We start from the raw sequence: 72,089 nt of genomic DNA, 5'->3' as shown, positions 1-72,089 counted from the left end.
GCACATGGTTACTTTTAGAATCATCTCAGTTCCTGAACGGGAGCATTGTTGGAAAGGCACAAATTCTACCATTTTGTAGTCTTCTGTTCTCATATTTTACTAAATATTCCAAGAAAAGGGTGTATCAGGTTACTAACTTTCCACTATTTTATCCAGAAATCTTTCCCTCACTATATTAATAACACTTCTTTCATCTTGTGGCTGGTTTTTGAATAAGGAGCTACTGTAGGCCTAAAACTCTTCTAAGTTTCTTCGTAGAATCTCAGAGCACTTGAAATTCATATGGTGTTTTGCAACACAGGCATTTCTGACATGTGAGCTACATATACATTCCCAAAGACTGTTGTTTCTCTAGTTGCCATAGGACTCCATTAATTTATTCCAACAATAGTGCCATTGCTCAAAATGCCCAGACATCCCCTCTTCTGGAATTGTCTCCCAAGCTGGTTGGCAAATCATGTAGGAAAACCTGTCATAAAGTAACGCACAGTCTCACCTTTTTTTTGTTGTTGTTGACTAAAGCCAGAATTGTATAGCTAGGTCATCTAAATTCAACTTTTATTCATCAAAATGCACTCCAAGCAACTTCTGTTTCTCAAAATCAAATCCATTTTCAAAGGATGGATATTTACCAGCCACAATTAAGGAAATTCTAAAGAAAATGCCGCAGGCTATCAAAGTAATTCCTAAAATGAAGCTCCATGAATTCTTTTAAATGGCAGTAGTATTTGACTAGTATAGCAACTCCAAAGAGACTTTGCTGGAGCAAATAATACTTGTTTAGATGTGTGAGTTCTGATAAGTTGGTTACAAAAAGAGTCTCATTTGGTCTGGGAAACAAGATAGGTTGGTTTAAAAAGATCATGCCATTTGATATGGGATATGATATATGAGATAAATGGGTCCTAGCTCTGCCAGTGAACATGGGCAAAGTGCTTAGAATCTCTAGGTTTCTGATTCTTCACATTTAAAATGAAAGGTTTAGATGAGGTGATCTCCAAGGACTCTTTTAGCTTGAATACACTACAATTCATTCATCAAACATTTATTGAGCAAATACTGTAAATGTTAGACACTGCTTTAGGAAAAGTAATACAAAATCCCTGTCCCAAAAGGTCTCAAAATCTAGCCAGGCATATGGATTATATACAAGTTTTATATCATCAATATCATAATATGATCAACTTTCATATATTATACAATATAACATAATATTTATTGCTGAATAAACTACTTGTTCATCAAATATTTTTCTTTTTTCCTGACAGGCATTGTAACTGATTTGCCACACCTAATTAATTACAAAGGAGTCTGGGAAAAAAAGTTTAGCCTGCAAGTGTCAGAAAAATAAAATAAGGAACCTTTGGCTATTACCTTTCCACTTTTCCTAAAAGTTCTGGAAGCAAGGGGTGTGGGAGAGGGAAGGGGATACATACATGAAAGGAAGAAGGTAACATAGAAATACAGGAATAGATCAATGAAGAACAGATAATAGTAATTATTAGAGAAGTTAATTGCCTAACCTCAAGATGTATGCCAAAAAAAAAAATTACCTGAAAAAAGAAAATGGGCTAGCCAGCACCTTTTCAAAAAAAGTGGGGATAATGGCCAAAGGATCCTTGCTTTATTTTTCTAACACTTGCAGGACAGTAAAAATTCTTTTGAAAACTATTCAATCAAGAGTGAAATCTGGGTTACTGGCAAGAATGTTATCTGAAATGATGACTCTAAGACATGATTGCCTGCTGTCTTGCAGTTTGGAATTTGATATGAAGCTGTGTTGAGGTTTAAAATGCCATTTGTTAGGAGTTAGAACGATGTTAACCATGTTACAGGTAAATCTAAGTGAATACTTAAATTCATCTAAAAGCCAATGTCTTTGGCTATTTTCAGCTTAATTGTAAGGAAGATAGCAGTAAATTGTTATTATATTGTGGTAGGTAGATAATGGCCTCCCCCAAGGTGTCCACATGCTAAGCCCAGAAACCTGTGAACATATTACCTTACATGCCAACAGAGGCTTTGCAGATGTGATTACATTAAAGATCTTGAGAGAAGGGGGTTATCCTGTATTATCTGGTGAGCCCAAGGTAGCCACAAGGGTCCTCACAAGAGGGAGGCAGGAGTGTCAGGGTCAGATCAGGAGCTGGGACAGCAGAAGCAGAGGGCAAAGTGATGTGGGGCCATGTGCCAAGGAAAGCAGCCAACTTCCAGAAGCTAGAAAAAGCAAGGAAAGGGATTTTCTCCTAGAGCCTTAGAAGCAGCGCAGCCCTGCCATCCATCCGTTTTGGACTTCTGACCTGCAGAACTCTAAGATAATGCATCTGTGGTGTTTTAAGCCACTGAGTTTGCAGAAACTTGTTATAGCAGTAACAGGAAACTAACACATACATAACACACTATGGCCTATGCATTCTCCTCTGTTTTATTCATAAACAATTTTTAGGCACTGCTATGTATGAGTCACGTACTATCTAGGTGCTGTAGAGGGAAAAGAAGATTTAAAAAAAGCTGTTTTCCATAGCTTTTGTGTTTTTGAAAGAAATTAATTTTTGAATCCTATTATGCTTATCGTGTATTTATACTATGTGCCTTATAGTGTGTGTGCATGTATATATATATATATATATGTTTTACATATATACATCTGTATGTGTGTATATAGTATACAGCTATTCCTTAAGGATATTTATACTAAGGGCTTTACAGATAATCATTCCTTTAGCTCTCTCATAACAACTTAAGTTACTACTGTCTCCCCTTCACAAGGGAGAAAACTGAACTGAGGGGAGTTGAAACCTGCAAGAAGTTACCAATAAGGAGGAGATCTCCATTTTGATGGTTTGGGGGCAGACCAAAGTTGGTTCTGTATGAACTGACCAAAACTCTGATAAGAAACTGTGTTCTTTCAGCCTTGAAGAGAGAGGACAGAGATCAGGAATCTCACAGTGACTGTAAAGTGAGAGTGGTATTCTGGAAAAAAGAGTGTTGGAGCCCTAGATTCTGTCTGTAAACTTCTGCACCATGCATGCCTGGGACAGACTCTAAGTAGCTCAGCAAAGCCCAAAAGATGAGAAGTGAGATTTGAACTGTTGCCCAAGAGAGATGTTAGAGGTCGAACCAAATCAAATAAGTTGACTGCTAAAACAAAAACACTGACATTCTTTGGGGGAATATAAAATATAAAGATGTCTCTAGAACATAGAATTGACAAGGTCCATGATTCAATCCAAAATTACTTGACATATGAAGGATCAAGAAAATGTGCCCCATCCTTAAGAGAAATAACAATAAACTAAGACCAGCCCTGAGGATTTAGGAACAGCCCTTGGAATTAGCATGCATGGATTTTAAAATTTTAGGCTATTATGTGTATGCAGAATGAAGAAAAATATGTTTGGAATAAATTAAGAGAAGAATCTGAGCAGATAAGTACTGTACAAAAAGAAATTATGGAAGTTGTAGAATTAAAAATATAATATCTGAAATTAAAAATTTACTGAATGTATGTAACTCAAAAAATTAAGAATGACAGAGTAGAGAGTCAGTGAATGTGACTAAATAGCAACAGAGATGATAAAATATGAAGAAAAGAGAGAAAAAAGTTTGAAAAAGATAAACCTAGTCTCAGACACCAAGAGGTCAACAAACACTGTATCATCCATATAATTGTAATTCTAAGAAGAGAAGATAGAGACTGAGACAGAAAAATCTATTTAAAGATAGAATGGCTCTCAAATTTATTGAAGGGCATAAATGTGGAGATTCAAGAGTCTCAGCAAAATCACACTTAAAAATCACAAAAAAAGCTATGCCTAGGTGCATCAAAGGCAAATTGCTGAAAACCAAAGATAAAGAGGAAATATGGAAAGCAGCCAAAGAAAATGACATATCCAAAGAGAAATGATTTGAATCATCATTCACTTCTTGCCAGAAATGACAGAGGCTAGAAGATAGTGGAATAACACATTTTTAAAAAACGTTTTATTTTAAAATAATTTTAGACATACAGAAAACTTTCAAAAGTAGTACAGAGAGTTTTGCTGTTTATTTTTCACACAGTTTCCCATAATATTAACATCATACATAAGGATTGTTAATTATCAAAGCCAAGAAATCAACACTGGTACAGTACCATTCACTAAACTACACAATTTATTGGAATTTCACCAATTTTTCCACTAATATCCTCTTTCTGTTGCAGGATCCAGTTAACTATCCCACATTACATTTAGTTATTATGTTTTGTCTCCTACAATTTCTGTCAGGTCCCCAGTATCTCCCTTCTGTCTTTCATTATCTTAACACTTTTGAAGAAGGATGCTGGTCAGTTATTTTGTGGAATGTCTCTCGGTTTGGGTTAGTCTGATCCTTCCTGGTGATTAGAAGGAGACTGTGCATTTTTGGCAAGCATATCACAGAAAAATATTGTATTCTTCTCAGTGCATCATATCAAGGAGTTCATGATGCCAGTGTATCTCATTCCTGGTGATGTTAAGTTAGATCACTCAGCTAAGGTAATGGTTCTTCACTGAAAAGTTAGTACTTTTCCTTTTGTAATTAAAAGTATCTTGTGGGAAGATACTTTTAGACTGTGCAAGTGTCCTGTTTCTCCTCCAACTTTCACTAGCATTTGTCTGTAGATCTTGCCTGTGACAATTTCTACTGGGGTATTTGCCTAATGGTGATTTTCTGAAATAATGCCTTTAAGTGATTTAATAAATCTTTTTATCCAAAATATTACATCCATTACAAACATTCTTTAAGAACAAAATTGTACAACTCAATAATAAAAAGAGAAATAACCCAATTAAAAATGGGCAAAGGACATTTCTCCAAAGAAGATATGCAAATGAGAAGATTCTGAACATCATGAGCCACTAAGAAAATTCAAATCAAAGCCATAATGAAATACCACTGCACACCAAGTAGGATGGCTATAATAAAAAAGACAGATAATAACAAATGCTGGCAAGAAGACAAAGAAATTGGAAGCCTCATCGATTGCTGATAGCAGTGTAAAATGGTGCAGCTGCTTTGGAAAACAGTCTGGCATTTCCTCAAACCATTATACGTAGAGTTACCATATGGCCCAGCCATTCCACTTTTAGGTATTTACCCAATCAAAATGGAAACATATGTCCACATAAAAACTTATAACAAAAATGTTTATAGAAGCATTATTCACAATAGCCAAAAAGTGAAAACAGCCCAAATGTCCATCAACTGATGAATAAATAAGATATGGTATATTCATACAATGGAATATTATTTGGCCATTAAAAGAAATGTAGTTCTGATACATGCTACAACATGGATAAACCTGGATAATGTTATGCTAAGTGAAAGAAGCCAGTCACTAAAGACAATACATTATATAATTCAATTTCTATGAAATGTCCAGCTGGGTGCAGTGGGTCATGCCTCTAATCCTAGCACTTTGAGATGCCAAGGCAGGAGGATCACTTGAGCCCAGGACTTTGAGACTAACCTGGGCAACATAGTAAGACCCTGTCTCTACAAACAATAAAATAATTAGCACAGTGTGGTGGCGTGTGCTTGTGGTCCCAGCTACTCTCAGGAGGCTGAGGTGGGAGAATTGCTTCAGCCCAGAAGATTGAGGCTGTAGTGAGCTGTGATCATGCCACTGCACTCCAGCCTCGGTGACAGAGTGAGATCCTGTCTCAAAAAAAAAAAAAAAAAAAAAAAGAAAGAAAGAAATTTCCATAATAGGCAAATACATAGAGACAGAAAGATTGGAAAGATTAGTGATTGCCTAGAGTTGAGGGATTAGGAGAGTGGGGAGTGACTGCTAATGGATATGGAGTTTGTTTGGAAGTTGATGTAAATGTTCTAAAATTGGTTGTGGTAATGGTTCCATAACTCTGTGAATATACTAATAACCATTTAATTATACATCTTAAATGGGTGAATTGTATGGTATGTGAATTGTATTTAAATAAAACAATTTTAAGAAAAAAGAACAATGTTGAGGTAAAGACATTTTCTGAAGAAAAAAACCCTGGGAGAAATTATTGGCAGAAAACTTGCACTACAAAATACTATAGACATTTCTTTAGACTGCTGGTCTATTATACCATATGGAAACTTGAATCTTTAGAAAGAAATGAAGAACATCAGAAATATAATTATTTAGGCAACTATAAAATATTATTTTTATTTCTTTAAGGTACAAATAACTGTTTAAAGAAAAATGATAACACTGTCTTATGGGATGTATAACATTGCATTATAGACCTTTCCTAGCCAGTGCAATAAAGCAGGAGCAAGAAACTAAAGATATGAGGATTCTGTAGCTTGCTTACTTGGAAAATGCATAATAATTAGAATTAATAATGAATTTAGTAAAGTCGTTATACAAAGCCACTATACAAAAATCAATTGCATTGTATATCAGCAACAAACAATTAGGAATTGAAGTTTAATTAACAATGCCCTTAATGAAAGCATTTAATCCTCTGAGAAATAAACACTGACATAGATTTGGGATGGTGAGAGATTTATTGGGGGCTAACAAGATAAAAGAGAGAGGAAGCAAAATTTGGCACAGAGAACCTCAGATTATCATGCTTGATCAACTCATTTGGGGAGTTCCTTTGAAGCAAAATTATGTTACAGAAGATCCATATTGGGCAGAAATGGCCAGACCCCATGATATGGTTTGGCTGTGTCCCCACCCAAATCTCATCTTGAATTGTAGTTCCCATAATCCCCACATGTGATGGGAGGGACCTGGTGGAAGGTAATTGAATCATGGGGGCAGTTTCTCCCATGCTAGTCTCATGATAGTGAGTAAGTTCTCACGAGATCTGATGGTTTTATAAGAGGCTTTCCCCTTTTGCTCAGCACTTCCCCTCAGTGTTGTCATGTGTGTTAGTCCATTTTCATGCTGCTGATAAAGACATACCTGAGACTGGGTAATTCATAAAGACAAAGAGGTTTAATGGACTCACAGTTCCACGTGGCTGGGGGGGGCCTCACAAACATGGTGGGAGGCAGAAGGCGAAAGGCATGTCTTACATGGCAACAGACAAGAGAGAGAATGAGAACCAAACGAAAGGGGTTTCCCCTTATAAAACTACCAGATCCCATGAGACTTATTCACTACCATGAGAACAGTATCGAGGAAACGGTCCCCGTGATTCAATTATCTCCCACCGGATCCCTCCCACAACGCATGGGAATTATGGGAGCTATAATTCAAGATGAGATTTGGGTGGGGACCCAGCCCAACTGTATCACCATGTGAAGAAGGACGTGTTTGCTTCCTCTTCTGCCATGATTATAAGTTTCCTGAGGCCTCCCAAACCATACTGAACTGTGAGTGAATTAAACTTCTTTCATTTATAAATTACCCAGTCTCAGGTATGTCTTTATTCGCAGCATGAGAACGGACTAATTCACCACAGTACCTTAACTGTGTTCAGTCATCACCTGGGACTGCCCAAGAATAGTTTGACTATATCTCTAAAGATGAGGCAAAATCCTGAAGGTGCTAACAGCTGCAGGCTGTCAGCTTGCAGACCTTATTGCATCTCAACAGTAATGTTATTTTGTAAAGGGAAATTCAAGTGGTGCAGCTCCATGACTGCCACAAGCAATAAAACATATCATATAACTAGGGAATAAATGTAATGAAAGAGGTGCCAGACCTGTATACATAAAACTACACAATAATATTAAGAGAAATTAGAGAAGACCTAAATAAACAGAAGGATATAGCATGTTCATGGCTTCAAAGGCACAACATTGTAATGATGCCAACTTGAATCACTAATCTCTAGATTCAAGGTGTCCCAGTAAGTACTATTTTTTTGTGTGGACATTGACAAGTTGATCCTAAAGTTCTATAAAAATTTAAAGAATAACCACAACACTCCTGAAAAACAAACTCAAAGTTCTTATATTTCCAATAAGAAAGAAAGTATAGTGTTGACACAATCTTCTCAACAAATGACCAATAGAATAGTAAGTCTATTCTATTGTTCACCTAATTTATACCAAATTGCTGTTGAAAATAATGGGAAAAAATTATCTCTCAATAAAAGATACTGGTCAAATTGGATACCCAAGTGGAAAAAAATGAACTTTTACCCCATGATACCAAATATAAAAATTGCAGATGGATTGTAGTTGTAAATATGAAAGTTAAAATAACAATGCTTCTAGAAGAGAATATAGAATAGTATCTTTATAACCATGGAGTAGGCAAATATTTCTTAAAGGTATTAACCAGGAAAAGAAGGATTGATAAATTGGAACACATAAATGTTTAGAACTCTGTTTATTATAGGACACCTCTAAGTGAGTGAAAAAGCAATTTATGGAATGAGAAAAGATATTTGTAATACATATAGCCAACCAAATTCTCATACCCAATAACTAGAAAGAATTCCTGCAAATCAATAATATAAGGCAGGCAATCCAGCTAAAAAATAGGCAAAAGACTGGAATAGGTACTTTACAACAGAGCATCTCCCAATGTTCATTAAGAATAAAAAAGTGCTTTAATTAATCATATATTCATATTATTTGTATTCTGATGCTTTGACATCTTAGAGCCTTGCTGACCTTGGAGGGACCTTTCCTTCCAGAATTAGCTAATTCCTAGAGATAGATTAAACAATCTGAGAATATGTTTCATATGTAAACCAACCAATCCAGAGCCCATATTTCAACCTCCTCCTTTGTGGGTCTCCAACATTTGGAGCCACTATTCTCCTATCCTAGTCACCTCAGGACCAGGTATCAGACAATTAGGAACAGCCCCTACACCCCAGAGAGTACAAATATTATTCAAACTAGCCAATTTTAAACCTGTTCGTCTTGCCTCTCCTGTTCCTTCCCATGAAAATCACAACAAAGGCACTTGCCCAGGTTTTGCCCTTGCTTTCCTGACTGCCTTGTTGCTTTCCTGTGTGGCCCCCCATATGGTGTGCTATACCTCCTGTTTTTAGGGATCTGTGAGTATGAAAACTGTGTCTGTGTGTCTTTTGATACCTGATTAAGAGAAATGCAAGTTACTCTTAAAACAGTGCCTCACCTCATTGGAAATGCAAATAAAAATCACAGTGAGATCCTACAACTTACCTATCAGAATAGCTAGAATGAAAAAGACTAAAAATACCAAGTATTTATAAGAATGTGGAACAATGAGAACTTTCACATACTGCATATCCTGCTGGTGGGTGTGCAAATTGGCACAACTATTTTAGAAAGTAGTTTGACAGCATCTACTAAAGTTGAATATTACATACCCTATGACTTGCCATTTCTACTTCTAGATATATGCTCAACAGAAATGCACAATATATGTACCAAAATACATGTTTAAGAATGATCATAGAAACATTACTTGTGATAACTCCAAATTAGAAACAACTCTAATGTCCATCAAGAGTTGAATGAGTAAGTATATCACAGTATATTCATACAATAAAATACTGTGGGACAATGAAAATTATCTACAACTATGCACAGTGAATCTCAACAAATATACTGTTGAACAAAAGAAGTCAGGCAGTGAAGAGTATATGATGTATGATTCCATTTATATGGGGCTCAAATCAGGAAAATTCTATGGTGACAGAAGTTGAGATAATAGCTTACCTTTGGGGATGGGGGGCTGGAGGGATTATGACTAGGAGGGATATGAAAGGAAACCTACTTGTGTGTTCACAATATTTTCTTTCCTGATGTCAGTGGTGGTTACATAGGTGGATTCACTTGGTGAAAATCCACAGAGCTGTACATTTAGGACTTGCGCACTTTCTGTATGAATGCTATAATTCAACAAAAATGTTGAAAAAAATCAATGAGAATTTTTGTGTACAGAATAATTGTTGCAAGGATGTAAATTATATTGTTATAAATACTTGCAATCATTTATGAGGAAAGCTTGTCCTAGTAGGGGATCACATTGCTGGAACACATGTGAAATGAGCTTGCAATCTAAATTTTATGAGGCTCCTTACGTTAAATGCTGTCCTGGCTGTCGGTCATGAAACTGTTTTGGTTATTACTGAAACTGAATGAAACTGTGTTTGGGGGGCTCCCACCTGGAGAGTTGGTGGCTTATTTAGAGTTGTGTTTTACTCTGTGCCCTTGGCCAGGTGCTACTTACTGACATTAGTTAATCTTGCTGAGTCTCTATTCTCTTATCAGTGGGATGTGACTAATAATAGTAATTGCCTCACAGAGTTGTGAAGAATCAATAAAGTAGTGTATGTGAATGGCTCAGTGCAGAGCCTGGCGCCTGAGTACATGCTCAGGAGTTATTCACTATTAATGTTTTTGTTGTGTTTGTGTTCTGACATGTTTTCAAGATTTATAATTTAGTTGTGTTTCTGTAATATGTAAACAGGAAGTAGAGGAGGGATATTATAAAGAGGAGCTTGGGCACAGCTTCACCTACCCCACCATGACCCCAGTTCACCCATGGAACCCGAGATCTTTGATGAGGGCCCATCCTGGGTCAGACTAGGTTTGGCAATCGTGCATGGGAGATGATTGAATAGAGGGCTCTTGGGCTTGCAAAGAGAGTAAGAGATGGTATTTCTACTGGAGAGTTTGATCTAAGCCTGCTGAGAAGTGGTCAGCACCATAGCCAGGGAGCTCAAGGCCATACCTGAAATGTAAGTTCAAATTTACATGGGCCAAGAACTGAAGCTCCTGTGTTTATCTGCTTGTCTGAAAAATAAGACTTTTTTTTTTTTTTTTTTTTTCCTGAGACAGGATCTTGCTCTGTCACCCAGGCTGGAGTGCAGTGGTGCAATCATGGCTCACTGCAGCCTCAACCTCCCAGGCTCAATACATCCTCCCACCTCAACCTCCTGAATAGCTGGGACCACAGGCTCATGCCACCACACCTGGCTAATTTGTGTACTTTTTGTAGAGACGAGGTTTTACCATGTTGCCCAGGCTTGTCTCGAACTCCTGGGCTCAAGCTATCCACCAGCCTCAGCCTCTCAACATGCTGAGATTATAGGCATAATGAAAAACTAGACTCCTTCTAAAAAGATCAATGTGAATTTGGAGAAGATGTCCTAGACCTGAGGTCATATCTATACTAAAGTATAGTGTGGCAATACTCACTATTTGTAAAGCACAGTAAAAGCTCATATAAAAGTACTTAGAAAGGGTAAAAATCATCCAAAAACACAAGTGGGCTTCTGAGTTACCCAGGAGACTCTGAGCATTGCCCTTCTCGCCTTTAGCTTGTCACTCCAAATGCTTCCAGTGACTGGGCTCTGAGGCTGGCCTCACCTTTCAGTGTTCCACCCCAGGGATTCTCCATCAGCCAACTTCATAGGCCAGGAGTTATTACGGGCTGCTTCACAAGATGTTCAAAGGCCAGCTGTGAGTTTGTTTCACTTAACTCAGAGAAGGTTAATGGAATCTCAGACATGAAATCTCTAAGTAACACATGAAATTCCTCACTCCCTTTATGCAGCCATGGTCTGCATGAGAAATCAGAAGAGGAAGCAAGATTACTACGGTGTTAGGCTGGGATCCCACCAAGTGGGCCACGGCTGGCTCCCATTCCCTCTGCATATCTTACATGTTAGCTGGAGACAACTGTCAAAGTTCAAGGAGGAACCAGCTCAACAAAGCCTGATCATGAAAAGTTATATCAAAATCTGGGATCTGTTATTCTGACTCTTCATACCAGCACCAAAGAATTTGTTTACATTAGAAAGAAGAGTGTCTTTCCAATATGCTTTTGGAGATAAACTACAGGCAAACATGGAAACCTATACCAAAAAAAATAATGTGGCTTTTACTTTTTTTCCTAATTGATAAAAATCCTCATTAACTAGGCATCCAGAAAAAGGAAGGCATGAAAATCTCTTGTTCCACGTTTCCTCTTTCTTACTACATTTTGATTTCTTCAGGCTGATTGTGCACACAATTAGATAAGAACCAAAAACAAGGATACATCTTGTACTTTTTTGAAAGATTATTGAGGAAGACAGATATTTGAAGTGAGAGTTTTGCTTCAGTCTCTGCTCTGCCACTTACTAGTTGTGTGACCTTGGGCAGGCCACTGTGCCTGTGTTCTTCATCTATCAAGTGAGGATAAGAATGCCAACAGACAGACGATAAACACAAGTCTTCAAGGTGCATCCTAGGCCCTGCTCTCTTTCTTGTGAACAATTCTTCCAACAACTCCCTGCTCCCTAGGTGAGCTCAGCCACATTTCCCACCTTCCATGTATGCCCTGCAGGTGCACCTGCCTACCTGACATCTCCTTTAGTTGTCACAAAGAGAACTTAACACATCCAAAATCAGACTCTTGATTTTCCCCCAAATTGGTCTTCTTTTAGTCTTTCTTAACTGAGAGGCTTCCTTTATCTACCAATTCATGAAACTAGAAACCTGAGAGTCCATTTTGATTCCTCCCATTCCCTCTCTTTGCCTCCTCTCCCACTTCCAGTTCATTTACAGTCCTAGCTTGTAAATGCTAACTCCCAAAACCTCTTGAATCCACCTACTTCTACCCAGGTCCACTGCCACCACTCTTTTTTACTTTACCCTGATACATTCCCATCCAGCAGGTCTCACCTTCAGTTACTCGAGATCCTCTGGAGTCTCTCTCCGCTGCCCTGGAGCCAGTGTGATCTTTTTAATATGTTCATCTTGTAGTGTCATTTACCTGCCTGTGCCTTTTGGTGGCTTCCCACTGCTCTCAGGATAAAGACCAAAACCTTTAACACGATCTTCAAGGACAGCATGGTTTGGCTTTTCCCTGTAAGTTCGGCCTCATCTCAACTCACACTCTTATCTACTGAGCTCCACTCATAGGAGTTTTCTTTCATAGCTTTTTGTTTTTTTCCAGACTTTTATTATGAGGTAATTTCAGACTTACAGAAATGTTGCAAAAATAGTACAAGGAATTCTTGTATATCTTTAACACACATTCTTCAAATGCTAAATTTTACCACATTTGTTTAGTCTATTTTTTTCTGAACTTCTTGGGAGTATTATAATAAAGAAATTAATATAAATATAGTACCATTTTCTAATAAACAAACCTTCTTTAAAATTTGACTAATTATCCCATTAATGTCTTTTATAGCAAAAGAAAAAATGTTCTGCCCCAGAATCACAGATTCTACTTAGTTGCCATGTCTCTTTCAACTCCTTAATCTTGAACGGTTCCTCAGTCTTTTTTTGTCTTTTATGACCTTGACACTTTTGAAGAGACTTGGCCAATTATTTTGTAACATGTCTCTCATTTTAGGTTTGTGTGATGGTTCCTCATGATTAGAGATAGGTTATAAATTTTTGACAGGACTATCACAGAAAGGATTCTGTGTTCTTGGTGCATCAAATCAGGAAGCATGTGATATCAATTTATCCTGTTACTGTTGATGTTAACTTTGAGCACTTAATTAAAGTGATATCTGTCAGATCTCCACAGTAAAGTTACCATTTTTCCCTTTGTAATAAAAAATATCTTGTGGAGAGATACTCTGAGACTACAAAATAAACTTTCATCTTTTAATAATACAATCCACTGATGATTCTCATCTGAAATAATATTTACTATGGTGGTTGCCAAATGAAGACTCTTTTAAATTTAAAATGCCATGTTCTCTCCAACCCCAGGGCCTTTGCACATATTATGTCTTCTGCCTAAAATCCTCCTCCTCCTCTTCAACTGATTAATGATTATTTCTTTAGATCCCAGACCAAATGTCATTTTCTGAGATGTCTTCTCTGGCCCTTTCCCCATCCTGGGTAAGTCTCTCATTTATATATTGTTGGACATCATGTAGTACTTTGTAGCACTTGCAGGTGTAGTTTTACTTATTTTTGTGATTATTTAAAGTCTGTCTCCTCCCCTAGGCTATAAATACCATGAGGGCTTGTTTTTATGGACTATTATGATTCCAATGCCTAGCACAGTTCCTTGTATACATAGGCTGCTCATTCAATTTAAAGAACTCATAGAGTTCTTGTGATGATTAAACAAAATAAGATACATAATATTCCTAACATACAGTAGAATCTTAACAAATATTGGTGCTCTCCCCGTCCTCCAGCCCTCACATTGGTAAGGCTTTCTGTAACAGGTAAAACATCTTATACCAAACAAAAATTTGTCATTGGAAGTGACCTTCTGTGCCCTAAAGGTTGATCTTCACTTGAACTTTACTAACACTTCAATGGAAGGACATTTATAAAGAACAAGTCAGACTGAAATACAAGGTTACATTTCCTTTCTTATCTGCAACATATGTTGAAATGGGCTTCACTTGCCAATTTGAGAAATTAAACCTCCTTCTTATACTCTCTTTCAAAGTGACCCACGGTTATTTATGAGAGCTCTGCAGACAATTGATTTACATGTGAAGAACTTGTCTCTCAGGGTTTTCTAATCTGGTCTCTTTGCCCTGCTGCCATACAGCTCCTGTGGCTCATCTTATAAGAGAGCCATTCTGCTCTCTTTGCACAATTGTCCTTCACAGGCAACCTCCATTGATGTCCCCTCTCTGGCCCCGGGGGAGGGACAGTACTGCTCTCCTCTTGTCTAAACATCTCAAAACAAGTGTTGGGACTTCTGATTCAGGATGCAAAAGCTGCTCATTCATAAATTCCCCCTATTCCCTGAGACACTTGAAATTTCAGGACTCAGAGAAACATGAATAGAAATATGCTTATAACAGAAAAGAATTTGGAAGGAGAGATCACTGGTGAATACATGATTTCAAGAAATTCCCAGGCCAGGCACAGTGGCTCATGCCTGTAATCCTGGCAGCTTGGGAGGCCAAGGTGGGAGGATTGCTGGAGCCAAGGAGCTCAAGAGCAGCCTGGGCAACATAGCAAGATCCCGTCTCTAAAAAAAAATTTAAAAATTAGCCAAGCACAATGGTGCACACCTGTAATCCCAACTACTTTGGGAGGATAAAGTAGGAGGATCGCTTGAGCCCATGAGTTCGAGGCTGCAGTGAGCCATGATTGTGCTACTGTACTCTAGCCTGAAGACTGTCTCAAAAAAAAACAAAAAAAACAAAACAAAAAAAAACAAGACAGAATTCCCAGAAGAGGGCAAATTAAAATGTGTTGATTAGTGTGCAATGCAGAGGAAGCTATAGGGCAGGTAGGGCCAGGAGGGGAGGTGGGAGCTGATCTTACCTGTGAAACTTAAGAGGCTCTGGGCTCTAGGTCACAGGTATAAGAGGCAGTAGTAAGAGAGAACAGGAAGAAGGAGGATTTATTGAAGATAAGCGGGTCAGAAGTCAGCCCCACACTCCTTCTCTCCTTGATGTCCAGTTACAGAACAATTACGAGCTTAGATTCACTCCAAGACTGAAAAATAAATAAGAGCCAAAACTAAACCAAACCAAACCAAAAAATGGTCATTCCTCTAAAGAAAGAGAACAATCTTGGAGCTCCAGTGGTGCAGTCAGTTAGCGTGTTGTACTTATACAGAAAGACAACAATCTTCAGAGACTGAGACTTCTAGGTGGATATTACTTCCTCCAGAATAAAACATTTTTTTCTTCTGGAATTTGGGTAGATTGTTTATCACTCATCATCCTGAAGTGAAGCCTGCCATTGGCTATTTCCCATTCAGATACACAAAGGTTACAATAAGCCTTACCAGGGCAGAGGACTGTTAGGGAAAATAATTATAGAGTTTCTATAAAGCAGGAGAAGGAAACCATACCAGCTACCTAAAATAATCAGCCTTGTCCCTCATTCTCGAATATACATGAACAACATATAAGGAAGAAGACTAATATGTAAAGAATGACCAAATAAATAAAACTGACCCTGGAGGAACCAGAGCTATTTAGGGAAACAGAAGATAACTTTTAAAACATCTAATTATATTCTCAAAGAGAAGTGAGAATATGTTGTCAAGACAGGAATACAACAATATAAAAAAGGAATAGTCAAAGATTAACCCATGAAATTAAAAAATTCTGTTAAAATATTTAAAAATCAACAGCAAGGTTTGGTAATAAAGTGAAAGCAATCTTCCAAGCTATAGAACTAGAAGATAAATAGAAAACATAAGAAAAAAATAAGCAAAAGATCAATCCAGGGTTCAACATATGAGTAATAGTAGTTTCAGAATTTAGACTATGTGATATAGGGTAGAATTTTTTGTAATTGTGAGTAAAATTTCCAAGAGTTGACGAAAGGCCCAAGTTTTCAGTTTCATGGGGCTCATCAAGTGCTTTGCTGTATGAAAGGGAAATTGACCCATGTGTAAGAATAATTTCATCAAATTCAGAAAGGTGAAAATAAAAAGAAGACTCGAAAGGTTTCAGAGTGAGACAAACTAACACATCAAGTAGCCCACATTGTAACCAAAAATCTGGCATCAGCAACTCTGGATACTAAAAGTTGTGGAGCAATGCCATAAAATTCTTAGGGAAAATTATTTTGACTTGAATTTAATTTGACCTAGAATTCTGTATCCTGCGGAACTGTTACTCAAGTGGGGGGGTGGGAGGGGGGGTGAGGGGGGCGGTAAATACATTTTTAGGCATTCAGGGACTCAGAGGGTAAAGAAAGCTACGATTAAGGACAGAGTGGTTTCTAACCTGACCGTGTGCTGAAGGAAAGTTCCAGCATGGCAGCTGTGCATTGGGCCTGGAGAACAGTTACTTTACAAGGAGAGAAGAATTGGAGAGCTGTTGGAGGTTGTCTGGGTGAAACGAGGGTTCCGTGCAAGACTATCATTGAAAGGCAGGGAGAAATTGAGGATATTCTAATAGCTTATTAATCTTCATTAAACAAGAAAAACAAAAGGCAATTTGAAATCTTGGAAAAACCAAATAGAACAAAGTCATGGGTCACACAGAAAATTCACTGCATTGTGATATGACTGGGAAATGGGTTGAGTGTAAGGACAGGGAATTTATTTGATCTTGACTCTACCAACGTTTTTCTCCAAATGTCCCAGGGGTTAAAATATTTTACTTGTAGAGAAAGAAGAGTAATTATATGATAACAACTGGCTCTGTGATAAACAATATTTACATAGTAATTGCCATGTAAAAGGTGTTTATTGGCTTGTTAGTGTTGAGACTCAATCTAGAAAGGAAGTGTGGAAGATTTAATTAAGCTTATGGAATTGTACTTAAATGTTATTGTCCTCAGTCATGTAAAAGAAAATATACAACAGAAGTATGGATAAGGAAAGAAGATAAATGAGAACAGTAAGTTAGGGACAGTCAGATCCTCAACTTATAGTGGTAGGTGGTAGTTAAGTAATACTGCCAAAAGTTGATGGAACCAAAACTAGGTGTTTATATACGTTATTTAAAATTATACTGGCAGCTGGTAGATATTGTGAATAGTTGAGTGCTACTATTTATTTCTGATAGAAAATAGAAGATGGTAAAAGGAAGATTGTTGTCATTTCTCCAGCTCATCACTAAGCAGTAAATAGTCATGATTATTGCTAAGAATATTGACTGGGGTATATTTGAAAATTAATGAGTAGAGACATACAGTGCTTTTCAATTGCTAAACATTTTCTTTAAAGGGGACAGGCTCTCTAGGGCACTTACTTAATGTTTTTAGTGCTTGAGGCCCAAGTAGAGTGAAGAGTGCGAATATTCCATGTTTCCAGCCACCCTAATTGTCTATGATAATGGTAAAACTGCCGGAGAAATGTCCCGTTAAAAACCAAAGAGGGCCAATTTCCAGATGCACCACTGAGCACAAATGCACTTATTCTGCTGGTCCATTTGACAGCAGCCTCCTCAAGCCCAACTCAAGTGGCACTTGCCAGGGAGATGAGACTGGAGCCAGTGGTCCCATCCACAGGACCAGCAAGGCCACAGCAGCACTGTCTGGGCCTCTGTGACCAAGGCAACTCTCTCTGCCAAGCCATCACCTGAGATTCAGATGAAAGAGGATGTTTGCTCCTGGGAACATGTCTTGTACAAGGCAGGTAACAGCTTCAGACTCATGTCAGTGCTCTGCTTGATGCCCTACGAGACAGTAGAACTAAATGAGTGGCAAAGGCAGTCCTTCTCTGGCAGGCTTTCTTCTGAACTGATCTAGAGACATGAACCTCTCGTTATGAAGAAAGAGTTCCCTATTCAGGGAGAATTACTGCTCTCTCCTGCTGACATTGAGAAACCTGCTAAGTCTGATGCTTTAAGTAGGAGGCTCTTTAAGTTGGAATTCTTGTCAGGCATATAAGTTCACTTTTCACTTTATAGTGGAAATCGGGCCCGGCCTGGTGGCTCCTGCCTGTAATCCCAGCACTTTGGGAGGCTGAGGCAAGAGGATCACTTGAGCTCAGAAATTCAAGGCTGCAGTGTTCTATAATTGCTCCACCGCACTCCAGGATGGATGACAAAGTGAGACCCTGTCTCTCTCTCTTTCTGTATATCTCTATATCTATATCTATATCTATATCTATATCTATCTGTATATAGATAGATATACAGAGAGAGAGTGGAAATTGGGTCAAATGCCTGTAGTTATATTCTTTCTTAACATGGAGATAATGAGATTCTGTAAAATAGGATTTTAAATTATTTACTATGACCCAAGAAATATGCAGAAGTATGCTCAGGTAACTGACAGCTGAGCTCTTACCTCCTAATTTTTCAGGATAGATAGGCTAAGTTTTGAAAAGTCTGCCTTGACTGCAGCCTCATACTAAGGGATTCCTGTGCACTGGCTTCTCATGATGGAAGTAATGGTCAAGTTACACACTAGTGCCTCACTTCTATAGCTTAAACAAATCAGACCTGTAGAAGGTGTCTGATGTATAGATTAGCAAATCCATAGCCTGATGAACGGCAGCCTGTGATAGCACACGGCGTGGAAACTCTGCCAAATAGGAACATCATGAAACTTCCTCAGAAATTTGAACTGGAATTAGAGGAAGGCAGTTGATGAGTTTGTAGGAGTAACAGAAGTGGGACAGCACAGTCTGAGAAGGTAATACACAGATAAAATATGGAAGAGTCCAGGAGACATCATTATCATGAGCATACACATTTCAAGATAGAGCAGTCACTAGAGTAGAGGCTGGCATGGATTGTGGAGACGGGGTGGCAGAAGCAAAGACAGAGACGAACTGAGTCAATGTTAATGGTGGAGTTCAAAAAGCAGATTAATAACATTCTGCAACTGAGAGAATGTCTGAGGTGCTCTGATGCTTCCCTTGAGGTCTGGTATGCAGCTGTTTCTCGGCTTCATGGCATACCCTTGCTTCCTTGTGTAACTTTATGAGAGACTCCCACAGTATGAATGAACCGGCAAGGGTCTCTGTTCTTTGCAGCCCAAAGAACCCGGCTAAACACACCAACCCATCAATGCTGCCTTTCTAGTTGGACATGTTCTTTTGAGACTGCTTTCCTGGGGAGGTGATAAAGTAACTGAGGCAATGAAAAAACTAGTCTGAAGCAAAGAAAATCAGCATTGCCCCCTAAAGCCTAAGAGTAGCACACCAAGGCAAGTTATTTTCTGTATCCAGGAAAAGACAACTGAGGAGCAAGTGCTGAGTGCTTGGGGATTATGTCAGAAATTCCATTGCCAATGTCTTCACTGCCAAGGAATCCCCATTACCCCCACCCCACCCCACCCTCAACCAACCACTTTGGTTTTTCTCCAAGGACACTAAGTTTTGAAAAGATTTAATCTAGCAAACCGGCTATGTTTATTTAGGTAATACATCATTTTCTCATTGGAATAGATATGAGTCTTACCCATAAGCTCAGGATGAATAGATAATAGTTTTTTTACTCTCTAACTCTACCTAATTTTATTCTGAGTCCCCATTTCACTGAGGCAGGAGGAAATTTAACTCAGTCATTCTTGAGGCACTATGTCCCAAGTGAGATAGGGTGCAGGGAATGGTACTGGTCACTGGCCATCTCTATCCCCATGAGCGGTTAATTCTGAGATCTCCATGGTTCCTTCAGGCTCATTCTCCACGGCTCCCACACCACAGTTGGGCATTGAAATCTTCACTGTGGCCAGAAACTCAGTGCTAGTGTCCCTTTCCCTGAGTGTGACTTGCAGCCATCCCCTGGAAGGTCTGGCCCTTGCCTAGGGGCACTGTCTTGGAAAAGGGCAGTGGTCCAAGATTTTTCTCTTCCTCTTCTGGGCCAGTTGGGAAATCTTTGCTTTTTAGTTGCAGAGCCCTCCCCTATAAAATTAATCTGGATGATAGGAAGTTGAACAGGAAGCCCAGTGCCTGTGGAAAGTTTATTATATAACTGTAACTTGAGTGCTTAGCCATACACACACAAATGTGCATGCATGTGTGTGCTCAGCTGAATTAAATTAGTCACTAAAATCGTGTTTTCTCTCTCAGAATTAAATAATAATTATGTTGATTGAATGCACACGGCGTATGAAGTGACCTGGTAAGTATAAATAAGCTAGTGGGATTTCTGGAGTTTGTTTTGGTTGAGTCCCAAAGCAAAGAGGAGCCATGTGGATTAGAGACTTTCATAAAATAAATTCCGTGAGGCAAGTCAATGAACTGTCAGCTCAGTCTCATTAACTTTAGGGAGACCCCAGATGAGGCCTTATTTCTGAAATATCTGGTTGCAGGAAAAGTAAAAACCTGCAAATGTCTCCTTAATGTCTCTTGTTGCCACTAAATTGCTGCCCACTTAATTCTAACCCTGGGCCTCTGCGGAAGGAACTGAATGACCCTGGGCTTGGGGATACATTTTGTTTCTGGGCTCCTGAGTTTCTCTTGTAAGTACCCTCCTGCCTATCTTCCAGACTGCAAGAGTCCTCTCTGTGTTTCTCTCAGTTGTCTGTACTAACAGCCTTGACATTTTAGACCTGTCCCCAGTGATTGGAAAGTGCTGACTCATCAGTTCCAGGATTTTTCTAAAATGTGTCTTCAGTGGCCTGTGTGGGGAGAGAGGGAAAGACAGAGCAGAAACACCTTTCCTGTGACCAGGGCTTTAAGCTTAGTGTATTCAGGACTCCAGTGCACATTACTTATCTGACCTCACACAGCACTGTGCAGAGTGGTGGTGGTGTCCTTTCACATATGTGATACATGGGGCTCAGAGAGGCAGAGGGGCTTGCTCGGGGTCATAGAGCAGAGCCAGAACTGGACCAGCTCTTCTGTTTCCCACCTCCGTGCTCTTTGCCTGATACCCAGTCCTTCTCAATGGAACTAGGTAGTAGCCATACAAGGAGCTCTTAATGTGAGCGTGCTTCTGGCCCAGTGGAAACAGCAAGAAAATATTAGACACATTTCTTGCGCTTGAGTCACATAGAGCTTAGTTGTCGCTTTTTTTTTAACTTTTATTTTAGGTTCAGGGGTACATGTGCAGGTTTGTTTTACAGGTAAGTTGCATGTCACGGAGGTTTGGTGTAAGGATTATTTCATCACTCAAATAATAAGCATAGTACCCAGTAAGCAGTTTTCAGTCTTCTCACTTCTTACACCCTCCACTCTCATGTAGGCCCCAGTATCTGTTGTTCCCTTCTTTGTGTCCATATATACTCAGTGTAGCTCCCACTTATAAGTGAGAAGATGTGGTACTTGGTTTTCTGTTCCTGCATGAATTCACATAGGATAATGGCCTCTGGCTCCATCCATGTTGCTGCAAAGGACATGATCTCATTTTTTTTATGGCTACATAGTATTCCATGGTATTTATGTACCACATTTTCTTCATCCAGTCTACCACTGATGGGCATTTAGGTTGATTCCATATCTTTGCTATTGTGAATAGTGCTGTGATGAACATATGCATGCATGTGTCTTTATGGTAGAACAATTTATATTCCTTTGGGTATATACCCAGTAATGGAATTGCTGGGTCAATTGGTAATTCTGTTTTAAGTTCTTTCAGAAATCACCACACTGCTTTCCACAATGGCTGAACTAATTTACATTTCTACCAGCAGTGTTTAAGTGTTCCCTTTTCTCCACAACCATACCAGCATCTGTTATTGTTTGACTTTTTAATAACAGTCATTGTGACTGGTGTGAGATGGTATCTCATTGTGGTTTTGATTTGCATTTTTCTGATGATTAGTGATGTTGAGCATTTTTTCATATGCCTGTTGGCCATGTATATGTCTTCTTTTCAAAAGTGTCTGTTCATGTCCTTTGCCCACTTTTTAATGGGGGTTGTTTGTTTTTCATGTAAATTTGTTTAAGTTCTTTATACATTCTGGATATTAGACCTTTGTTGGATACATGGCTGGAAAATATTTTCTCCCGTTCTGTAAGTTGTCTGTTTACTCTGTTGATAGTTTATTTTGCTGTGCAGAAACTCTCTAGTTTAATTAGGTCCCATTTGTTGATTTTTATTTTTATTGCAGTTGCTTTAGGTATCATTGTTACAAAATCTTTGCCAGGACCTATGTCCAGAATGATATTTCCTAGGTTATCTTCCAGGGTTCTTATGGTTTTATATTTTACATTTAAGTCTTTAAACCACCTTGAGTTTTTTTGTATATGGTATAAGGAAGGGGTCCAGTTTCAATCTTCTGCATATGGATAGCTGGTTATCCCAGCACCATTTATTGAAAAGGGAGTCCTTTCCCCATTTCGTTTGTGTCCAGTTTGTCAAAGATCTAATAATTGCAGGTGTGCAGCTTTATATCTGGGCTCTCTATTGTGTTCCATTTGTCTGTGTGTTTGTTTTCATACCAGTATCATGTTGCTTTGGTTACTGTAGCCCTGTAGTATAGTTGAAGTAGGGTGGCATGATGCCTCCAGCTTTGTTATAGCCTTGGCTATTTGGGATTTTCTTTTGGGTTCCATGTGATTTTTAAAATAGTTTTTTTCTAATTATGTGACAAATGTCATTGGTAGTTTGATAGGAATAGCACTGAGTCTATAAATTGCTTTGAGCAGTATGGCCATTTCAATGACATTGATTCTTCTTATCCATGAGCATGGAATGTTTTTCTATTTGTTTGTATCATCTCTGTTTTTTTTTTTTCTCAGTGAAGTGTTTTTTTTATTCCTTCTCATTTGCAGACACATATATATATATATATATATATGCAAACACAAACATATAAACAAATGTGTTTTTTTTTAAGGATGTTTCTTTTTTTTAATTTTACTTTAAGTTTCGGGATACATGTGCAGAATGTGCAGGTTTGTTACATAGGTATACGTGTGCCATGGTGGTCTGCTGCACCTATTGACCCATCCTCTAAGTTCCCTCCCCTCGCCCTGTACCTGCAACAGGCCCTGGTATGTGTTGTACCCTACCTGTGTCCATGTGTTCTCATTGTTCAACTCCCACCTATGAGTTAGAACATGAGTTTGGTTTTCTATTCCTGTGTTAGTTTGCTGAGAATGATGGCTTCCAGCTTTATCCACGTCCCTGCAAAGGACATGATCTCATTCCTTTTTATGGCTATGTAGTATTCCATGGTATATATGTATCACATTTTCTTTGTCCAGTCTATCATTGATGAGCATGTTGGTTGGTTCCATATCTTTGCTATTGTAAATAGTGCTGCAGTAAACATACATGTGCATGTGTCTTTATAGTAAAATGATTTATATTCCTTTGGGTATAGAACCAGTAATGGGATTGCTGGGTCAAGTGGTATTTCTGGTTCCAGATCCTTCAGGAATTGCCATACTGTCTTCCACAATGTCTGAACTAATTTACATTCCCACCAACAGTGTAAAAGCATTTCCATTTCTCCACAGCCTCACCAGCATCTGTTGTTTCTTGACTTTTTAATAATCGCCATTCTGACTGGCGTGAGATGGTATTTCATTGTGGTTTTGATTGGCATTTCTCTAATGATCAGTGATGTTGAGGTTTTTTTCATATGTTTGTTGGCCATATAAATGTCTTCTTTTAGAAGTGTCTGTTCATATCCTTTGCCCACTTTTTGATGGGGTTTTTTTTTCTTGTAAATTTGTTTAAGTTCCTTTTAAATTCTATATATTAGACCTTTGTCAGATGGGTAGATTGCAAAAATTTTCTCCCATTCTATAGGTTGACTGTTCACTCTGATGATAGTTTCTTTTGCTGTGCAGAAGCACTTTAGTTTAATTAGATCCCATTTGTCAATTTTGGCTTCTGTTGCAATTGCTTTTGGCATTTTCGTCATGAAGTCTTTGTCCATGCCTATGTCCTGAATGGTATTGCCTAGGTTTTCTTCTAGGGTTTTTATGGTTTTGGGTTTTACATTTACATCTTTAATATATCTTGAGTTAATTTTTGTATAATGTGTAAGGAAGGGGTCCAGTTTCAGCTTTCTGCATATGGCTAACCAGTTTTCTCAGCATCATTTATTGAATAGGAGATCCTTTCCCCATTGCTTGTTTTTGTCAGGTTTGTCAAAAATCAGATGGTTGTAGATGTGTGGTGTTATTTCTGAGGTCTCTGATCTGTTCCTTTGGTTTATCTTTCTGTTTTGGTACCAGTACCATGCTGTTTTGGTTACTGTAGCCTTGTAGTATAGTTTTAAGTCAGGCAGAGTGTTGCCTCCAGCTTTGTTCTTTTTGCTCAGGATTGTCTTGGCTATATGGGGTCTTCTTTGATTCCATATGAAATTTAAAACAGTTTTTTTCTAATTCTGTGAAGAATGTCAATGGTAGTTTGATGGGAATAGCATTGAATCTATAAATTACTTTGGGCAGTATGGCCATTTTCACGATATTGATTTTTCTTATCCATGAGGATAAAATATTTTTCCATTTGTTTGTATCCTCTCTTATTTCCTTGAGCAGTGACTTGTATTTCTCCTTGAAAAGGTCCTTCACTTCCCTTGTTAGCTGTATTCCTAGGTATTTTATTTTCTTTGTAGCAATTGTGAATGGGAGTTCATTCATGATTTGGCTCTCTGATTGTCTTTGTTGGTGTATAAAAATGCCTGAGATTTTTGCACATTGGTTTTGTATCCTGAGACTTTGCTGAAGGTGCTTATCAGTTTAAGGAGTTTTTGGACTGAGATGATGGGATTTTCTAGACATAAAATCATGTCATCTGCAAACAGAGAAAATTTGACTTCCTCTCTTCCTAATTGAATATGCTTTATTTCTTTCTCTTGCCTGATTGTCCTGGCCAAAACTTCCAATACTATGTTGAATAGGAGTGGTGAGAGAGGGCATATTTGTCTTGTACCAGTTTTCAAAGGGAATGCCTCCAGCTTTTGCTCATTCAATATTATATTGGCTGTGGGTTTGTCATAAATAGCTCTTATTATTTTGAGACATGTTCCATCAATACCTAGTTTACTGAGAGTTTTTAACATGAAGGGACTTTGAATTTTATCAAAGGTCTTTTCTGTATCTATTGAGATAATCATATGGTTTTTGTCTCTGGTTCTGTTTATGTGATGGATTATGTTTATTGATTTGCATATGTTGAACCAGCCTTGCATCCCAGGGATGAAGCCAATGTGATTGTGGTGGATAAGTTTTTTGATGTGCTCCTGGATTCAGTTTGCCAGTATTTTATTGAAGATATTTGCGTTGATGTTCATCAGGAATATTGGCCTGAAGTTTTCTTTTTTGTGTGTGTATTTCTTCCCGGTTTTGGTATCAGGATGATGCTAGTTTCATAAAATGAGTTAGGGAGGAGTCCTTCCTTTTCAATTGTTTGAAATAGTTTCAGAAGGAATGGTACCAGCTCCTCTTTGAACCTCTGGTAGAATTTGGCTGTGAATCCTTCTGTCCAGGGCTATATTTTGTTGGTAGGCTATTACTGCCTCAATTTGAGAACTTGTTATTGGTCTATTCAGGGATTCGACTTCTTCCTGGTTTAGTCTTGGGAGGGTGTATGTGTCCAGGAATTTATCCATTTCTTCTAGATTTTCTGGTTTATTTGCATAGAGGTGTTTTTATAGCATTCTCTGAAGGTAGTTTGTATTTCTGTGGGGTCAGTGGTTATATCCCCTTTGTCATTTTGTATTGTGTCTGTTTGATTCTTTTCTATTTTCTTCTTCATTAGTCTAGCTAGGGGTCTATATATTTTGTTAATTTTTTTCATGTCTCTATCTCCTTCAACTCTGCTCTGATTTTAGTTATTTCTTGTCTTCTGCTAGGTTTTGGATTCATTTGCTCTTACCTCTCTAGCTCTTTTAATTGTTATGTTAGGGTATTGATTTGAGATCATTCTAGCTTTCTGATGTGGGCATTTAGTGCTACAAATTTCCCTCTTAACACTGCTCTAGCTGTGTCCCAGAGATTCTGGTACATTGTCTCTTTGTTCTCATTGGTTTCAAACAACTTCTTGATTTCTGCCTTAATTTCATTATTTACCCAAGAGTCATTCAGGATCAGGTTGTTGAATTTCCATGTAATTATGTGGTTTTGAGTGAATTTCTTAATCCTGAGTTCTAATGTGATTGCACTGTGGTCTGAGAGACTGTTTGTTATGATTTCAGTTCTTTTGCACTTGCTGAGAAGTGTTTTACTTCCAATTATGTGGTCGATTTTAGAAGAAGTGCCATGTGACACTGAGAAGAATGTGTATTCTGTTGATTTGGGGTGGAGAGTTCTGTAGAAGTCTATTAGATCCACTTGATCCAGAGCTGAATTCAAGTCCTGAATATCCTTGTTAATTTTCTGTCTTGTTGATCTGTCCAATATTGACAATGGGGTGTTCAAGTCTCCCACTATTATTGTGTGGGAGTCTAAGTCCCTTTGTAGGTCTCTAAGAACTTGTTTTATGAATCTGGGTGCTCCTGTATTAGATGCATATAATAGCTCTTCTTGTTGAATTGTTCCTTCTTATGTAGTGCCCTTCTTTGTCTGTTTTTGATCTTTGTTGGTTTAAAGTCTGTCTTTTTTTTTTTTTTTTTTGGCCATGGGCAATGCACATGGTTTTCTTTTATTTATTTATTTATTTATTTATTTTTATTATACTTTAAGTTTTAGGGTACATGTGCACATTGTGCAGGTTAGTTACATAGGTATACATGTGCCATGCAGGTGTGCTGCACCCACTAACTCGTCATCTAGCATTAGGTATATCTCCCAATGCTATCCCTCCCCCCTCCCCCCACCCCACAACAGTCCCCAGAGTGTGATGTTCCCCTTCCTGTGTCCATGTGATCTCATTGTTCAATTCCCACCTATGAGTGAGAATATGCGGTGTTTGGTTTTTTGTTCTTGCGATAGTTTACTGAGAATGATGGTTTCCAATTTCATCCATGTCCCTACAAAGGACATGAACTCATCATTTTTTATGACTACATAGTATTCCATGGTATATATGTGCCACATTTTCTTAATCCAGTCTATCGTTGTTGGACATTTGGCTTGGTTCCAAGTCTTTGCTATTGTGAATAATGCTGCAATAAACATACGTGTGCATGTGTCTTTATAGCAGCATGATTTATAGTCCTTTGGGTATATACCCAGTAATGGGATGGCTGGGTCAAATGGTATTTCTAGTTCTAGATCCCTGAGGATTCGCCACACTGACTTCCACAATGGTTGAACTAGTTTACAGTCCCACCAACAGTGTAAAAGTGTTCCTATTTCTCCACATCCTCTCCAGCACCTGTTGTTTCCTGACTTTTTAATGATGGCCATTCTAACTGGTGTGAGATGGTATCTCATTGTGGTTTTGATTTGCATTTCTCTGATGGCCAGTGATGGTGAGCATTTTTTCATGTGTTTCTTGGCTGCATAAATGTCTTCTTTTGAGAAGTGTCTGTTCATGTCCTTCGCCCACTTTTTGATGGGGTTGTTTGTTTTTTCTTGCAAAAAAGAGCCCGCATCGCGAAGTCAATCCTAAGCCAAAAGAACAAAGCTGGAGGCATCACACTACCTGACTTCAAACTATACTACAAGGCTACAGTAACCAAAACAGCATGGTACTGGTACCAAAACAGAGATATAGATCAATGGAACAGAACAGAGCCCTCAGAAATAATGCCGCACATCTACAACTATCTGATCTTTGACAAACCTGACAAAAACAAGCAATGGGGAAAGGATTCCCTATTTAATAAATGGTGCTGGGAAAACTGGCTAGCCATATGTAGAAAGCTGAAACTGGATCCCTTCCTTGCACCTTATACAAAAATCAATTCAAGATGGATTAAAGACTTAAACGTTAGACCTAAAACCATAAAAACCCTAGAAAAAAACCTAGGCATTACCATTCAGGACATAGGCATGGGCAAGGACTTCATGTCTAAAACACCAAAAGCAATGGCAACAAAAGACAAAATTGACAAATGGGATCTAATTAAACTAAAGAGCTTCTGCACAGCAAAAGAAACTACCATCAGAGTGAACAGGCAACCTACAAAATGGGAGAAAATTTTCGCAACCTACTCATCTGACAAAGGGCTAATATCCAGAATCTACAATGAACTCAAACAAATTTACAAGATAAAGTCTGTCTTATCAGAGACTGGGATTGAAACCCCTGCTTCTTTTTTTGCTTTCTATTTGCTTGGAAAATTTCCCTCCATCCCTTTATTTTGAGCCTATGTGTGTCTTTGCATGTGAGATGGGTCTCTTCAATATAGCACACCAATGGGTCTTGAAGACTCTTTATCCAATTTGCCATTCTGTGTCTTTTAAGTGGGGCATTTAGCCCATTTACATGTAATGTTAGTATTGTTATGTGTGAATTTGTTCCTGTCATCACGATGCTATCTGGTTATTTTGCACACTAGTTGATGCAGTTTCTTCATAGTGTCATTGGTATTTATATTTTGGTGTGTTTTTGCAGTGGCTGGTACTGGTTTTTCCTTTCCATATTTAGTGCTTCTTTCAGGAGTTCTTGCAAAGCTGGCCTGGTGGTAACAAAATCCCTCAGCATTTGTTTGTCTGGAAAGGATTTTATTTCTCCTTCGCTTATGAAGCTTAGTTTGGCTGGTTATGAAATTCTGGGTTGAAAATTCTTTTCTTTAAGAATGTTGAATATTGGCCCCTAATCTCTTCTGGCTTGTAGAGTTTCTGCTGAGAGGTCTGTTAGTTTGAAGGGCTTCCCTTTGTGGGTGACCTGTGCCAAGACCAGCTCGGTTGGGGAGACCCTCACCCAATGGCGCTAGAGGAATTAAAGATACACACACAGAAATATAGCGTGTGAAGTGGGAAATCAGGGGGACTCACAGCCTTCAGAGCTGAGAGCCATGAACAGAGATTTACCCACATGTTTATTGACAGCAAGCCAGTGATAAGCATTATTTCTATAGATTATAGATTAACTAAAAGTATTCCTTACGGGAAACAAAGGGATGGGCCAAGACAAAGCGATGGGCTCTGGCTAGATATCTGCAGCAGGAGCATGCCCATAAGGCACAGATCACTCATGCTATTGTTTGTGGTTCAGGACCCCCTTTAAGCAGTTTTCCACCCTGGATGGGCCAGGGGTTCTGGTAAACCAACAACCTTCAGCGTGGGCATCATGGCCATCACGAACATGTCACAGTGCTGCAGAGACTTTGTTTATGGCCAGTTTGAGGGACAGTTTATGGCCAGATTTGGGGGCCTATCCCCAGCAGACCTGGCCTTTCTCTCTGGCTGCTTTTAATATTTTTTCCTTCATTTCGACCTTGGAGAATCTGATGATTATGTGTCTTGGGGTTGATCTTCTCGTGGAGTATCTTAGTGGTGTTCTCTGTATTTCCTGAATTTGCATGTTGGCCTGTCTTGCTAGGTTGGGGAAGTTCTCCTGGATAATATCCTGAACTGTGTTTTCCAGCTTGTTTCCATTCTCCCCATCTCCTTCGGTTACTCCAATTGTATATTTGGTCTTTTTACGAAGTCCCATATTTCTTGGAGGGTTTGTTCATTCCTTTTTATTTTTTCCTGTAGTCTTGTCTGCATGCCTTATTTCAGCAAGGTGGTCTTCAAACTCTAATATTCTTTCTTCTGCTTGGTCCATTTGGCTATTGATGCTTGTGTATGCTTTACAAAGTTCTTGTGCTGTGTTTTTCAGCTCCATCAGGTCATTTATGTTCCTCTCTAAGCTGGTTATTCTAGTTAGAAGCTCCTCTAACAGTTTATCAAGGTTCTCAGCTTTGTTGCATTGGTTAGAAAATGCTCCTTTGGCTCAGTGTAGTTTTTTGTTACCCATCTTTGGAAGCCTGCTTCTGTCAATTCGTCCATCTCATCCTCTGTCTAGTTCTGCACCCTTACTGGAAAGACATTGCTATCATTTGGAGGAAAGAGGCACTCTGGCTTTTTGGGCTTTCAAAATTTTTTCATTGATTCTTTTTCATCTTCATGAGTTTGTCAAGTTTTGATCTTTGAGGCTGCTGACCCTTGGATGGGGTTTTTTTGGGGGCTTTTTGTTGTTGTTGATGCTCTTTTTGCTATTTTCTGTTTGTTTGTTTTTTAGTGGTCAGGTCCCTCTTCTGTAGGGCTGCTGTGGTTTTCTGGGGGTTCACTTCAGTCCCTATTCATCTGGTTTGCTCCCATGCCTGGAGATGTCACTCAAGGAGGCTGGAGAACAGCAAATATGGGTGCCTGCTCCTTCTTTCGGTATCTCTGACCTCAAGGGGAACCAACCTGATGCCAGTAGGGTCACTCTTGTATAGGGTGTCTGACAACCCCTGTTGGAGGGTCTCATCTAGTTGGGTGGCATGGGGAATGGGGCCCATTTAATGAAGCACTTTGACTATCCCTTGGTGGAGGGGGTGTGCTTTGCTGGAGGGAAACCCACTCATCTGGGCTGCCCAGATTCCTCAGAACTACCAGGAGGAAAGATTAAGTCTGCTGGTCCACAGACACTGCAGCCACGCCTCCTGCTAGGGGCTCAGGCCCAGGGGGTTCTGGGTTCTGTCCCTGAGCCTCTGGCTGGAGTTATTGGAGTTCCTGCAGGGAAGCCCCACCAAGTGAGGAAGGAACAGTCAGGGTCAGGCCTGAAGTGGCACTCGGGCAGCAGTCTGCCACAGCCAGTGTGTTGGGCTGTGGGGGACACATCTTGGGACAAAGCCATCCAGCCTCCCTGGCTCCAACAGGGGAAAAGTGTGGCCTGGAGCAATAGAGATAGATGCTGCCCTTCCCCCACCCAGGGAGCTTAACATGTTAGGCAGTTGTGAGTCCCAGTGCTGGCTGCTGCCCCTCCCCAAGGAGCTCAACTGGCTTAGACAGCAGGCAACTGCAGCTGTGGTGCTGGTCTCCCCTTACCCTAGGAGAGCTCAGTAGACTTAAGCAGATTCCAGCTAAGAGGCTGTTGAGAATCTGTGTGGCTCCAGAGTTGGGATGCTAAGGCCTGGTGGTGTGGGTTTGTGAGTGGGAGCTTCCAATCTATGGGTTGCAGTTCTGTGGAAAAAGCATGGTTTCCCCGCCTGGTTAGCAGGCTCACTCACCGCCTCCCTTGGCTGGGCAGGGGATCTCCCCTGCCCTGTGTGGCTCTCAGGTGGCCTGCTGCACCACACTGCTCTTCCTTCCTCTCCGTGGATCATGCCAGCCACCTAGTCAGTTCTGATGAGAGAACCTGGATACCCTGGTTGCCAGTGAAGGATTCACAGTCTTATTATGGTTCTTTTCAATGGGAGCCTCTAATTGCTGCTATTTCTATTCTGCCATCTTGGCCCCATCCCCTCTCTGTTTTCTTTGAGCAGTGTTTCATTGTTCTCATTGTAGAGATCTTTCACTTCCCTGGTTAGCCATATTCGTAGGTACTTTATTCTTTTTGAGACTATTGTGAATGTTATTGCATTCTTGATTTGTCTCTCAACTTGGATGCTGTTGATGTATAGAAATGCTACTGATTCTTGTACATTGATTTTGTATACTGGAACTTTGCTGAAGCTGTTTTTCAGACCTAGGAGCTTTCAGGCAGAGCCTATGGGGTTGTCTGGATATTGAGTCATATAATCTGCAAACAGAGATAGTTTGAGCTCCTCTCTTCTGATTTGGATGCCTTTTATTTCTTTCTCTTGCCTAATTGCTCTGGCAAGGACTTCCAGTGCTATGTTGAATAGGAGTGGTGAGACTGAGCATCCGTATCTTATTCCAGTTCTCAAGGCATATGCTTCCAGCTTTTGCCCATTTAGTATGATGTTGGCTGTGGGTTTGTTATAGATGGCTCTTGCTATTTTGAATTATGTTACCTCAATGGCATTTGCTGAGGGTTTTTAACATGAAGGGATGTTGAACTTTACTGAAAGCCTTTTTTTACATCTATTGCAATGATCATGTGGTTTTTGTCTTTAGGTCTGTTTGTGTGATGAATTACATTTATTGATTTGTGTATGTTGAACCAACCTTGCATCCCAGGGATAAAGCCTACTTGATTGTAGTAGATAAGCTTTCTGATGTGCTGCTGGATTTGGTTTGCTAATATTTTGTTGAGGATTTTTGCATCGAAGTTCATCAAGTAAATTGGCCTGAGCTTTCTGTTTTTGTTGTGTCTTTGCTAGGTTTGGTACCAGGATGATGCTGGCCTCATAAAATGAATTACGGAGGAGTTCTTCCTCCTTAATTTTTTCGAATAGTTTCAGTAGGAATAGTACCGGAATACATCCGGTAGAATTTGGCTGTGAATCTCTCTGGTCTTGGGATTTTTCTGGTTGGTAGACTTTGTACTAATGATTTAATTTTGGACCTTGTTATTGGTCTGTTCAGGCATTCAATTTCTTCCTGGTTCAATCTTGGGAAGTTTTATGTTTCCAGGAATTTATCCAGTGCTCAGCTCCCAACTTCTGCACTGTGTGTTCTAACTGTGGGGGACTTGTATCGGGCACTGACTTTGTTCTCTGGTTCCTCGAGATTAGGAGTCCACTCATTGGGACTCCTAAGTGCATTGGGAAGGCCTAAGTGCTCCCAGACTTCTGGCCACTACACTCTGATGGGTGGTGTCAGCCAAAGCATTTCATAGTATAGTGGCAGTGGGATCCATCCTTGTTTGCCTGTGCCAGTAGTGGCAGCAGTGGCAGCACAGCAGGGTGCATGCTTGTTGGCTATGGCCGGGTGCTAGAGGGTGCTGGGGTGCCTGCCTCCATGCAGCCATTTACCACAGTGGTAGAGGTAGCATGGCTCGGGGGGTGTGAAGCCCCTGCTGGTGACTGTACATATGATCCTGCTGATGTTGGTGTCAGCATGGGGGCATGGCACTGGCAGGCACAGGTCTGTGTGAGCATTCTTACACCACAGGCAGGAGTGGTCACTCAGGGTGGAGGAGGGTTCACTGTTCTTTGTGCTTAGTTTCACTCCCATGGCAGTGTGGGCACAAGTTCAGGGCTGGCTGACTCTGTGCCCACCAAGGTGCCATCTGCAATGGCAGTTCAGTGGAGGCAGGAGTGGGCAGTGTGCACTCCCGCTGCAGCACTGGTAAGGAAGGGTGCATGGTCACATGCGTGCTGGTGGGGCAAGAAAGGCAAAACCCATCCACACACACATCCACCAGCAAAGCAATGTCAGGGACTGCCGTGGGCCTGGGGGAAGTTGCAGTGTGGAAAGGGAGCAGGTGGGCTGGTGTGTGGTTATGGAGGCCGCTCTGCTGGAGCTTTCTGCTGGTCAGGCATAGTGTGCCAGCACAGGAGCTATGATGTAAGCCCCCAGGGCACCCAAGGCTGCCCTGCAAGCAGGCATGGCCAGGCTGGGGCCCCAGGAGAGGCCAGCAGACCAAGCATGCTTAGGTTGGACTGACCCAGTCTGATGGGCAAGACTGCCCTGCAGAGTTCAGGTGAACAGTTCCCCTAGGGCTAAAGTCTCCTATGGGACCACGTCGAGCCTCGGGAGATGGGCATCCCTGGTCATGCTCTACTAGAGACACTCCTGCACAAAACCCTCTGGGCTTCACATCAGCTGGCTTGCTGTCAGCACCACTTCTCTAAACAGCTCTCCCTGCCAATTTGAGTGTCCATGGTGGTTGAGGTGTCTCTCCTGCCAGAATTCCAGAGGCAGAGGCCCATGGTGAGAGCATGTTGTTCCTTGCCAGTTCAACTCATCCATTCCCCCATAGTTGTTGGGGACCAGGAACAAATCCCATTGTGCAACAGCCCCATGCAGGGTTCCCAGCTTCCTCCCTCTTCAGCCCAGCTTCTGTGTCTCCCTCTGTCCACGCTCGGTGCCTTCCCTCTGATCTGTAAGGAGTGCTCCAGTTGTCTTGGTCCCTCAGTGGCAGCTGTTCCACCTGGCTGCAGCTTTTTGACCATCTTGCCCAGTATTAAGGTGCAATTTTCTTTGCATGTGAAATGAGACCCATCTCACTGAGACTCCTAGTGCTGTGTGTGTGTTACTGGTGGTTACTATTATTTCCATAGGATACATCCTCCAACCTGCTGACGTCCATTCTCATTCACTCTGCCTCCTCTCCGGTGACCTGAATCCCATGCCCCTGAACCCATTCTGGCATTTTACTCTGGCAGGAATTGCCACTCTCTGCTAGGTCATTCCCATCCACATCAAACAAGTACTATAATACCTCCCAGCTTTAAGAAAAATTACCTGTCCTTGACCCTGCTTTTTTCTCCTTCTATAGCATCATTTATCTGCTTCTTGTTGCAGTAAAACTACTCAAAAAAAAAAAAAGTCTGTATTCACTGTCTTCACTTCCTCTTTTTTCATTTCCTCTTGAGATCACCCAAACAAGCTTTGATCCTCACCACTTCACAAAACTAGTCTTGTTAAGATCACCAGGGGCATCCCTGCTGCAAATCCAATGGCTCAGTCTTTGTCCTCTTCTGATCGGCCTCCTGCAGCATTTGGCACTATTCACTCCCTGCTCCTTGCAGCCTGTTCGTCATTTGGCTTCTAGGACACCATTCTTCTGGTTTTCTGCATACCTCATTTCCTAGCTTTGTCTCTTCCAGGTCTCTAAATTACCACCTTCCTCAGAGCACAACCCTCTTTTCTAATTACATTCACCTCCCAAGAAATCTCTTCCACTTTCATACTTTAAGTGGCATCTATCTGTTGTCAGTTCCTGTGAACTCCAGGATTGTACATCCAACTACCCACTCAACATCTCTACATCTCGCTTTCTCTTACACCCCACATCCAATCCTTCAGCAAATCCTGTTGGCTATATCTTCAAATTTATTCAACTTCTCACCTCCCTTCACTAACTAGCCCCAGCCATAATGATCTCTCTCCTTGACTACCACACTAGATTTCCTAACTGTTCCCACATCTATACTTGTCGCCCCGTAGTGAATTGCTACATGGCAGCAAGAGTTATCTTTAAAATGTAAATCCTATTATATCATTCTCCTGCTCAAAACTCTCCAATAGCTTCCCATAAAATTCTAAAGGTCTACAAGGCCCCACATGATCTGACCCCTAATTCTGTCTTTAACCTCATGTCCTCACACTCCCTCTCTATCACTGCTCCAACCCCACTGGTCAACTTGCTATTCTTGGAGCATGCTGAGAGTGTTCCCAGCAGGGCCTCTACCCTTGCTATTCCCTGTGCTGGACTCCTTCTCCCAGAGAGTAGTGAGCCTGTTGCAATAGTTTTCTATTCTTGCAGTCATTTTAGAAATTACCACATATTTAGGAGCTTAAAACAACACCCATTCATTGTCTCACATTTCCACAGGTCAGAAGTCCACCACTGTGGCTGGAGCATTCCACTCCTAGGTATATTTCCAATAGGTATATTTCCAATAGAACACATACATGAGAGTACCAAGAATGTGTACAAGGATGTTCAGAGAGCCCGCTTCATGATACCCTCATATGGGAAAGAGCCCTAACTAATAATAATCAACAGTAGAATGAATAAATAAGTGCTGCATATTTTTTAGATGGAATGCTAGGCAACAAAAGGAGTGAACAAATTATAGCCACAGACAATGATGTGGATAAATCTAAACAACATAATTTTGAGTGAAAGAAGTCAAAAATCTAAAATGTGTGATTCCATTTAGTTAAGTGAGTTCAAAACACAATGAAACTATAATATTTAGGGATAAGGCATATGTGACAAACTATAAAGGAACAAAAGGATTAGTCACAGCCCAAGTCAGGATGGTTTCCTTTGTGGAGAAGGATGAGATAGGGATGGGAGGGGATTCTGAACATTCTCTTCTTGATCTTGGTGGTGGTCACACAGGGCTCCACTTTATGGAAACTTATTTAGCCATATAATTTTGATTTATGTGGGGTTTTTTGGTATATGTTATAACACATAGAGAAAAAGATATATGTACCTGGAAATATAGGTTTAGAGGAAACTGTTCTGTGTCTAGAATTGAAGGCACATTGTGGGTTTTATTCGGTGGGATAGGAAACTGTTGAAGTGCTTGTTTGCTAGGCAGGCAGGGGATCTTTTTGCCAAAACATTAACAAAAATCCAAATAAATGAGAAATTTTCCTATAATTCTACCATTTTCACTTTTGAGTACTTCTTAAAAAATTTTTACCATCCTTGCTAGATGAGTGGATAAAACAGGATATGGCTTTAATTTTCAATACTTAAAAAAAGATATAGGTCAATGTTTCATGTCACTAACCAGACTTCATAATAATTTTTATTGACTTTATAATGTTCATTTGAGTGGATTTACCTTAATTTACTTAACCATTCTCTTATTATTGCTTTAAATCCATTCTGACATTTCATTATTATAGGCAATACCTCATAAGCATCATATCCCCATTGAATGACTGCCTCAGAATACATTATCAGAATATCATTTTAAGGTCAAAGATTATGAATATTTTAATGAATATTGATACTTGCAAATTACTTTCCAAAAGAATTTTTTCTAGTTCATATTGCCAGCCAGTATGCATGAGCAGATTCATTCATTTAGTCATTCAACAAATATTTAATGAGCACCTATTGTATTCCAGGACTACCTCTGCTGTCAGAGAGTTCAATGTCAAGTAAGGAAGACACACAAGCAAAAATAAACTATGATTGGGGGCCAAGGGAAGATCCCCCAGCAGATCAGGCCCACACAGCAGATTAGCTGTGAAATGTATGTGGCTGTGTTTTAATAGATGTGAAAGTTTATTGACAGTTTTTGAGCAGTGTTTGATATGAAAAGAGCAATGCTTCAGAAAACTTAATTTGGCCATCAGTTGTAGGAGAGATTGGTTGTGAGAGTGGCTGGTGCCAGGGAGAAGGGTGTGAAACTTTGGGGAAAAGGGGAATGAGGGTTCCTGAACCAGAGAATAACTAGGAAAAGAAGAGCAGCAGAGAGATGAAAGTGACTGTAACACTGTTTAACAAGCTAGGAGATAATGTATAAGCCATACAAAATGTTATAGTACAAACACAAATTATGACTAGACCATTAGGGTTGACAATTCCACACTGCAGATGGCTGATTGACTTTGGGGTCTCATTGTGACATTTGTCAGCTCTACTCAGTGCCATGCACAACCTGATGGTTAGAAAATAATGTGGCCCAATTAGTGTGACTGTGGGAATCTTAATGTCTATATTCCTAATTTTCTGTGTATTTAAAAATATGCCCTAAATGATACTTGAAGGTAGTTTTTGCATCTTGTATATACTGTGATTTTCCCAGGATGTCACCAGCCTTATACAATAATAGACTCTGACTGTCTGATACATTTGCTCTTGCAACATCGTCACAATTTATTGCTGATAATGAATACAAGTGGCATCAAAATGCTCCCCAACAGCTTTTACCAGCCCTCTTCATAAAGCGAGGAGGCCATAAATCAGGCAGATGTTAAACATCCGAGTCGAAGCTGCATCTCTCGGCCTGCGCCCAAAGCCTCTTGGCTAGCACTGATGTGTGGCTGGGAACGGTTTATGCTTGTCTTCCCCGCCAGAGCATATGGGACAGCACTAACTGAGAATTACAGACTGGGGATCCTGAAATCTCACAAAATTAATGAACTGTAATGTTTTTACAGAGATGGGGGAAATAGAAGAATTATAACTTAGGAAAATGGCTTGGTTTAGCAACCCATAAGCTGCTGTCTGTTCTGCTGCTTCTTATGTGCAGTGGATGTTGAGGTCAGTATCTAGACAAATGCTGCCCCAGCACTGCGGGGGCCGTGTGTCATTGCTAAAAGCATTCAAACCAACAAAATGAGATTTTGAATGTTCAGGAGATGTTGACTTGACTTAAATAATTTAAGGTCTTGTAAAACCAGGAACAAGCCCTGAAAAACTAAAATCTACATAAAAGAAACTTAGCTGTTCATATTTTCTTCTGTTCCCATTGGCTGCCCATTAAATTTTCTGATCCTTCTCCACCTATCTTCATGTACTTTTTGATTTCCCTGCTCTTTTTAGTGATTTTCTTTCTAATCTAAAAGCCAACATTTATTTTCTCTGTATGCACCTCCTGGAACATTGTGAACTCTGTCAAAATCTTTCAGAACAATACATTTATCATTTCTTAAGAACTTACTATGTCCCAGGCACTGTGTTGATTCCTTACATGTATTATTTCTATAAGGTTATTACCATCTTTCACTGGAGACAGTGGAAACTCAGGCAGGTTAAATATTGTCCAAGGTCACAAAATGGCAGTAGCTTAACTGGTATCAGAATCTGTATCTGACTATCTCTAAAACTTATTTTTCTTTCCATTCTGGCTTCTACCTCCCAGATCTAAAACTTAGCAAAATAATCTAAACCCAGTTTTTCCCCTGAAGAATTTTATAAAGTTTGATATTTTATCAAATTTTACTGCAGATTGCACATTGTCACGGGCTCCTGCGCCCAGGAGGGGTTAATGCCTTGCTCGGCTTCCAGCGGCAGCACTCCTGTACTTAGAAGTCTGGCTGAAGTTTTGCAGAGAGTAAGGAAAATCCCATTTGCTCCAGGCTGCAGACTCTGAGCAGTTTGGCTGCTGAGTCTGGGTCCTGTCCTGGAGCTGAAAAATATCACTAACCATGTCCTGTTTGGCAGCTAAATCTTGCCACCATCATGCCTGTCACTGGCGCATCTCACATGCCGCAGGCTGCCTCCTGAAGAAGAATTGCCTTGCCAGGTGGCTATTTAGGCCTGAACCACTGCTGCATATATCACCCAGGGAAATCAGGTCAAGCCAAGAGTGAATTCATTGCATGTATTGAGGAGTGATTTCACCAGATAAAATACATAATGTGTCTTTGTTGATCTAGCAGTCACCAAGGCGACCTTGCTGAGAATGGTCTGGTCTGGTCAGGAAAAGGAAGGGCTTCAGAGAGAGGAGTTAGGGAACCACCACTGTCACTGGCAAGTTCACAGCAGGAAAAACCCTAAAACCATGTTGCATAAAAAAGTTTTCATCTTTTTATTACAGCTTTGAAATGCACTCAAAGTTAGAGAAAGTAGTAAAATGAAGTCAGGTCAGACTCAACAGTTATTAAGATTTTGTTACATTTGCCTCATTTATCCCTAAAAACCCACTTTTTGGGGGTGAGAAGTAGGATTTCCACTTCAGGCCTTGGGTCTGCCACAGTAGAGGAATAGCAAGAGTTGAACTCAAGCTCCCTATTGTTTTTATGAGTAAACTGATAACCATTTATTTGTTTAAAAGCATTTACTGAGTGCCTACTATATGCCAGGCCTGAGCACTAAAAATGACAAAAAAGAAAAAGGCAGCATGCTTTATTGGAAAGATCTTTGGCTCTGCCACCTGCTACGTGCTCAGCAAATGGCCATGAACAATCTTCATAGTCATGGAACTATAATTACTATAATACTATCAGGATAAGATCCTGCCCATAAGGGGCTTTCAACCTTACTGGGGGAGACAGACCTTCAAAATAATAGGTACAACAAGGTCATTAATATTGGGATAAAATTTTCTATGGGGCACAGTGGGGAAAAATAACAAGAGGTTGAGTTGTATCTGAGTGGTAATTGAACTGAGCCTGGACAGACACAGTAGGTGCCTCCAGGTGGAGGCTTGAGTGTGGGTGGAATGGCAATCCAGGCAGATGGAAGATCCCCAGCAAAGGCACAGTGGTGTAACCCTTATGGGGAGCTCATCACACTTCAAATAGGTACATGACTGAACTGGTGGGTAGCAGGGGCCACGTCAGAAAGAATCATTTATGCTTCGAACTTTATCCTGTAAACAGTGGGGACTAACGATGACAGGAGTCACAGGATTCAGTCTGGAAGCTGTACATGATGGTGGGCTTAAAAGACTGGAGGTGGGGAAGCTTGGTAGTAGGTGTTAGTTCAGATGAGATATGATAAAGACCTGTGCTAAGACAGTAGCTTTTGGGGGCAAAGAAAGAGACTAGATAGGAGAAACGTTGGTGCCAACATCAATAGAACTTAGTGATTCACTAGATCTTTGAAGAGGCAGAGGCCAGAGGTACCTTGAGAAAGAAGAAGGAGTCAGGCTGGCTTGAGGGTCCAGCTTTGATGTAATTCACAAGGGGAGCAAGTCTCAGGCTCTGGTTACAGGCAGGATTGATCAGAAGGCACTTGATCACACACAATGATGTATTGTCCTTATGGTTCTCATTATATTTCATTTATATATATCATTATATTTCAGCTTTTATAATAGGCCTCTCTGGAACTTTATGAGCATATAATATTTATTTAACAGTTTTTTCAATAATTACTAGGTTCTGCTATTCTAGGCACTGTGAATACTAATGAACCTCATTAAAGCAGGGACCCCCATGATCTAATTTCAAAACAGGATTATGATTAACGAAAAACATAGTCCATCAACTGAAAAGAAATTTGCAAGTTTTTTTATAATTACTATTTTTGGATATGTTGAAAGGACTCACAGTCCTGAGAAACAGTTCTCTTTTTAATCTTTTTCTCTTCCATCAATTTTTCTCATACACTGCAAATACTCCCCCACATTTCTTCAGAACCACTCCTGTTAAGCCTTCTCCCTGCACTGGCTCTGATCCCTCTTATTCTATCCTTTCTCCTTCTCTAGATTCTGTGCTATGAAAGGCCAAAGGACCAGAGGCCAAGAGCAGGCAGAAATTGATCAGACAGACAAAGCCAGATCCCTCTTTAATGAGCAATGAGAGAGAACAGTCTGAAAATATATACAATTATACTTTGGGTTTCATTACACAGAGATGAATAAGCCATCTGTGATGATGGACACCTCGCTCCCCAGTGATGTGTATATTATAATCATTTTATGTTTATTTTTGTTGTAGGCAACTTTCATCTTGTGGATGGCAATGCCAACATTATAATGAGCCAGGAAATCTTGCTTATTGGAAGAGGGGTTGAGGGCAGCTGGTGTTAGAGGAACTGCCTCTGCCAGGAAGCTGGGACTATCTGTTCTCCTTCTCCAAATTCACACTTCAGGCTGCTTTTGGTTGATGTTTTAGGGAGATGTTTTGGGACTGGCTCTTACAAGGGTAAGAGAATAATAGTAAGGCAGCCAGGGCTGAGCCAGAAGTTTCCTTCAGCTTTGGGAGGTCTCCTTGTTGTTGGTGACCTCTGACTGTTCTCTGGCCTGCTGGCTGCTCCTGCCTGGCCCCTTTAGCATTTCCAATCTCTGATTTTGCCTGACCCCTGACTTTGCCTAGTCACTTGCCTATTCATTTGCTCCAGTATCTCCAGGGCCTGCCAATAGGTCTTAATTTTGGATGCTGTTTGCTATCTGGCCTTCAACCCCACTGCTGCTGTGCTCCTGCATTTCGAAGGGCTCCACTGAGCAGTCCTTAGGGTCCTAAGCACTCAGACAGATGCACCCTTGGGACCTACTGCCAGGGGTGTACCTGCCTGACTGCTTAGGACCAGAGAGAATTTAGCAGCAGGATGTGATGAGCCAATTAAGGACATGCCAAAGAAAGGGATTGAAATGACCAAGTTGGGTCAAAAGAGAAGGTAACGTAGGAGAAACTCTATATAGTTATTAAACTTGGTGGCAAATTGGAGTTACCTAGGGAGTTTAACAAAAGAAAAAGATGATTGGGCCCCAAACCAGTTAAATTTAAATATTCAGGATTAGAGTCTGTAAAGGCCAGTCTTCAAGGCCCCCAATGTTTCTTCCCCCTGATATTCTCATCCTTTTAGGATTTTATCCCACCGAGTGTGGGTAGAATTTAGTGATTTGTTTCTAGTAGAATAAGATGGAAGTGAAGATATGTGACTTGGAAACTATGTCATAAAAGGCAGAGTGGCATTGCTTTGGAGAAAGCAGAATGTCATGTCATGAGCAGCCTGGTGGAGAGGACCACATGGTGAGAAACCTTGGCCAAGAGCCAATGAATGAGTGAGATAGAGGTAAAATATAGCCTCCCACCCAGTCAAGCCTCAGGTGACTGCAGCCCCAGCTGACATCTTGATTACAAGCATCATGAGAAACTCTTAGAACTACTTGGCTAAACTGCTATGATATTTCTGATCCACAGAAACTATGACATAATAAGTGTATGTTTCTTAAGCCACTAAGCTTTGGAGTGATTTGTTACACAGCAATAGCTAATTGATACAGGGCTCAAACATCTGCATTTTTCACAGGTGTCCCAGGTGATTCTAAAGTATAGCCAGAGTTGAGAACCCACTGGAATCAAGGATTGAATAAGAGCAGGAACCTAGGAGCTCACTGGGAGCTGTGGAATGAAACAAATGTCATGTGTCAGTAACCGTGCTATATATTTATATATGTTATCACTTGCTGAAGTCACAGCACCTTCTATAGGTTATGTGGTATCCTCCCTATTTTACAGATGAAGAAACTGAGACTTGGCAAAATTACCCATTAGGAAGAGTTGAAACCCAGGTCTAACCTTATTCAGAAGCCTGAGTTTCCTCTGCTGTTTCTGATGCAGCATCCCCAATCCCCTGTGAGATATCTTGGACCAAAGACAGAGGTCTGACTCCTGCTAAGCCAGGAGCAGTAATTTGCCTGCATGTCAGTTTACCTGGATTTACCTTCTGCTCCAGTGGCTGCTGAGAGCTTGCCAGAAGGAGTGCTGATTACATGCTCACCAGGGATGTAATGTGCATCAGCATCTACCACTCAATATACATTGCTGGGGAAGCCTGAGGCAAGAGCACTTTTGGAGAGAAGAGGCCAAGCCAGACTGTGCAGTCCTGACTGCATGATCCTAGTGGGGCCTCTTTCTTCATCCCTTGGAGAAGATTTGTGGGCCTGAGGTCCTGAGCTCCTCTCTCGGACCATTTTACGCCACCATTTAACTATGATTATTAAATTTGAAGCCCTTTATGACTTCACGCAATGTACTAAAATGGTCCATGTGCTAGGGATACCTGGGCTTCCAACAGACACTGCCTAAATCTATGTCCGTCTCCAACCCTAGGGAGAAAATCTGCCTTGAATTAAAGATGGTTCTGAAATGAAGTTTAGAGAACAACTAGCCATAGAAAAAGTGAGAAAGCACGTCTCCTTCAGTTGGAACTTTATAGGAGATTTTAAACAAAATCATTGTCATCCAAGCTGCATAGTGTTCATCAGGCTTCAGCTGCAAAAACCAGTCCTAAAAGAAATACATTATCATAATTGAATAATCTTTAATTACTGATACCAAAATGAAAAACAGCAAAACAAAACCCAAATCCAGCTCTTAATTTATGTTTAGTGAGGATTACTTACAGTTAATATCTTGTTGAAATAGCTCAGTAAATTTAATTACTCAGCAGTGGTGTCCCATAAATCTGAAAGTCAATAGCTAAGTCAATTAGCTGCTCTAGTCTGACTCACATTATCTTCACCTTCTATGGTGGCTTCTGGATAAGTGTCTTTAGTGACCCGAAGCTGTTTTGTCATAGTGCTGAAGTACATGGAGATACTCCTGGGGCTTTGAAAAGTAGGGATAGTCATAGGGAGATATCGCATTCCTCTGATGACCATCCATCACTATAGGACAGATGGTAATGAAGCAAGGCACACCCGAGCCACCAGAGGCATGGGACTTGATGCAAAGTGGAAATCAGTGAGGTGCAAACACTACACCCATGAGGTCAAGGCAACATTCACTCACTGCTCCAATTTTGTCTCTGCCCTTCAAGTCTGGATACGACTTTAAAATATGTTTGCAATAAAGGTAAGAGTATGACATTTACAAGGTAAAAAAATTTTAATATGGAAAAATATGAATAAGAAAATAAAATTGCCTGTAATCCACAGATAATGCTCCATAGATAACTACTTCTAATATTAATAGTTTGGTGTTTTCTGGTCTTTTTTAACAAACACACATATTTTTAAAGTCTGCATAGTTTCCTTTCTTGATTTTTAATTTATAATTATGTCATGAACATTTCCTCTTGCCATTTAAAATTCATTTAATGGATGGTCAGTATTCTGTTGTTAGGCTGAGTCACAAGTTAATTTATCCATGTTGTATTATTGGACATACAAGTTGTTTTCAATTTTTCTTTATATAAACACTATTTCTAGAAGTGTTCTATATAAATATTTGTACTTGAACTTTTCCCTGATAATTTTCTTAGAATAAATTCCAAGAAGTGGACTTTCTGGGCCAGAGGATTGCACATTTTTAGATCCCTTTAGTCATGCTGTTAAAATCACTACACCTGTAGATACAGGACTGCCTTGTTTGGTTGTACAGTTTGGACACTGTGCAAAGGTACCTAGGTGAGAGGATGAATTAGGGCTGAAATTCACTCAGCAGTTCCCTTGCCCAGCCTTGCTCCCTGCAAGTGCGACACCACAGAGAAAGAAAGAAATGCTTTGAAAGAAAAAAATGCTTGCCTGAAAGCTCCACCAGATTGTCATACAATACCACCCCACCTGCCCAGAAGGGGTTTGTCTTTCCACCTTGTGAGCCTAAATAGACATATTTTTGTAAATGGTACATAGGCACTGTATAAGTTAGCTGGAGGCTGGCTCAGCAGTATAATTTTTTAAAATTGAGAAATTGAATGGCACAAATTGATATCTCATTAAAATTTACACAGGATGTCTCTTTCAGTTGTTTGGATTGCCAAAGCCCTCCTTCAAACCACATCCACTGTTGTGTTGCATCTTCATGTCAAAGTGCCTTCAACCACTGTTCTCTGGATCACAAAGTTCTCCAAACTGGGCATTCAGCCTTATCAGAATCACCACTGTCCTGATCTAGCAATGTATGTGTTTCTTAGCAACCTTCTCCATGAGTCCAAGCTGGGTTTGCTATAAAGGTAATGTAGCTTATGCTTCTAGGCCCTTCCCAAGGCCCTAGATCTAATTTGGTATTAGTAATTTTTTAAAGAAGAGTCATCCAAATTGTATAATCTTCAAATCCTGCAAAACACAATTCACTCCTGCCTGGGAGCTACCCCTCTCAATTATTCCTGGTTCTAAATTTCATTTGAGTTACTATTCGCACTAACTGAGGTCTTTAGAAGCCGTGGATACAGGAAACTGCTATTTTAAAACATTTTTTTCAGCCTACTCAGGCCTTTTATTACCTACTCAATACTTTCTCAGTTATTGCCTCAGGATTACAATCTCTTCTGTCCATCACGATTACTTAAAAATATATAATTTTAAAATATGTTTTTTATAACTTTTGGCTTGCTTGTCCCTTGACTGCCAGCTCAACTCCAGTAATCCTCTGCCTCACATTCCTGTCCATGTGCATGATACTCTTGACGGATCCCCAAACCGTCTCTGGGTAACAAAGTCATCAGTGCCTCCTGATTATATTCATGCTGACTTTGAGCCTCTTGGCAACCACAGATAACCCTCGGGGCTACTTAAATATATGCACATTGCTAGACAATTTTTTTTGTAATACATCTGTTCACATTTCAACAGTGCTAAAGAATCTAATCTTGCTTTGTAACCATAATCAGGGATGCTGAATTTAGCAGTAAGTAATTTAGTCAAACTGCCTCGTGTTACATCTTGTCTTTGTCCCTCTCTAGCTGGGGCAAATTACTTAACCTTTATGATTTTCACTTCTGTAAAATAAGAATGATAATAATAATACCTACCTCATAGAGTTTTCTGAAAAATAATAATACATATTAACTATTTAGAATAGAGCTTATAACTTAGGCAGTTATTGTAATAATTATAATGGCTTTTAAAGCAGCACTGGTTAGAATTAGCATTTTGGAAGAGAATAAGTAAATTAACATGAAGTCTGTTTTGTACATTATTATGTCCCTGATGCCTAGAACAGTGCCTGGCATTTAATAGTTATGCAATAGATGTTGGTGCTTAAATGAGTGAAAGAATGAAGCCTAGATCCAGAATTTGCAAACTTTGAATTGAAGGGCTACAAAGAAACTGACATTTGGTTTGAGAGACTGAAGCAGGAGATGGAGGATGCAGTGGTTTATGATTTAATCAGAGATTGTCAAAAACTTCAAGTGGAGACAATCAATAACTAAGACATGATTTACTTAAAGGAATCTGGCTGTTTCCTCTAGACCCAAGAAACAACTACTGCGCGGTCCATGGTGCCAGTTTAACTGGCAAGCAATCTTTGTGCTGAAACCCAGCAGTTGGAGAAGGTGGGAAGGAGTGGAGGAAGAAGGGATAATCATCTAGGGTGATGTTCTCGAGGGGCGTTAGCAACAGAGGGCCTGCCTAGAAACAGGGCTTCTGAATCTCGAACCCACAGAATCTGGGTCCACAGATGGGTGGGGGAGTGTGGTCTGTGAACTCCCTTAAAATTATATCCAGGGCTTGGGGAATATCTGAGTATGTACATATGTGCATTATTCTGGGAATCCCAGTACTGTTGACAATTTTCAAATCGTTCCAAGACCCAGAAAGGATTAAGAATCATTTGATGTCTGCTTAAAATCAGGAAGCTACAGGGAGGTCGTGGAGGGTTCAGGGTGGAAGACAAAGCAGCAATATTCCGTGACATCAGGAAGCTACAGGGAGGTCGTGGAGGGTTCAGGGTGGAAGACAAAGCAGCAACATTCTGTGATATCTTCTATCACTCTGCCTCTCAGGCAGGAAGGAACAGCTGTTTCTCAGACGGAGCTGTGCTATTCTCTCCAGTGTGGCCCCTTTGGGTGCTCACTAAACATTAGCTGGTCTTGGCCTCCTTGTTGAGCCATCCATTTGATGCTTGAGCATCCATTTGATGCTTGGCTTGTGTGGGAGCAGGCAACGTCCATACCCTAAAGGCACTGAGTCAGAAGACAAAGAAGAATGTACAAGGTAAGCATCGAGGACTGGAGGAAAGAATGGGTCAATGTCGATGCTCATCTCCTGTCTTACTGAGGGCTGCCCACATTCTTCTTCCCTTTGGTTGTTTCACCATAGGAGATCTGGGAAGAAAAGCTTCAGGCAAAGACATTGACTTTTAGGAAGTTGTTTTCTAGATGAACAGCTGCTGACTTTGATGCTAGAGTTATAAACTCTCCCCTGGTCTTCAGGAAACACTGGAGTCTTCCTGACTTTGCCAGCCAAGGGCTGGGTGGAGATGAAGTAGTCACTTCAGGGCAGACAGATCGCATTTGGCTTTCAAAAGCTGTAAATAGAAAATGTATTTTTACAGAATAAGCCCCTGTAGGTCTAGCCTAACTTTAGGGTCCTTTACATTCAACAGGCTCATCCGTTGGGTATTGTCTTAGAGTCTCTCTGAGGTTTGTTAACACAGCAGGCAGACTGGACCCCAGCAGTTGTCCTGGGCGTTCAGCCTCTGCTACGTGCCACCTTCTACCATGGCCTATTTGAGGTCACCACCTCACCTTGCCCTTGAAATGTAGGGAGGTGGGGCTTACTTTGAAACTGAAGGTGAACACGCTACTCATTTGAGTTTGAGAGCTTTGGAATACTTGAAATAACTATTTTCTTTTCCACTATTACTTTTTAAAAGTTATTTTAAAAAAATAACTATCAGACATGAGTGACTAAAGATCTCATAAGGCTGATTGTCCTACACATCAAGAGGTCATGCTGATTCCCATCTTGTTGGTTTTACCTAAATACCACCCCCAGCCTCCAAGTGAGCACATTGTTTATGTCAGGGACTTTAGGTTACATGACTTTTTTGCTGCCATCCTGCCCCAAGCGTCATACCTTGTTTCTCAATAAAGAACATGAGTCTGATGATGATCCCTGGGGTGTTGACTTCCAATATTAACAATAATAAGATATGCTGTGAAGATGAAGAGAGGGGAAGAAGGGACACTCACACAGGGTTCTGGGCCTGGTGGTTCATGCCTGTAGACCCAGCTACTCAGGATGCTGAGGCAGGAGGATCCCTTGAGTCCAGCAGTTCAAGGCCAACCGGGGCAACATAGTGAGACCCTGTCTCTTAAAAAAAAAATTTTTTTTCACCCCAGAATTCATACAGGTTAAAAGAGCATTTCTTAAAAAGAAAAACAAAAAACACAATGAAACAAAACAAAACAAAACAGGGTGCTATTTTTTAATGTGTCTTCAGTCAGCAGAAAATTTTTGTCAAAATTGTGTTGAGCATGCACAACTCATGACGTAGTAAAAGCTCAACCCTATCATTATCAGTTTTTGGGTGATTTAAATTTATCCCCTGCCCCTAGAAAATGTTTGGTAAATAATAGATGGTCCTATGGTCATTTTGAGTCTCAACACACAATCTCAATTCAGTAAATAGAATCAATCCAGTCCATGACATTAATCAATGTCTCAGTCTTCATTCAGAGGAGAGACATGGCCTTCTTTTTAGTGGGCTGAGGCCAATAATTGGCAGCTGCCTGCCTTTAAGGTTCTACTCTTTCTCTTACTTACCTTCTTGCAGACTCCCAGACTCCTATGTTCTATCCTGCAAGGGCTTGAAGGGGCAGAAAAGAGGAGAGGTAAGGGGAAAGAAAAGCTCTGACTTGGCTGAGCAGCTTTTGCTCTTGGTGGAGAGTGGTTAAAACTCATTCTTTCTCTCCTGGGATATGCAAATACACTTGTCACTAGCGATTTCCCACATGCAAGTCTTGGACTATAAGGGATGCTGTCTATTTCCTAGGCAAGCTGTTTCCCTTGTACCCATGGCTCCCTGGTGGCCCACCAGCCGAATGCTGGAGCTGACTTACAATACAATCAGCTCACAAAAGCTGACTGTGCATGTCCATCCCAACTCCAGAAAGACTTCAGACAGGTGGCTGGAAATTGGCCACGAGGGAGTACTTACACCCAAGAAATTGGCGAATGCAAAAAATTAGATCCTTTTTTTTTTCTTTCTGGAGAGCTGGTTCTTAAACATTTACCAGCACATCGCTGAGTCCACCCCATCCTGGCTCATGCTTTTGGAGTCCCACTGCTCTCCAAGGCCAGTCTTCATGGGCAGGATTTAACCAGCTCTGGCCCAGCTTTCTCTCCCTCCTATGTCTACAGGAAAGCCATCTTTTGTCTTACCAAGCTCTGTGAGGACTATAGGCAGATCCCAAGGTAACAGTGGCAGCTACTTTCTCCAAAGAATCTCTTCATCACATTTTCTGCCCTCTTCACACTTTGATTGTTTTTTAATAGCCTTTATCTGGCAGGGAAAAAGGGGCAAGTATCATGGAACCAGTTAAACTGGTCATTTCCTTTGGAAACTGCATCTGGGGAGGCTGTCTCACACTCATTTTGATATTTGATGTATATGGACTTTGTTTTAATTCCTCTTATTCATCCATGTGTCATTCTGGGCCAGGTTATCATTCTGGGGCTTTCAAAATACTGGGGAAGCAAGCATTGTTCCATGTCATGACAATTAGTATTTGTGCTGTCCAATATGGTAGTCACTGCACTCCTGTGGTTAAATGTAAGTTTAAATTTAAAAAAAGTAAGTAAAATTTAGTTCCTTAGTTGTACTAGCCACATTTCAAGTGCTTAGTAGCCATATGTGGCTACTGGATTTTTATTGGACAGAAGATTTCCAACACTGCAAAAAGTTGTATTGGACAGTGCTGATTTAAATGGACTTCCCCATGAGAAGTTTAAAATGGCAAGGATATGATATGATAATGAAGGAGAGTCCTAATTCAGAATAAGTGCCAGTGCATATTAAGATCCTTAAAGTCTAGTTTGTACAGGCTACACAGCATTTCATAACTAAGATTCCACTGTCAAGCACCAGAGAGGGACAAGAGACTGACGTTGCACCATCTTATAGCCTTTGGCTGCAGCACCACAGGAAATGAACAGATTCCTTGGCAAATGTCATGAACATTTGCAAATTTTGATATGTATACTCTCGACTTTGGCACTTGCTTTTAAAATATGGCTGTCTGTTTGACAATGTCATCCTTCAACTGTTTTAGTCTGCCTGGAGGTGAAAGTTGGGATGTGGGGCTGAGGAGAGGAAGCTTGGGAATGTCAGCCAAGGGGCATTAAAAATTAATAGAGCCGGGTGCGGTGGCTCACGCCTGTAATCCCAGCACTTTGGGAGGCAGAGGTGGATGGATCACCTGAGGTCAGGAGTTTGAGACCACCTGGCCAACATGGAGAAACCCCGTCTCTACTAAAAATACAAAAATTAGCTGGGCCTGGTGGCGCGTGCCTGTAGTCCCAGGTACTCAGGAGGCTGAGGCAGGAAAATCGCTTGAACCCAGGAAGTGGAGGTTGCGGTGAGCCGAGATCGGGCCATTGCACTCCAGCCTAGGCAACAAAAGCAAAACTCCGTCTCAAAAAAAAAAAAAAAAAATTAAAAAAAAAATTAGTAGTTTCAGTAAAGCCCAAACTGGCTCCAGGAAAAATTTCCTTCTTACCAAGCACCAGAAATGTTTCAAGTTATATGGGAATTTTGAAGATTATTAGACATAATACAGGGATTTTGACTTTATACCATCTTGACCAGATTATTTGTAATTCTAGTGAGTGGATTTTTGTTCTCACTGTAGGCCGTGGATTTTCTGCAATGATGAGTAAAGGGAATTGACGCTCATGTTTCAGAATCCATGTATGAATGCATATATGTTTTGAGGTGGTCAAGCTAGCTCTGATCACCAGTTCTGAGATCTGAGCAATGGGCCATGCCTGGGTAATACCTCAGAGCTAGCATCATCAGCATTACTGTGCAGTAGTTTGAGGCCCCCAAAGACAGAGTGCTTGAGTGAAAAATGGCTTTGGTCTTGGAAGCGGCTTTCTGAGGGCAACCCCTCAAGTCCAGTTCTTGAGAGGCTTGTGTAAGCTGTGAGAAATCTTTATAACCTGGAGCAAAAACAGCAGTGAGGCAGTTTTGCTGAAGTATGTAGGCTTAATGGTCTAGATATTGTCATCCAGAGTTATGAGGCTTTTCCAAGGCTTACGGCAGTGCAAGGACTGATGGCAGAAGAGGAAGTCAAGGTAAAGAAATGTGAGGAGCTCCAATGGTAAATCAGGGAGCTCACCCCAAATGTGGAAGAGCTGGGCTTGGCCTGGAGAGGCACTTTTCCCCTAGGATACATGAAAGTCTTTCAAGAAAGATCACTAAACCTTTGTGAGCAAGAAGCAAATGACCTAAAGATAACTTACTTGGACGTTGATGGGTTGATGGGTAAATGGAAAATGATTGTAGTTTTTCTTTCTCTCTCTTGGATGCAAATATGGAATGATGAAGTTGTCTGAGTTTCTAGACACCATGCAACAGCAGCAGCTCCGTCCTCTATTTGTTTTGGAAGACCAATACTTTTCTTTGCCTTTTTTGGGAATATAGAAACAGAACATAGTTGCTCTTAGAGAAGTTCAAACATAAATCAGCTTGTATACCTTGAAGTTTTGAGGTTTTTTTCTTGTTTTGTTTTAAAGAGAGAATATTCTTCAGTGTCTGCCCAGAGGAAGCTTTGGGAACACGTCTTAGCCAGCTGCCCCCAGGCTCCTGCCTAACCTGGAGTGGATACCCGTATGGATGCCTGACTCTGCAGATACTATATAAAAACTTGGATCCTAAGTCAGGAGACCTTAATTTGTTTTAAAGTCCCTTTTACCACTGGTCTCTAGTACCTGAATCTATTGCCCTGGTTCTTTTTGGGGATCTTTTACTTACTCTTTTCTCACTTCCATTGGGAAATTGAAAGATTTCTATTCCGTATTTCACATTTTGCTATATTTTAATTTTTTCCATACAGACTCCATCCCTGTGTTTTCAATATCTGGATGTCTGGGTCCCGGATTCTCACCTGGAATCCATGGGCCACTGATCATCTGCTTCTATAACTGTTAGAAAAAAGACACTGCATTTGCTATGAACCCAGACTTAGGTTTGCTCTCTTTAGGATAGTATTTTGGAAACACCAAAGGGAAGAAAATAGATTTACACCAAATGTTACTTTAATCTTTAGTCACGAATACAGCCGTGCACCACAGAATGACATTTCAGTCAGCAATGGACTACATATGCAACAGTGGTCCCATAGGGTTATAACATCATATTTTTACTGTTCTTCTATGTTTAAATATGTTTAGATACACGAATACTTACCATTGTGCTCTGCTGCCTAAGTATTCAAGACAGTAACATGCTGTACAGGTTTGTTGCTAGCAATAGCCTATATCATATAGCCTAGGTGTGTAGTAGGCTATGACATCTAGGTTTGTGTGAGTACAAGCTGTGATGTTCGCCCAGTGATGAAATCGCCTAATGATGCATTTATCAGAATATATCCCCATGGTTAAGCAACGCGTGACTGTATTTCAAGAACACTTATTGTAGGCATTAACCTATGAGAATATAGAAATGTATGAGACTCAACTCTATCCTTAAACAACTTAAACTTTAGTTACATACATAAAACAGAAGCATATGAAAAATTAAATGAGACCAGTATTAATAGCCAGTGTATTAAATGCCTACTGTGTGCTAGGTGATTTACAAGCATTATTTTAATCGTCACAATTACTCCACAAGGTATGATTATCTGCATTTAACAGATGGTGACCCCCATGTCTTAGAGAGGGTAAAAACTTTCCAAAGTTTACTTGGCTAGCAAGGAGAGGCACCAGGGCCTGTCTTCAAAGTCAGAACTCTTTCTGCTGAAATATATTGACTTTATATTTGTTCATTTTAACAAAAATAGAGATTATTGAGATTATTGCTGTGTACAATATCGATGCTTGGTAAAAAGTTATAAGGAATTCTAAGGAGGGAAAGTGTTCTGTGGCCTGGGATGGTTAGGGAAGACTTTGAGTAGAAATGGAGTGATTTGATCTAAGATCCAAAAACTCAGGAGGATTTGCCTAGGGAAGAGGAAAGAGAGACCAGCCCACCTAAAGGAGGACGGGCTTGAGCCACAGCCTTCTGGAGCCATCTTGAGGGATGCACTGGGAGGCGCAGCTTAGTCTCATCTCAGTTCCAACTGAGAGACTCCACAGGGCTGGAGAAGTTTTGGGGATAGGATGGAGTTATGACTGTTAGCCCCATGGTTGGGTTACCTTTCAATGCCCAGGTTTGTTCCTGGAAGGATTTTCTTAGTTTGTGTCTCCCATGGCAATATTTAGATGGGCACGGGGAAAACACATTTTGGGGGTGTAAAACAGTGTTGGCATCCCACTTCTTACTGGTGCAAGTTATGGGGCCCGAGAATTGCCTTAGAGGTTGAATAATTACTGGGTTTTGGGTTTTATAGTTCTCTTAAAAACTCTTCAGGCTTTGGGTCTATGTGTATGCTTCTGATCCAGAGCCAAAGTTCTTAACGACACAAAGCGATTGAGCCCAAGAAATGCTGTCTTTCTTTCTTAATTGAGACAGAGTCTTGCTCTGTCACCCAGGCTGGAGTGCAGTGGCACAAGTTTGGCTCACTGCAACTTCTGCCTTCCGGGTTCATGCAATTCTTCTGCCTCAGCCTCTCCAGTAGCTGGGATTAAAGGTGCCCACCACCACGCCCAGCTAATTTTTGTATTTTCAGTAGAGACGGAGTTTTGTCATGTTGGCCAGGCTGGTCTTGAACTCCAGACTTCAAGTGATCCACCTACCTTGGCCTCCCAAAGAGCTGGGATTACAGGTGTAAGCCACAGAGCCTGGCCCAAGAATTGCTGTCTTTCAACCAAGGGCCTGTGCTCTGATGTCTCCCAGATTGTCAGAATAATAATTTTGGGGCACCATCTGTAATCCTACCCCATAATCCAATCTTGCCCACCTTCATCTTCGCAACCACCTCAAAAAGGTTATCATCATTATCCTAATTTCACAGACAGAATAAGACACCAATGGAAAGGAGCAGAGGTCTTCAGGGTTCTCTCTCCTCTCTAGGTTGGATGAGGCCCTGGAACACAAGTTCTCTAGGGAGTCCCCAGGTACATTCCACAAAGTTCTGGTCCATCTTTCTTAACAACAAATCTTCTTCTGCCTTTGAGGTTTCTCTTCATGCCATCCTTCTGCCTTTGATCTGAGAAAACACAGGCCCAGTAAGTGTCAGGCCTCTGGACTCATGGATCCTCCTTTTTAGAAGTGGTCAGTAGGGTGTGAAGCTTCAGAGAGTGCTCCTGGCCCCCTATGCCTGTCAGAACCACAGGGAATAAATCCCCTCTTGGCCCAGCAGTAATCAGCTCATGCCTTGGAGCATGAAATTTGATTAGCTCTTTATCTCAGCTGCATTACTTGGACTGTTATTATGAGTCATAAAATTTACAAACCCCCATCCCACCCACCCCTCTGTCAGTGTGACACTGGTGTAGGACTTGGTGACCTTTAGGGAACGGGAGCAGGGCTTTGCTCTTTTTTATTTCTATGAATTTGCATATACAGACCAAGGTCATACTGCCACAAAAGGAGACTCACTTCTTAGGGAAATCCTAAGAGTTACTGAGGTTACTTTTTGCCCCTTTGGTATACCATTCATACAGGGGAGGGAAATGGTATAGGTATGCATAAGACATGCCTATCGTATTTGCAATGCAAATTCTGTCCTAAATTAGAAAAAGAGCTACATTTACTCTGTAGAAATGAGTTGAGGGTCTGTATCTGGAAATAGTAGCCTATACTGATTTCCCAAACTGATTTGCAAATTAGAATATTCTAGAGCACTGTTAAAAAAAACAACAACACGTATTTCAAGCCCCTACTTCCTACCTTTTGCATTGGAATCCATATTTCTGAGAATCTAGCCAAGGAGTCTGTATTGATCATGTTGGACCAGCGTTTTGGGATGCACTCATTAGCCTCCATTTGGATGCCTAAGGATCATGCATGTCAGGGCTTGGGTGCCTTGTCAACAGACAGAGAGTCAACAGACAGTCTGTGCCTTGTCAACAGACAGAGAGTCGCTAGGATTCAATAGGCATGAAGGGCCAGAGAGAGAGTCCTCCTGAGATGTGTGAGAACAGACACTGTAAGAGGGAGTAAGGAGTCAGGATGGAGCCTGCCCTCATGTTCCTGAAAGGCCATAGGCCCCTGCCTGACAGCTTCTTATGCCTCATTCTCTGCCTGTACACAGCCCAGCCTATTCAGGTCAGGCATCTGCCATGCTGACTGGTTTCTGTATTTTGTGATCCAAATTCTTTGGCTTTTCTCTGTCGTGGGTTCAATCACAGCCAAACTGACTGAAACTGAGAAAGCCAGGTCAGTGAGACTCCCAGATCTCCCTTTCCAGGCCTCTGAAGATCTTTCTCATTAAGACATAAGGAACAGGCTGGGAACAGTGGCTCATGCCTGTAATCCCAGCACTTTGGGATGCCGAGGCGGCCTGATTATTTGAGGTCAGGAGTTCAAAACTATCTTGGCCAACATGGTGAAATCTTATTTGGCTAAAAATACAAAAATTAGCGGGGCATGGTGGTGGATGCCTGTAATCCCAGCTACTGGACAGGCTGAGGCAGAAGAATCGCTTGAGCCTGGGAGGTGGAGGTTGCAGTGAGCAGAGATTGCGCCACTGCACTCCAGCCTGGGTGGCAGAGCAAGACTCCATCTCAAACAAAAAAACAAACAAAAAAAGACATAGGGAACAATGAGAATGACAGGCCCATTGCCCAACATGTTCAATACACCATCAAAGAATAACATGCCATTTTAACAAGAAAATTTATATGGACCAGAAGGAATCATGGTGGCATGACCAGCACATTCTCTTGTAGTCAAGATGCATGGGAGGTCAAGTCAGAATCCGTAATTTTTATGGCATTTATTGTTCATCTCTTCATTCATTAAAAAGTATTTATTCAGCACATATTATGTGCCAGGTGCTTTGGGACCTTGGTACTGTTTAGGTGCTTAGAATACTTTCATGAAAAAATTAAAGATACTTGCTTTTAAGGAGCTTGCATTCTAGAGGAGAGATGGGGGAAGATAGACAATAAACAATAAATAAGTTATGCAGTATGTTAGGAAGTGATTACTTCTATGGAGGGAAATACGTTAGGGTAAAAGGGATCGAGAATTCCAGGGAGGTAGATTGCAATTTTGAATAGGGTGATCAGTATGGTCTCATTGAGAGATAACATGTGAGGAAAGATTGAAGGAGGGTAGATATGTGTTGGGAGAGCACTCTGGACAGAGACAACAGGCTAAGAAAAGGCCCTAAGGAGGGAAAACGCCATTATCACTGGAATGGGTGAGTGAGGACTGATAATGATGGCAGAGGCCATAAGGACACAGCACATGGGAACTTGTAGTCATTTAGACTTTGGTTTTTTACTCTAAATGAGATGGAAGTCAAGGCAAGGTTGTAACCAGAGGAATGATATAATTTGACTTGCTTTTTCATTAATTTTATGTTTAATTTTTATTATGTAGACAAATAATATTATCACATAATTATATTATTATATAATAATATTATATATTGTTACATTATAATATAATATTATTACATAATAATTATATTGTGCAATAATAATGTCAATTATTATGTATTTTATGTAGACAAATTTATATTTATATTTTTTATTTATTTTTTAAGCTAAAAAAGCAGACAAAATAGTATAACAACCCTTCATGTGCCCATTACCCAATTTTACAATTATCAACTCATCAATATTTTATAGACTCCCCTTTCACTTCCCCTCCTCCCTGAATTCCAGATATAATATCATTTACTCAGTAAGCACTTCCATTATGTAATGTCTTTTTGATTGAGGTACAATTTACAATAAATTACAGCTTCATGAATATTTTCATACCCTTGTAACCATTATTCAGATCAGGATATAAAACAGAGTCTTTCCAGCACTCAAGATTCCCTTGTTTCTCAATTCATAACCCTACCACCACTATCCAAGGTAGCCACTATTTTAACTCCTATCATCAAAGATTAATTTTGCCTGTTCTTGAATTTTTTTGTAGAAAGAATCATACAGTATGTAGCCTTCTGTGTCTGACTACTTTAGCTCACCATTTTGTCTGCAAGATTCATCGATGTTGATTGTTTGTAGCAGAAGTTTGTTGTTTTTTACTGATGTGTAGTATTCTGATATTACTATTCCACAATTTATCCATTCTGTTGACAGACAGAGGAAAGGTCCACTCCAACATGAAGACACTGGGAGGAAAGAAAGAATAGTGAAGGAAGCTAAAGGTGGAATCACTGGGATAGGAGGAGAAACAAAGAAAGTCCATCCAGGAAGCCGGTGAGTAACAGTGAATCGGGAACGGAGTCATGCCAAAGGCTGCTGGTCAAACAAGTTAGATAAAAACAAAAAATAAGCATTAGACTTAGGAGTGTGTAGGTAACTGGTAACCTTTATAAGAACAATTTTAAAGACAAGAAACTGATTGAAGGGTTTCAGAGAGAATGAGAGGAAAGTGCTTGATTAGAATACACAGCACTTTTGAAGCGTTTGGTAGGAGACAGAGCAAAGAAATGGGGCCAGAGCTAGGGGAAAAGTAGGGTTAGGAGAATGTTTATTTGCTTTAAAGATAGAAGAAATAATAGTATGCTTGCATGCTCATGGTAATGATCCAGTAGGAGAAGAAAACCTGAAGATATAAGAGAAGGAAGCGAATTGCTGGAGCAAAATCCTCAGGTAAGTGACAGAGTTGAGATCTAGTGCACAAGTGGAAGATTGGCTTTAAATAGGGAAAGGACATCAACCATGCCTTAGAGACTGAAAATAGTTGTGGGGGCAAGATTGGTAAGCACTGATATCCAGGTATCTCTGACTTTGTCAGATTGGGAATAAAGATGTAGTCTCCATAAGAGCCAAAATAACGTCTGTGAGCCCTCTGCTTGCTGCTGGAATCTCAGCCTTTTCTCCCAGTAGATTTAGAGACCCCGGGATGCTGCTTATACTTGTCCCCACATGAATCCTGTTTGTTAATAGCTATCACAGGTAGATAAACTTCGTTCAAACCCTGACAGTTCTACAAGGCTCAAGGCCAAAGCTCCTTTATCCCTGCTGTAAATAAATATTCCTTCTTAGTTATGCAAAGGTCCCAGAGCGGAGTTGTTTATGCAAACTGTTTCTCGAAAGGCACACACGTGACACCGGCAGAGCTGGATCAGAGTAGATTCTGGTGTCAGTTGCTGCACAAGGCCAAGAACCACTATTTCCTCCCAACATCTGATCTTAGCATTAGCTTGGGCTCATCATAGCTCGTCTTCTTCCCTGTGGTGAGTTAGATCTGAACACCTCCATTATTGCTTCATTTAAGCTGGTTTTCACTAGTCTTCCTGCTCCCCACCAAACTGGAGCATGATAAAGACAGACAAAGGACAGAGAAAGACATTTGTCTCCAGGCACCAGCCTATGTGGGCACCAGAAACACTAAATGCAAATTTCAGTGCTGTAGCAGCAGAGAACAGGGAGGGAAGGAAAGCACAAGCACATTCCACTGTCCCTGGGCATCCTACACCCTCTTCTTGCCACTGCACCAAGTCCCACCATCTGCTAAGTCCACCAGCTGTGTTGTTTCTAACTGAACCCCACAATTTGAGTCTTTGCCCCAGTGATTTCTCAGCTTTTATGTAAATCAAGGGTCTGAAATGTATGTATTGGAGGGAGTGGCATGACCTAACTCCTCCAGCTTCTATTCAGTCAATACATATGGAATCAGAACAAGGAATGCTTAAGTGTGTAGCGGTGTGAGGCTAAGATGGCTGAAAGGATTTTTCAACAAGGGAATCTGGACCACATAAGTGTCTCTCTTTCCAGGACACTGCTGTCGTAGGCACTGCCAGTGGCTGTCTTTATTGCTTTTTTTCTGAGTGTCACAGCTGATCAGCCGACATTTGCATAGGCTCACTTTTCCTTTACTCATGTTAATTAAGTCAAAGGTGTCATGGCAAAGTTTTGCTGGCCAAGATGCCAGAATTTTAGAAAGGATTTAACTCCAAGAATTCTAGAACTTTTATGTTAATTAAAGTATTTTTTGGGACAAAAATTGATGAGGCTTGTAAAAATCACCAGAGGAGGAGACTCAGTGCTCTTTGACACCCTTTGCACATTTCTTAGATGAGTCATGCATCTCTCAGTGGAATTCAATTGGTTTGCTCTAAATGAAGTTATCAATCTGCCTTTCTCTGGCCCCCAACATATACATTGATCATAATGGAAATTACAGGGTTGCAACATCATAACACTGTTGTTACTTGTCAAGGATGACCATGAGTGAAAGTCCTGTGGATCTGGCCTTGTGGGAGACATGTCTTCTGCTTCATGGTCTCTTGTTGGGTCTGCTGGTCTGTTAGGTGTTTCTCTCCCTGGCTGACTCCTGGGAGACTGACTTGCAAGAGATTCTCTATTCTCTGTGCCCTGTAGGGTGATGGGGAAAGCTAGGCTTCAAGTAGCCACAGACTGAAACATCTATTTCTGCTGCTTCTTTTCGTCAGGAATCCTCCTCCTTTGTACCCTATGTCCAGATCCTGCTGACTCAGCCTAGATCTCTCTACAACAGAGGGACTATAGGTCACTGTGATAGCATTTACCTGGTATTCCCTCAAATAACAGATTCAGACAAGACAGCAGAATTTCTTCCTCTGACATATACATCCCTGGGATAGATAGTTGGGTAGTGCATACAACTTTCCACTATCCTACTGTCATTCCCAAATATACATCCATTTGCAAGGTGTGGTAGCAAAAGGTTTTCAAGTAAGACAAATGCAGATCCAGATTCCAGTTTTGCCACTCATCCTGTGACGTTAGGAAAATCACTTTATTCTTTACATGGGAATAGTGGTTTACGGTTACAGTGGTAGCCATTTGTGGGTTCACAAAACCAGCACGGTCAATCCCCTCCACAATCCTCTGAGGCTGCTGTAGTACCCCAATTCTACCAACAAGGAAAGGCAGCCTGGGCAAGGAGAAGAGGGAGGACCAGGTTTGCCTGTCCAGAGCAGTGAAATTGGGTCTTGTCCCAGGCTTTATGGAGAGAATCCCAGTGTTCTTTAATTTTTTTGGTTGTCACAACTGCAGGGTGAAATGTTCCTGGCATCTAGTGGGTGGAGGTCAGGAATGCTTCTAAACACACTACAAGGGTGCATGGGACAGCTGCTCACAATAGGGAATTATCCAGCCAAAATGTCAGTAGAGCCAAGGCTGAGAAACATGGCAATGGCAATAGACCCAAATATGACCTCATCGAAGATGGGTGAAAAATGTCCCCCAATTTGCTGAGTTCACTTGAAAAGAATTGTATTTTAAGCATATGCCAAGCTGCAGAGAATACTAGAATGTTCCTCTTGGCGTTTCACCTTGGCATTGGCTCGCTTTGCATACATTCCTCTTTGCATAGGCTCACTTTTCTTTTACTCACGTTAATTAAATCAAAGGTGTGATTGCAAAGTTTTGCTGGCCAAGGTGCCAGAATTTTAGAAGGGATTTAACTTCTTGAATTCTAGAACTCCATACCATACACATAAAATAATTGCAAGTAGATCATATATCTAAATGTAAAAGCCAGATTATCATTAAAAAAACTGATAAATTAGATTTTATTAAATTAAGAATGTCTGCTGATCAAATCACATCAAGAAAGTTATTAAGCAACTGTGATGGTTAATATTGAGTGTCAATTTGATTGGGTTGAAGGATGCAAAGTATTGTTCCTGGGTGTGTGTGTGAGGGTGTTGCCAAAGGAGATTAACATTTGAGTTAGTGGGCTGGGAAAGGCCACCCACACTTAATCGAGGCTGCCAGTGAGGCCAGTATAAAAGCAGTCAGAGGAATGTGGAAGGGCTAGACTGGCTGAGTCTTTGGGCTTTCATCTTTCTCCCGTGCTGGATGCTTCCTGCCCTCGAACATTGGATTTTGGACTCTTGAGGGACTTATACCAGTGGTTTGCCAGGGAATCTTGGGCCTTCAGCCCCAGACTGAAGGCTGCACTGTCAGCTTTCCTACTTTTAAGGTTTTGGGACTCAGACTGGCTTCCTTGCTCCTTAGCTTGCTGACAACCTATTGTGGGATGTCACCTTGTGATTGTATGAGTCAATACTCCTTAATAAACTCCCTTTCATATATACATCTATCCTGTTAGTCCTGTCCCTCTAAAGAACCCTGACTAATAGAGCAACTAATAGACTGGAAGAAGATATTCATGATACAAATGTCTGACAAAGATCTGGTATCCAAAATATATAAAGAACTACAAGAAAAAGAAAATAAATAAACCATTTTTTTAATTGAATTGATCTTTTATAAACAAATATTTTATAAAAGATTAATTCAGATGTCTAGTAAGCATATGAAAAGGTGTTCAATAACATTCATTAGGAAAGTACAAATTCCCATACACACCAGAATGGCTAAAATTTTTTTCAAAACTAATAATACTAAGTGTTGGTGAGGATGTGGAACAATTAGAACTCTCATACATTATAGGAGGGAGTGAAATCAGTTCAACCACTTTGGAAATATCTATTAAAACTAAATATTTGTCTGCCCTATGACACAGCAGTTGCACTCCTAGATGCGATGCTGCTAGGTATATATCCACGAGAAATGAGTTCACATGTCCAACAGAAGACGTGCACAAGAATGTCCACAGTAGCCGCAAGCTGGAAACAACTACTGTCAACAGAATGGATAAATGTGGTATAGTCGTATCATAAAATAGTACATACATCAATAAAGAATAACAAACTTCTACATACAGTTACATCAATGTGAAACAGCTTGCTGTGACAAAGAACAGAATTCTAACAAGTAGGAAACTCTTGGGTAGACAATTTAAAATATAGACCTGTATTAAATTCATGGAATAAACTAAACAATTTTATAAAGGAAAAGAATATATTAGACGTTGTTTATATATTTCATAGGCTGTAACCACTAGTGTGCTGTATGACAAGACTTACAATTTCTAGAAACTATTTGTATATTAGATTCCCTGATAAAATAATTCATGTCTTTTTGTAAGAAAAACTTCTAATAAATGTATTTGTCAGTGGGTAGTGTAGTTTATGGACATCTGGCAGCAAAATCACCAAATTTCAAACTAATAACCCTTGTAGCATCAGATCCTTACACATTTTACATGTTGTTTTGAGATTCATAGATTCACATACATTCACTTCCCTCAGCTCATGAGAGTAAGGCTCATATTTTTCATGGCATATTCAGAGGTCTCAATCGTAAATTCTTACACAAATTCCAAAGGCAATATTTTATTTAGACCCAGGACATGTATTAGTATTTCTGACTGGAGTTAGGTGAGATAACTCTCTAAAAGTGATGGCAGAATATTAAAGAGGCAGGTAGAGAAATCTCATACTTGGAAGCTACTTAAGTGAGCTTGTTTCCAACATCGGTGATTCTAATACCAATGATGTTGACTGTTTCCCACTGAGGTGGCCACAGGAGTCTCTGTGAGGAGGGTTGTTTTTGAGTTGACATTTGAAGAAAGACTGGAATTCTGGTAGAGAAAAAACCACCTAAGTGAGGGAAATGGCATAAAGCAAAGGCCAACGTCTGGGAAGTAAAAATGTAGTTGAAGGAGAGTAATTTAAAGTACAGTGTTTATGAAGGAAGTATTCATGAAGAAAAGTAGTTGGAGATAAGACTGGAAAAAAGCGATTAAGATCAGAGTTTTGAGAACACAGATTAGGGCTTTGGGTGTTTAGGGGGGCAGAATCATGTAATTACTTTAGCAGGTTGGGAATAGCTTTCTTTAAAACTATTTTTGAAGTCTCAGACAAATTATGAAGTCTAAGCTTCCATAGTCTGATGAAGAACAAGTGAAAAGCAGAATCCAAAAGGAGTAGTTAAGTTCCGGTTGGCAGGAGTTGGGAAGACGGTGGAGGAAAGGAGCTCCAGCCTGTGATGGGCACAGTGTGCCAATGGCGGGAGTCACGCTGGGCTGCATGAGGCAGGCGTGCACCTTGGATTGGCTAGGGTGGAGGTGTCAGCAGTTCCGCCCCAAGCCCTACCTGACTTGGCTGTGGTTTCCTAGTGTTGGCCTGAATATCCCCGGAGAAAGTGAGCTTTCCTGTTGGCATTCCTCACCTCTGACTTGAACTTGGCTCCTCCTCTGGAAGCAGAGATTTCTCTGTGTGATTATGCTAACTGGCAGATTTTAGAACATTCTCTGGGTCTCTCTTCAGTCTTGTATATATGAATCTAGATAAACCCTCTTTTCCATTATGGGACCAGGAGAAATCGTTGCTTGGTTAAGTGTAAGTGGAAAAATACCAATAAATTGGATTTGTGGTAGGTAATTTACTGTTTTGTCTTCCTGATTTCCCTTCTGCCCTTCTCTGGCATTCCCTTTCCTTAGGGAAATGCACAGTTTTCTATTCCATGCAGTTCTGGTGGGACTGTCACTGCTGGTGCTCTGCTTCAGAAGCCACAGGTGTGGGCATGTGACCAGAGTCTGGCAAATCATGGTGTCCCATCCTCCAGGCCACAGTGATTGGACTAAGATGCAAGCATGTGTCTGAAGCAGGACCAATCAGAATCCTTCTCTGGGACTTACTGGATCTGCCACAATAATGCTTAGAATTTTCTGCAATAAAGATGGTTCTTCAGTTAGAAAGAATGAGGCCACCACACTGAAAGAAGCAGAGCTGAGAGGGAGAGAGACCTGATAACTTCCCTTTGTGTTCCTAGATCTCAGTATGTCGGAGCCTGTTCCCCTACTGTCCCCTCTCCCCAGTACCTATTTCTTTTTTGCTTGAGTTAGTTTGAGTTGTATTTTGGTCACTTCAACTTAAAAATGAATCCTGATTAATATAAAAGTTGTTTCTTGGTCATTTGCTTTATTATTGGCTTCAGCTTTATAACTTTCTTGGTCCTACACAACCAGCAAAGCCTTTTGAGGATGAGACCCTCTGTAGTGTTCATTTAAGCTTAGTCCAGGAGGTATCCTTACAGATGTGACATCTTTTTAATGTCTCCTGGCTTTGTATTCTCAATTCTGTGGAGTTGTGCATCCCTAAAGACATCTCAAAATACTTGCTGACAACATAGACAGGGATACCTGCTCTTTGGGTCTAGTTTTCCAGCAAGGAAAATAGATTTTGTAGAGTATTTCTGAAAAACAGATGAAAATTGTGATGATAACATACATTAAATACTAAAAAGAAAAGTGGTTCAGAGAAAAGGCATTATATCTAAGAGTATCATTAAGGTGTTCCATTATGCAGTAAATGAAGTGCACTTTCACACTCCATCAACTTATGTTTAAGACACTGTGTGCATGTGTTTGTATGTGTGTGTATGTGTATAAAACTTTGCTACAGAAAATGGGACAACCTAAAGCCACTACAAAACCTTGAATCTTTATATTAGGAAAACGTTTCACTCGTGTGTGTGTGTGTGTGTGTGTGCATGTACACAAGGAGTTCTTAAAGTGTTCTAGTAGTACACTTCCTGTCAGAAACATTGTTGTTATCCTAATCCATGCATGCTCAGCTGTGAGTGAGTTGGGACAAATGAAAGGGGGAACCAGGAAAATGTCCCTGAAATGAGATCATCTGAACCAGCCTCACCAGTCAAGATGAGTGACTTTGTGGGGCAAGGCATGGCGTTAGGAGTGGCCAGGCCCCTGGGATGATGCCTGGGTCTGCAGTGGCAGCACTGTGGTTCTGAGCGGTTCTTCTCTTTGGAGCAGGACTTCAGGTGACAGCTTGCAACTGAGGCAGAAAAGCTGTGCAAAGCTGGTTAGCCCAGCAACAGCAGGAAAGAAAAGCGGTCCAGGAAGAAATGAGACAGGACACCATGCTGTCTTCCCCTTGCAATGCTCAGATCTAGTAATGCCTCCCATGAAGTCAAGTTTGCCACAGTGACTTCAAAGTGTAGCCATCTGTCATCTCTACAAAAAGCCTGAGGACATGAGGGTTAGTGGAACATGCCATGGTCTGTGACCTTACGACTGATCCCAAGGCCTCAGTCGAGATCCGTCATTCTCCACCTTGGTTTCTACATTTCCCTCACCACAGTGAGCATTTTGGTGGGTCAAGGCTGCTACCCTGTGGGGTGGCTTGAACTTTCATCTCCAACGGGTCTAAGCCTTTCCAGACCACAGTTGTATACAAATGGCCCACTTGTGGTTATCATGGGCACAGGAATCCCTGAGAGACACCCCAGGGGATCTCTGGGTTCCAGAGGCACTCATTCTTGCCCCATGTTGTAGAGCAGCAACCTGGCTCCTCGTGGTCATCAGGGCTGATTGCCCCTGCCAACAACGTAACTCCTTGCCATGCCTACTTCTTCACGGGCAGGAGAAGCCTAAAAGAAATAGATAACAGGCATGTCTTCTAGCAGAATTCCAACCATGTTCCCCCTTGGGACCTGGGGGCCTTTACCAGCAGAGCATAAGGTCATGGGACAAGAAGTGCAAATTCCACAGGGGGCCACTAGGAGTGATGGTGAGGGAGGAACCACTCCTACTTCCACCAGGTCACACCTTTGCAAATTGGTTACCATGGCAGTGTAAGATGGAGCACAGAAGATGGCCAACACACTCAGACTCTCCCTCCATCTGTGTTTCTGTCTCTGTCTGCCTCTTTCTCTCTGCTCTCTGTCTCCTTCACCCACTGAGAGCCTGGCTCCCTATCAGAGGGCAGAGACAGTGGCTACTGAGGTCACCTCTGCACCTCATGGCCTTTCTAGCTCTGCCTCACCTGGGCTGCTCCTTCCTCAGAGTTCTGGGAACACTGGAAAGTGAGGGCAGAGGAAAGCCTGTTGGTAGTTCATGCTTGTGAAGGCAGTGCCCAGAAGGAGGGAAGATTCTAGAGCAGAAGGCTCCACTCACAGAAATTTGGTCAAGGATTAGAATTATTGGAAACTTGAATTTAACTGAACCCATCTCAGGGCAAACATCCCTTCTGTCCTTCCTGCCCCACCAGTGGGGAAGTCACAGGAACAGATGGGAAATGCTCCCTCTCTTTGTCCAGAACCACTCTTCCTTGGACACAGTTAAGGACTGCTTCCTTCTTGCAGCAGGAGCTCTGTAGATCATCCGGACAGGCTCCTCCCCCAGGTACACAGGCCCTGCAGAGCCTGGGAGAGGAGGCCTGAGGCTCCAGCAGCCTCCCCTTCACAGCTCCCTCTGCGCTCCAGCCTCTCACCATCCAAGAAATGTGTGTATTTTCACCTCTGAGCTGTTGTTCATGCTGGCCTATCCTCCAGCATGACCTTTCCATCTCTTTTACACTTTTCTTAAAACCTTAAACAATTTTTTATAAAGCCCAGCCCAAGGATCATTGTCTGTGTGAAGGTGCAGGTGGAATTCTCAAGTATCCTCTCTTCCTGTGATATCTCTACCCTAGCACTAAGTGCTTTATATGTAATAATACATTTAATTCTTATCACAATCTTTGAGGTAGAGGTTATTATTATCCCCATTTACAGATGAGAAAACGGAGTCACAGGGAGATTAAATAACTTGCCCAAGGTGACACCATGAGTAATGTTACATTCCAGGACCATATCTTATCTTCATACTGGCATCCCCCAGTGTGTAGCATTGTGTCTGTCACATAACAGGCCACAGATAATGCTGCCAAGTGAATGATTTAGATGCTGGTGCTTGTTCAGAAGAGCCAAATCAAGTCTGATTTAAGCCTAAAGCAAGTGTTGTTGGTGCTTCGTAATACTAAGGCAGGTTCTTTTGTTTGTGAACTCTCTGGGCCTTGCAGTGCCCTCTCTACCTCTTTTCTTTCTGCTTTCCCTGTTTATTTCTTTCTCTGCTAGATGAAGAACATAAAGGTGAGTTACAAAGAGGGAGAGGTTTGCTTGGAGAAGAAGATTGGGGCCCTTGCTAAGTTAGGTGTTTGGTGACTCCGTTGGCTTCATAGTCTTTTTTAGGGTTGGATAAATCAGAATTGGCTTCTGGAAGGGGTGGAAGAAGGAAGCTATCAGAGTGCCTGGTGAGAAATTGAATTCAGAGAGGGGGAATGAAGTGGAATATGTTCTTTTCAGTCCCATTGATCTTCCTTTCCATCAAGGCATTTCCTGCAGGCTTCATTTAGAGGTATAGAATTATAGGAATTAGATATGTTACCCTATCTACAATGATGGCGGGATCATTTGTCAATGAAAAAAAATTCAATTGTAGAGTTTCTAGAACACTCTTCATGCCTGACTTGTTTCTGAGATCTTTTTAATTGCATGTGAGCCTTTTGTTTCTTAGGACAAAGTCATTAACCTCTACTCCAATGGGCTGAAAGAAGAAATGAAAGGCAGTTTTCATTGTCAGGGAACCGTGAGTAAAATGTTTAAGAGGTAGAATCCATGCCTGCTCTTTGTAGTGAGGATCTAAACCTGCTCCCTCCTCATTTGCCTCAGCAATGCTGGGAGAAGGAAGTGATGTGGTCCACTATGACCTCCGTTCTTACTAGAAGTTTTCCAGGAAAGTAGCATCACAATCAAGGCTAAGCCATGGGAGTTAGGAATATGCTGATCTGGTGACAGAAGCGCAGGGTAGAGAAAGTAAGTCTTCTCTATACTTCTGACTGTGTTGTTGAACTATAGATTGGGAGAAATAAATGTATTAGTGTTGAAAATGTTTCCTTGCTTGTAAAAGGAGAGAGAATGAATTAAAAGTGTTCTAGACTCAGAACTGAGTTTCAGTGTAGAATGCTACGTCGGCTATGAAATACAGGCACACATTTTTCCTTATTCCTCATTCCCTTCTTAATCCCTCCTTTATTCTCAAGCCATTCCCTCTTTAATCCTTCTACTCTAAATTGTGTCCTCTGAATATGGAACATATGAAGATGATAATGATCAAGATGAAATAATATGAATATTAGTGATGATAATATTAACATGAGCTATACTTATCAGTTAGCATATAGTAGAAACACCAAAATATTTAATTCTTAAAAAATTCTTCATAGATACAGTTATTTCTGTTTTAGAGATTGGAAAACTGAGGTCGAGAGAGGGAAAGTAATTTGTGCAGGTTCACAGTAAGTAATGGCTGAGTCAGGATGGGCTTCAGAATATTTTTTTGCCCCAAAGCCCATGCTCGCTCTTAACCAGTATTTTACACTTAGTAGGAAGAGAAATGTGGTCCAGCGAATCTCAGATGCAGAATCCAGCGGACTTTTCCTTCATAGTTCTTGGCCTCTGAGACAGTGTTCATGTTCCATCTCCATTATCTATCTTAAGCCCCATCCTTGGCGTCCCTGAGGACAAGTCCTCATCTTTTGTGATAATTTTATGTAGCAACATGCCTGGGCCACAGTGCCCAGGCATTTGGCCAAACATTATTCTGGATATTTCTGTTGAGAGTATTTTTTGGGTGAGACTAATATTGAAATTTGTAGGCCTTGAATAAAGCAGATTGCCCTCCATAATGTAGGTAGCCCTCATCTAATCAGGTGAATAGAACTGACCTCCACTGGATGTGGTGGCTCACAACTGTAATCCCAGCACTTTGGGAGACTGAGGCAGGAGGATCACCTGAGGTCAGGGGTTGGAGACCAGCCTAGCCAACATGGTGAAACCCGTCTCTACTAAAAATACAAAAATTAGCCGGGTATGGTGGCACACCCTTATAATCCCAGCTACTCAGGAGACCGAGGCATGAGAATCGCTTGAACCTGGGAGGCGGAGGTTGCAGTGAGCTGAGATCATGCCACTGCACTCCGCCTGGGTGACAGAATGAGACTCTGTTTCAAAAAATTAAAAACCAGAAAACTGACCTCCTCTGAGCAAGGGGGAGCTCTGCCAGCAGGAAGGCTTCAGACTTAAACTGCAGCACTGGCTCTTCCCTGATCTCCAGGTTTTGAACTTGCCAGCCTCCATAATTGTATAAGCCAATTCCTTAAAATAAATCACTCTCTCCCCCACCCCTCTATACAAACATCTTATTGATTCTATCTGCAGAACCCTGACTCATACATTTTCCTTCTTAGACTTATTTTCCTTCCCTTTCTCACTCATCCTTCTGCCCTGACAAGAGGGCTTCTCTTGTCAGTTTTTGGATAGCAACTCTGTGCTTTTTTCTCTCTGTGTCATTTCCCTCAGAGAACACGCCCATCCTCACAACTTCACAATAGATGTGAGTCACTCCAGGACCCGAGTTTTCAGCCCTGACTGCTTTCTGTACCTCCAGATCCTCCATGCTTGCTACTGACTGCATCTTTGCAGGCAGATGTCATCAAATCCAGCGGCTGATCATTCAGCTCCAACATCATCGGGCCCTCTTCCTAGTCTTGGGATTCCTTTAATCTCCCAGGCTTGAAACCTTGGAGTTTCTGACCTCTCTCTTCTCCCTGCTCCATATCCAGCTGGCCAGCCAATGTTTCAAATTGCATTTCCTTGGGACTGTCTTTCTAGCTGTTCCTTTCTCTTTCACTGTTGGCACCACCTGCTGCAGGCCCCACTTATCTCCTTTCTGAATGGGAATCCTTGTCTTCAGGTCCACTCTTTTCCAGTCTGTCCTGTGCAGAAATGACAGATTAGCTTCCCTAAAGCACATCTTCTTCGTCTCTCATTTCCTAATTTGGCAGGACTGGAAGACCCAAACTTGTCTTGAGCCAGTGGTAAGGCTAGTCCTGAAGTTCATCCTTTATTGAGAAAAAGGCCCAACTCAGCGTCTCACCACATGCTTCGCCGTCCTGGGAACAAATGCCACAAAGAATCTTACTCTCACTCAGAAACTCCTCTGCAGCCAACAGTCTCTTATCAGGAGCTTCAAACATGCAGGAGCACTGAGTGAAGTTTAGACTGGATTGGACTTGGAATCTTAGGGAGGGCTACACCAGAATCCAGGACTAACACCCTACATCATTCTTCTAGCCCTCGAGGGCTCTTCCCTGCCACTAGCCCTTGGCCTGGCAGGGAAGTCTCCCTCTTTGTTGTGTCTCCCTGGAGTCTGAACTCACATGTGGATGTCAGGGAGGGGACAGATTTGGAGAAGCAGCTCCAAAGAAAGTAAAGAATTTTTGTATTTCTGAATGTTACTGTAACCTCAGGAAGCTTCAGTGAGCTCATAAAGACCAACAGCTGCTGGAGCAGTGGCTGATGGAAATAACTTACCTGTAAGTGTCTAAACTGGAAGGAAAACTATTTTGGAGGGTGGGGATAATGTTGCAGAATTTTGCTTAGTTCCCCTAAAACTGGGTTCTTGTCACACGACCAGGAAAATTTAGGCATGCGAACACATTGAAGGGTGAGTAGAACAGGGTTTTACTGGGCAAAAAGGGAAGAAAAAAAAAAAAACAACTCAGCAAAGCAAGTTGGAGTCTTGCTGACAGACCCCCCACCTCCCAGATTGAATCCCAGGCCACCACACAGGAAGAAACCAGGCTCCTCCCTCTTGCCCGTGGCTCCACCCCATTCCCCCAGTGCGCATGTGGGCATGTTCAGACAAGGCTCTGGGCAGGTTCTCTCATCTGCACAAAAGCATCTGATGTAAACACTTGTGGGGCAGGTCAGAGATTCTCTGGGGACCCCTTTTTATTTGCCTAGGCATTTGGCTGTCTCACTGTGATTTTTAAAAGTTGCCTTTCAAGGATGATACAAGTATTTCTGGGTACTTCAAGCTAAAGACTTTTTACAAAATTGGGCCAAAGTTATATAACAATAATTGCTATTATTTGTTGAGTACTTAATGGTACCACACACAGTGTTAAGCACCTTGTATATGTTAACTCATTTACTCCTCACAATAACCTTATGAACTATAAACAATTATCATTTTAATGTTACAGATTGGAAACTAAGGCATAGAGAGGGTTGCCCATGGGACGGCTAAATAAGTAGCAGAGTCAAGATCCGGACAGGCGGTCTGGCACCAAAGCTCATGTTTGTAGCTACTTAAAATTTGAAGACATAGAGAAGGAAGGATATGTGATTGATTCCTCTGTTTGGTAGGTGAGAATTAACTCTAAACAGTGATATTCATGTCTTGTCTTTAGGCCACAGAGAAACAATGATCACTAAATAGGGTCTGATTAACAGCTTTAGAAAAAGCTTTGGGGAAGACAGTTGTTTTTATGGAAGCCTGAACCATGCTGAATGGGCTAAAACTTGCTGTTGTGATATAATTCTATGTTGACTAGCTGGTCAGATTTGGTTCATTGCTGCAATCCACAATCACTTATCAAGCACTTACTGCCTATTGGGAGCTATGCAGAGAAGTAAGGATAAAAGAGTGACTCAGGCAGACCTGGCCCCTGTCCTCATGGAAGGGTTGTCCTACATTAGAAGCAAAGCTTTAAACCATAGTTTGATAAAAGATGGATCCAAAGGTAATATTCTATATGGGCGAACAAGTCACTTGAAAAATTGGGCAAGAATCCTTTAGCTTATAGAGTAAAACAGTGAAAAGAGGCCACATCAACTATCAGAGTAAAAAGTCTGACAGCACACAGGAGGGGATTGGTCTTGTGCTGCTCACTGCTCTGTTGAGTACAAAAGGGTGAGGTTTCTGTGCAGATTATTCTCAAAAAAGTGTCAAGTACCTGTAGGCACTTTCAAAACCCATCTTTTGGTGTTGATGCTGTTGGTCACCAAGTCAGTGCAAAGTTTCACTTGAGGGGAACAACTTGGGGGACATCTCAGAGGAAGACTCTTGGAGCACAAGGAAAAGAAAAACAGAAAACATCCTTGGACTGGTATTAAAGTTCAGTGGACCTGCCAACACTTAGGCATTTTGCTTAATCAGGTGAAAACATTGACTTGGCCTAAAATTAGTGTCTGTTTTGGGGCAATCAAAATAGCCTTAATTAGACATTGGCCCAATTGGAAGAGTTTTATCTTGACTGAGGAAAGAGTAATTTCTCTATGTTGAAAATCTAACTTTAAAACTCCTGATAGGTGACTTAGAACTTGCTATGGTACCAAATGGCTCTCAAATTTGGAGTGGAGGTAAGGTCAAGACAAAATTTAATATATCCCCAATGGCTGGTGGGTTGTATGCAGGCAAGGACCTAGAGGCTGCTTTCCATTGGGTCACAGGGTGACAAGGGGAGAGATAAGAGTAATTGAGGATAGATGGAAAATGTTAAATCCACTTGCTGTAATTAAGGATAATTTTTCTTCCTTTCAATGATACTGATTGCTCAGGGGCAGATAGAAGGAGCAAAGGCATCAAGAATGCTGAGTCTAAATTCTCTTGGTGTGTAGATAAACTTTAGTGGGTGTCCTTC

The 72,089-nt window shown here is 40.9% G+C and overlaps 1 long non-coding RNA gene across 1 annotated transcript; it reads left to right on the top strand.

Annotated features, from left to right (window-relative positions):
* Positions 1–13,707: 13,707 nt before the first annotated feature.
* LOC129526787 (uncharacterized) lies at positions 13,708–42,337 on the top strand. The gene is made up of 3 exons (XR_008671531.1): positions 13,708–13,764; positions 20,327–20,378; positions 42,267–42,337. It is a non-coding gene; the product is annotated as an uncharacterized lncRNA (long non-coding RNA).
* The last annotated feature ends 29,752 nt before the right edge of the window (positions 42,338–72,089 follow it).

The sequence above is a fragment of the Gorilla gorilla genome, chromosome 15 (assembly GCF_029281585.2).
Source record: "Gorilla gorilla gorilla isolate KB3781 chromosome 15, NHGRI_mGorGor1-v2.1_pri, whole genome shotgun sequence".
NCBI lineage: Eukaryota > Metazoa > Chordata > Mammalia > Primates > Hominidae > Gorilla > Gorilla gorilla.
This window is presented reverse-complemented; position numbering and strand designations above follow the sequence as displayed.